Consider the following 52,403-nt stretch of genomic DNA (forward strand, 5'->3'; position numbering starts at 1 on the left):
GAAATTCACAGAAGAAGACGGGCTTGGTTTATCCCTAAAGTTTTGCTTTGGTTTGATTTAGTGAATTGTGCTCAACATTGTTTGAAAAATAAAGAAAAAGGATTTCTGGAAAAAGTAAATTATTTTATAAGTTAAAAGTGGTCAAATACTTTATGTTTTTGCAATGATGGAAAAGCAGAAGTGATTGTGAAACAAGATGTGGACTCACATTGCTGATAAGTCTAAAGTGATGTGACTTCAGAAAAGTGAATTTGCAGAACATAAGAAGAACAATTTAAAAATGGCCTAGCCTTTGACCCAGTCCATCTTCTGCAAATCTGGATGCTATAAATAATATTTAAACATAAAAGTACTAATTCCCAAAGTTGCTAATCAAGGTACGACTATAAATGTCCAGAATGAGACTAATGACTGAACAGATTATGACACTGCTACTCAGCCTTTTGGCGAAGATCAAATGCAAAGAGATTGTGACATATCCACACTGGAAAGATATTAAAGCCGATTTTTTCAGAGAGCTTCTAGGAACTTGGAAAATATGTATGCCCCACTATGAAGACTCAGTGGTTCTTAATCAGGGGTGTGACTCAGAATGCCTGGAAACTGAAAATATAGACTTTCAGGTCCCATCCAAGAAGATTCTACTTCACTTGGGCTGGCAAGTGGCCTGGACAATGGACTTCTGGAAGTCCCTCCAACTGATTCTTCTACTTATACCCCTAATAGAATACCCTGAATTAAATGAAAAAGTTCAAATTAAAATTTAAAAAAAAGGATGCCAAGTAGCATTTATATGTAATCTTTAACACTATAAAAGATCTGATTACATGTGGACAGGAAGAAAGAGAAAAGAGGGTCCTATATCTGCGTACCTTGGAAATATGTTCCCCCAAGAAATACTCCTGCCAAAATTAGAAACTTATTGGGGATGAATGGTGTTTTCTAGTTATTAGTTTTTCCAGATATCAATGTAAAAATTAGCCTTCTGCAGCTGTAGAGGCTATTGAGTTTGCAGCTTGCTTGCTTGCATGTGGCTTGGTCCCTCTACCTAGAGCTATAAAGTGGCCCAAGCATTTTGATTCACCCCTTCCACCACCACTTAAGTCAGAGACAACACAACAGCCTTGGACTGTCTGCCAAGGGAGAAGGGCAGCATGGCAGAAAGAGTCCTGCTCTGGAGAGACAAGAGACGTAAGGCCCGGTTTTGACTTGCTGCTAATTCACTGAGTGATCTTGGGTGAATCCCTTTTCCTCTCTGTGGCTCCCTGTAAAATAAGAGGCTATGGGCTCAAACTGAAACTCCTTTAGGAATTGGGTACTATCAGTGAGTGAAATGGGCCAGTCACAAGACAAAGGGGAATGGTGAGGACTGTGGAAAGCTGAGAGCTCATGTCTTTGAAAAAGTAAAGGGTAGCCACGACTCAGTTCATGCAAATTGTTCCATCAGAGTTGCTGAGAACAGTCGTGCAGGTTGTGCACTGCAGAAGGTAACACTTCAGAGGTGTCGTTCACATCATAGAAATAGGTATTTATCAATGACAGTTTCCTGGAAGATGTCTGCAGAGGGTGTGGAGGAAGGAGTAACTTCTAATTTGCACAAAGGTGCTTTATGGGCTGTCAGAATTCCTGATTATCATGTGGGAATTCAGCCCTATTGTTGCCAGTTCTTCTGTCTTCGTTTGTTCTGGAAAAGGTGGAAATATGGCTTTTAATGTGAAATTCACCCAGTTTAAAATTATGTGGCAACTAATTCCAAAGCACTTTTATCATTGTGTGGGCTAAACAAAACACTTCTGGGAGTGAGATTCAGTCTGAGCTGGTGATCTCTGACCCAGATGAACTCTAAGTTACTGGCATCTCAGAAGCCCTCCTATTCTATGTACCTCAAGTGTAATCTTGAAGCAATCACAAAGAAAACTGAATTACCCTATTATATGGATATACTATGGATTGTATGGATATAATGCGTAAGAGTGCATCCTTTGAATAAGGGCATATATACATTCTCGCTACCTATCATACGACTAACTTTATTTCATCCTTTCTTAATATAGAGATGATTTCTCCAGAGAGAGCCTCCTAAGACTTCAATCCAAATTCGGTTCCCTGTATTACACTTTCCTGAGTCACCTTACTTTTTCTGAGTAGCACTTACCAAACTTACATTATAAGATATTCACTGTGTGAATGTTTATTTATTGTCTGATTCCCAGTATTTGGTAGTGTAGCAAATAGTTTTTTGTTTACTGCTATATCCCCAGTGGGGATATGTCTGGTACATATCAGGGACCCAACGTAGATTTATTGAGTGATGGATTAGTCTCATCAATGAAGTCTCATTAATCTCATCAAGGAAGCCTCTTTCCTCCTTGGTGTCCCTAACCAAACCCTTGCTGCCTGGCGTTTGACTTCTGGGTTCTTGACCTTGGATGGTGTCTGGTTTCCATTGCTCTCCAGCATGTTTTCCTCCTCCACATATCTCGCTGAGCCAGAGAAGAGACCACACTCAAGCCTGGTCATATCCAGGACATTCCTACTTGGCTTGTGGATGAAGTCCCCCGTGGATTCGGTTTGAGAAACTCACCTTTTAGGCAACACACAATCACCTTCTCTGAAGCTGGGGGCAAACGGAGAGTTATCAGCACAGAATTAAGTTCTGTTTCCTGTACACATTTTACATTTTGATTTTATTTCATATGGATAACAACATTATTATGACAACTGATAAACCAGCCCTCCTCCAGATTTATTGAAAAAATGTTGTTGCCATCCAAGACAAATTGCATTTTTTTATATTAAAAAAAAAGATTCCCTGGGGATCATCCCCAAATCCGTCAAACATCAGCAACAGCAGCTTTTCCCACAAACATCGCCATAGAAAGCAGCCACACTCGGAATGAAGCTAACGCAGGAGAAACTGCAGAAGGAGAGGGAAACCAAAATCCCATGAAGATAATTTCTTCAGGAGCAGAAGAGAGAAAGAAAGGCAAGAGCGCAGAAAGGAAGGTGAAGGAAGGAAGGGGGCTGAGGACAGCTGCAGACGTGGACATTATCAGGGGAAGCGTTTGGGTCCAAAAGGCCACTCTCTGCTCTTTCAGTTTCCACCCGAGGCTCATGTTCAAATCCAGCTTCAGGTACTGCTCGGACAGGTCGTAGGCCGGCCACACAGGCAGACTGCCCACGTTAGGACTCCTGGAAGTGACAGCAGGACCACGGCTGAGAGTCCCATCCTCAAGCTGCCTGGCGTGGGGGTGGCCGGAGGCTCCCTTACCCGGTGCGAGCGACGTTAGCCCAGCATTTCATCAGCTTCCGGCTCAGCACTTTCTCCTCCTCCGTGGCTCCGACTGAAGGACACAGTCACAAAATCCAGCTGCTCACAGTGGTTTGCCAGAAGTCCAAGGGACCTCACGTTTGATTCATCCCTTCACGCCTCTCTTCCTGCTGGGTCCTTACAAGCCTTGCAAGTCATCACCGTTTTGTTTCCCTCCCCTCCCCTCCCTCCAGATACCCAGTTACCACCTCTGGGGCAACCGTTGTTACCAGCTTCTTGAGCGTCCTCCCGGGGACAGGTGGAGCATGTACCAGGGTGTACGTGGACACCTTTCTGCACATCTGATAGGATATTGCACACATATTCTGCATCTTGCTTTTTTAATTGAAATTGTGTCCAGGAGATAGTTCCACATCGTCGCCTATAAAGTTGCCATTTACTGTTCCATAAACACATAATATATAAATATAAATACGTATTAATATGCATTGCACATAAATATATAATTCATGTTTCCAGTATTTTATTGATGGATCTTTACATTGCTTCCAATCTTTTGCTGGTAAAAGCAATGCTTTAGTGTGCGCATATATTTTTGTGCTTGTCAGGTATAATTAGACTAAAAATCCTAAAAGTAAAATTGTCATGTACATACATTTTAAATTTGGTAGTTTTTTTATTAATGTATAAAATTGTCTGTTTTTTCACCTACTCAAAAACATTGTTTTAAATATGTTGTTCTTCCCTACCTCGATTGATGAAAAATGCATCCTCGGCCAACGTTAGTCTGCAATTGTCTTGTTACAAGCAAGGTCGAGTAGATTTTCACATATTTAAAAGCCACTCATGTTTCCTTTTCCAGAAACTGTCTATAAACGTTACCTAGTTTTAGATCAGGTTGTTCTTTTCTCATTGATTTTAGGAGCTCTTTAGATATCAAGGAATTTATCCCTTTGACACATACATTGTCTGTTCTGTTCAGTTTGGAGAGTCCATGTGCCATTGCACAGTACAGGCTTAGTAATGGTTCCTTAGTAATAATGGTAACATTTATTAAGTGCTCACTATGTGCTTTACGAGAATTGTTTTATTTAACCCTTATGTCAGCCCAGAAGGTAGCTCCATTATTACCTGTGTTATAAGATGAGGATGAATAAATGAAATAATGAATACACCACAGTGCATAAACACACTGTACATGAAAACCTCTGCTGTCATTGTTGGGAGGCCACCATGAATTAGTTAAGAGACTGCACCGTGTAATGTTTTTAACTATTTTAGTGACAGCTCCTGTGTGCAACTTTCCTGTAATTTTTTCTCTTGATAACTTCAACTGATTGCTTTGTTATTTTAAGCACTGAACATGTTATACATTCAAAAATAAATGAGCTAACATCTCTAGCAACAGTTCACAAGCATTCACGTGAGCTCATCTGTATCCAGACCACTTGAGCTGGAATTATGAAAAATGTGGTCCCTGCCTTTTAAAGCCCTGGGTGGTAGCCTCATGGGATTTCTGGGAAGAGCAGGGATGGTAAGACCACTGGTCAGAGAGAAGGAAGAAAATGGTTCTTTTTTTTTTAAAATTAAATTGCTTGAGGGCCCCAAAGGGCCCACCCCTGTAGCTTTAGTACAAAGAGAAACACTTAGCGAGCAAATGTTGGCAGCTCTTTTTCATCTTGGTTTCTAAAACTATAGTGGGGGAATGTTCCAGAGAAAGGCTGTATTTGTCTATAAACCATAGAGGTGATTAAATCCCCGTGCCCCAGTCCTCCAGGCTCTTGCACAGTGGCGGGGCGAGCGGAGAGCTTCATGTTAACAGAGGGGAGTTGAGTCTTCTCCCCTCCTCATCCCAAGTTTCCTGTTCCCGCAAGAGCACATGCCCCTGAGCCCAGTTTCTTACCAAATATGACGTCACCCTTCAGGAAGGCACCTCCGAAGACAAAGCGGATTTCATCAGTGGTCAGCTTTTACATAATCTGGCTTCGTGTCTTCAAAACACTGAGGCCGGTGCTGAAACTCATAGAAGTAGACAGGTGCACCAGCATCTGACAAAAGGTCAGGAAAGGCCAGGCACGCATGCAGGGTGGAGCAGGGGGCTGGCCCTGCGTCTCCGCCTATCAAGTTTTAGATTCCTAGATCCATGGCTAGGACAATTCAGAGACAGGAAGAGACCTAAACCAGCCCAACTTTCCCCTTCCTCATTTGAGGGTGGAATTTCTTGCTAGAGCAGCCCTCATACTCCTAGTGACAAGGAGCTCAGTACCCCTCAGGGCGGCCTGAGAAGGCAATAGCTCTCCTCTTCAAAAACATCCTTCTTGCTGAACCAAGATCTACCTTGTTGTGACTTCCTCTCCTCAACCCCGGTTCAACTGTCTGGAGTCAAACCAAACGAGACCAATTCCCTGCTTCCGAGACAACCGTGCACTTGCATCCCATATCCCTTCACCGCTCTTCTATGAAGGTGTGTGCTCTGTGGTTTCCAGCACTCACGCGCACACACGGGCATGCAGACATATATGGCACACGTGCACGAGCACACGGGTGCACGCATGGGCACACAAATGCACACGTTGTGTTTCAATTTCCCCTCCAGTTACTAGCTCATTTCTTTGCATTCCTTCCAGCAAGACCCCATAACACAGTTGTTTACACTTACTGTCCCCACTTCCTCTCCTTTCATTCGCTCTCTTTTAACCGAACTATCACTTACGGACTATAAAAAGCAAAGGCTGTAAGTGTAGAGTATGATGAGTTTTTACAAACGTATACATATTCGTGTAAGCCCCACCTCAGTCAGGAAATGGAACATTTCCATCACTCCAGAAAGGGCTCTTCTCATCTCTGTCCCAAGAGACAACCAATGTCCTTATTCCTATTACCCTGTATTAATTCCACCTGCTCTTGAACTCCACATAGTGGAATGCAACATGTGCTCTATGGCTTCTTTGCTCAGCGTAATGTTTTTGAGATTCACCCGTGCTGTTGCAGGCATCAACAGTTGGTTCCTTCTTGTCCCCGAGTAGTACGCTGCTGCACGAGTATACCAGCGTTTGTGTGTGCAGTCATCTGGTCACAGACATTTGGGTTGTTCCCAGTTTGGGGCTATTAGGATTAAAGCTGCCATGAATATGCATGTCCAATTTTTTTGTATGGACATATATTTTCACCTCTCTTTGATGAATACCTAGGAGCAGAATGGTTGAGGAATAGGGTAAGTGTATATTTAACTTTCTAAGAAACTGCCAGTTTTCTGGATTGGTAATGTCATTTTACTTTCTCACCAGAAGTATAAGAGAGTTCTGAACCTTCCATATCCTTGGCACTATTTCTTGGTTTGTGCCTTTAATTTTAGCCATTCTGGTGGGTGTAAATGGTTACTTCATTTTGAGTTTATTTTGCATTCCCTGATGACTAATAATATTGAGCTGAGAACCTTTTTACGGGCTTTGGGACTTCCAAGCATCTTTTGAAAGATGTATTTTGAAGTCTCTTGCCTGTTATTAAGAAAGACTGTCTTTTCAGTATTGAACTGTAAGGTTATTTTTCTATTCTGGATATGAATTTTTTTGTCAGATAATTGTATTGTGATATTTTCTTTCATTCTGTGGCTTTCCTTTTCATTTTCTTAACAGTAATTTTTGGGCAGTAAAATTTCCTTATCATAAAATTGCCCATTTTAATCATTTTAAAGTATAGAATTCAGTGGCTTTTAGTACATTCAGAATGTTGGGAAACCGTCATCATTATTTATGTCCAGAAAATTTATATCACCCCAGACAGAATGTCCGGATCCCTTAAGCAGTCACTACCCAGGCGCCCCTTCCCTTCAGACCCCAGAAACACAATTTTACTTTGTCTCTATGGATTTGCCCAATCTGGACATTTCACATAAATGACATCCCACAGCATGTGGCATTTTATGTCTGGCTTCTTTCACTTAACATAATGTTTTCTAGGTTCATCTATGTTGTAGCATGTATCAGTATTTCACTCCTTTTTATGGTCAAATAATAACCCAGGGTATGTTATCCACCACATTTTGCTTATCTACTCATCAGTTGATGGACACTTGGGTTTTTATCATTTTGACTATTATGAATAAGGTTGCTGTGAACATTAATGCGCAATTTTCATTTGAACACCTGTTTTCAATTATTTTGGGCATATCCCTAGGAGTGGATTTTCTAGATTATATGGTGACTCTATGTTTAACCTTTTAGGAACAGCCACACTGTTTTCTACAGGGGCTATACCGTTTTACGTTCCCACCAACAGTGCGTGAGGGTTCCAGTTTCCCCACGTCCTTGACCATACTTGTTCATTCCTGTTTTTCATTTTTTTTAATTATAGCCACCCAAGTGAATAACACAAGAAACCGTCCCTCCTACTACATGCAAAAACTAACTCAAATTGGGTCAAAGAACTAAAGAGCTAAAACTGTAAACCTCTTATAGAGAAAGTATAGGAGCAATCTTTTCTTGCCTTGGATTTGGTGATGGATTCTTAGATAAGACTCCAAAAGAAGCACAATCGACAAAAGAAAAAATCGGTAAATTGCATTTCATCAAAATTAAAACTATTGTGCAACTATTGTACATTATCAACAGAGGAAATATTTACAAATCATTTAAAATAGTCCTCCCTCATCTGTGCGCAATATGTTCCAAGACCCCCAGTGGAAATGAAATCAGTACATCAAAGATATCTGCACCCCATGTATATTGTAGCACTACTCACAGTAGCCAACATATGAACTCAAACTGTGTCCATCAACAGATAAATGGACAAAGGAAATGTGGTGTATATATACACAATGGAATACTACTCAGCCCTAAAGAAGAATAAAATCCTGTCATTCACAACAATATAGATGAGCCTGGAACATAGCAGCAGCATAGATTAGCCTCCCACATTATGTTAAGTAAAATATGTCAGGCACAGAAAGACAAATACTGCATATTCTAATGTGTGGGAGCTAAAAAAAGTTGAGCTCATAGAAGTAGAGAGTAGAATTGTGGTTACTAGAGGCTGGGAAGGGTAGTAGGGAGGGAGGGAATAGAGAGAGATTGATTAATAAATACAAACTTACAGCTAGATAGGAAGAATAAATTCTAGTGTTCTATAGTAGTGGAAGGTGTCTATAACTAATAATAATTTATTGTATATTTTCAGCACCATGCTCTGACCAACTGAGGTAACCAGCCAGTCCAATATATATCTTCAAATGGCTAGAAGAGAGGAGTTCAAATATTCTTTATTCAGAAAAATGATAAATTTTTATGGTGATGGATATGCTAATTATCCTGATTTGAACATCACACTTTGTACACGTGTAGCGAAATATCACTGTGTACCTTATAAATAGGTACAATTATTATGTGTCAATTTAAAATAACAATTAAAAATAAAAAATAAGAAAATAAAATTTAAACTAAAAATTTTGGGACATTTTAATGATTGAATTTTTTCTACCCCTTCTCTCTATACTCTCCTGCAGCTCCTATTATGCATATGTTGAAAGTCTTGATGGTATCCCACAGGTCTCTTAGGCTCTGAACGTGTTTCTTTATTCTTTTTTCTTTCTGACTCTCAGATTGGATGATCTCAAATTATTTATCTGCAAAGTTTCTGGTTCTTCTGAATGCTCAAAACAGCCTATGATTCCCTCTAGACATTTTTTTGTTTTTGTTATTGTACTTTCCAACTCGCGAATTTCTATTTGGTTCCTTTTAATAATTTCATAAATTCTATATTTTTATTGATATTCTCTGTTTGGTGAGACATGTTCTCATATTTCCCTTTAGTTTTCATACATGGTTTCCTTTAGCAATTTGAGAATATTTGAAATAGTTTATTGAAAGCTTTTGTCTAGTAAGTTTGACATCTGGGCTTCCTCAAAGACAGTTTCTATTAATTTCTTCTTTTCCTGTGTATGGGTCATACTCTCTGGTTTCTTTGCATATCTACCAATTTTTTGTTGAAGTCAGGAGAATTTTAATATTATAACTTGGCAACTCTGAACATCAGATTCCAGCCCCTCCCTAGGCTTTGTTGTTACTGCTTGTTGTGTTTGCTGTTGTCTGTTTGTTTTGTGATGTCTCCACACTAATTTTGCAATGCCTGTATTTTTTGTCATGTGTGGCTACTGAAGCCTCTCTTCTGTTAGTTTAGTGGTCTTCTAGTGATTTTATAGGTCAGCTGATATTTCCATAAATGCCTGGAACCAACCAACCAAACATACAAACAAACAAAGAAAAACAAAAAAGCCCAGTGTTTGCAGTCGGGCTTGGTGTGTGTGTGTTGTGGCGCTCCTTTGACACTCAGAGAGGCAGTTTATAATTCTACCTTTAGCCTTCACTTTCTGCTTGAGCAGAGCCTGAAGGTCAGCTCTGATGTGACAGCCTAGGGCACTCTGAGTATTTTTCTGAGCACGCTCCCCATGTTGGACATGCACAAGGCCTTCTAGATTCTCAGGAATATGTGGGAGTTTTTCAAGCCCTTATTCCCCAGTGAGTCTCATTGCCCAGCCTTTCCTCCCAAACTTTTCAGCTTGTTTATTGTTTGCTCCAACTGCTATCCCTTGCCCCTGGTGGCAACAACTAAAACATTTCCCTTTAAATGTTTATGACAGATGCCTTCCAGGTAGCTGCCTCGGCCCTAGGAGAGCTCTGACTTAGGTGCAGTAAAGGCAAGCCTTTGAGCCAGCCACTTAGGGATCCTCCAGACAGGTCAAAACAAACCACAACTTTTTGAGAATGAGGTCGATTTTTCTCCCTCCAATACTAGGATTCAATACCATATATGTGGGCTGTTGCTGTTCAAGGCAACTTCCTACAGGTAGCAGGAGATGCTGCAAGAGTAAGTGGAATGCCACAAAGCTCTATCACTAAGACGCAGGGGCCTATGTCCTGATTAAGTGTTCACCTGCTGTCTGTAAACCCTTGACTGGCTTCCAGAGTTCTGATAAAATTGATCCTCACATAACTTGCCAGTTTTTTCATTGCTTTTGTGGTAGGATGGGCTTCTGAAGTCCCTTACCCCATCATTTTTGCTGGTATCATTAACAGCACCTTTTCATGAGTTAAAAAAAAAATTAATTTTGCTGAAGTACGATTCTAGCTTATGTATTTAGATTTACCATTCATTTCAAAGTAATTTTGTGTATGTTGTGAGTTAGGGGTTGAGGTTCGTTTTTTCCACATAGATGTCCAGATATTCCAGTTCCATTTGTTAAGTGTACATGTGTGGGTCTGTTTTCTGGACTCTCCATTCTGTTCTATTGTTGTTTCTCTATCTTTCAGCCAGTACCAGACTTTCTTAATTACTATAGCTTAGTGATAAGTCCTGAAATCAGGTGAATTGTATGTCCTCCTACTTTGTTATTCTTTTTCAAGATATTTTTGGCTACCCTTGCATTTCCATATAAATTTTAGAATTAGGTTGCTCATTTCTCCAAAACCACGGCTAAGATTTTGATTGAGATCGATATTGCATTGAGTCTAGAGACCACTTTGCCCATTTCTCTTGAACGCACTTAATTTAGCTTTTACTCCCCTATCATTTCATCAAAATAGTTCTTGTCAAGGTCACCAGTGACTTCCATATTGCCAAATTCAATAGTCAATTCTCAGTCCTCATCTTACCTGTCACCTTAACTGACCTTATAAAGCAGTGACCTCCCACAGCAACCTGTCACTGCTAACCTCTGTCCTGCTTTATTTTACTCCATAGCACTTAATATCATCTAACACAGTCTAAATTGACTTGTTTGTTACTAGTCTTCTCCTCTAGAATGCGAGTTTCATGGTGGCAGGGTCATTGTTTTGTTCACTGCTGTATCTCCAGGATCTAGAACAGTACCAGGTGCACAGTAGTCTCTTAATAAATATTTGTTAAAAGGGGAGGACGGGGAGGAAAGGGAGGAAAAAAGGAAAGAAAGAAAGAAGGAAGGAAGGAAGGGAGCAAGCAAGGAAGGAAGGAAAGATTTGTGTTCCCACAAGTCATCTATGATTGTTCCGCTACTCCTTATAGCTAAGATATTTGGGAAGATACCACCAGAGAGAAAAGAACATGGGGGGCAGGCCCCAGAAAATTATGGGGTGGGAATTTTCTACATGGTCCTGAAGAAGAGGAAGAAGCAGAAACAGCATAACTGACCAATGTTCCCAAACTGTGAAAGCAGGGAAATTGCAAAGGTCAGCACAGCACGGTTTCATCCCAGACATCCCTAAGACCTCCATCTCAGTGAAGGAACAGAGGGGCATGGGTCCCTGTGGCTGCCACCCTCATGGGTCTGTGACGTTGGGAGGGATGCTCAGAGACTCACCTCTGTGATATCGAGCTGTGACCAGCCCAGGAACCACAAAGAACACATCTCCAAACAAGTCCAGTAAACTATCTCGGATTGCAACCATGGAGTGCTTGCCGTGGAAGTATTCATTAGCCACAAGGTGCATATATGGGGTGGGGATGTGCTGTAAAAAATCATGGCCACAGGAGATTCAAGTCAGCAACAATGGCCAACATGTTAAGCCCCTGCTTGCGCATGCATGATTCTGCATGCTTTACATGCATTGGCTCATTTAATCCACATAGCAGTCCTAAGATGCAAGTATCAAAACTATCCCCATTTCACAGGTCAGGAAACTGAGGCTTAGAGAGGTGAAGTGGTTGGTCTAAACTAGTGAAGTGATGATCCTTTCCCAAGTCTATGTGCATCCAAATCCCACATCCTAGCCACAGTACACATGCCTCTCTTCTGTTTCAGAGAGAGTCACTTCTGGGCAGAGCTGGCTACATCATCTGTAGTGCTTAGTGCATGGTAAAATTGTGGGCCACCTTATTCACAGTTATTGAAAACTTTAAGGTGGCAACAGCAGAACATTAAAACTGTGTGTCACCCTAGGCCACACTTCCATGACACCGGCCCTGCCTGGTACCAGCATTGCCTCCAGCCCTTTGCTATTTTACCTAAGCTAGTTGGTCTCCTAGGGCTGAAGTTCCCTCATCTATGAAAAACCAGTTGTAGGGAGGATTTTACGAGCATGCTGCCTGGTACAGAGCAGGCTGTCAGTTCCCTCGGTTCCCTGAGACCTACTGTCGAGAGCCTTCACAGGGCGTTTGATGACTTCTCTGACTGGACACGAGCCTTCCTCCCAGTCTACTCCCCTCCACTTGCCCCGAGCACAAATGGCAGAGGGTGGAAGGTAAACTTTATGAGGAATCAGGGGTCTGCCCCAGTGGTGATGTTTATAGGGGTCTGGTGCTGGGGGGAATGCCGGGCATGTTGTTGCACCTCAAGCTCCTACCACAAAGACAGTGGCACAGGCCTTGGTAAGGTCCTTTGGGCTTTGCAGGTGATGCAGCACATGCCACATCTGGGAGTGCTGCACAAAGTCGTTTATCGGGTCCTCAGAAAGCTGACGGAAGAAACGGCTTTCTAGCGGTCCAGGCTGTCGGGCAGGGAGCTGGCCACTTGGACCAGATGACCGGCAGACCCCATGGTGCTGGAGGTATCCAAGATGGGTACAGGTGCTGTGTGGAGTCCCTGGAGAGACCCAATAGGACAGTCACAGTGCAAACCCCTAGGGTTCCGGCTCAAGGCTATGCCTTCTGCATCAGAGAACTACTTACCACTTGAAAAGTGGCTCCCAGCATGCTACCGGGCCTGGGAGAGACAGCTTGTCCATCTGTTCATCTTGAACTTTCCCAGACAACCTGGGACTTGGCTCAAGACACCTACTCTCCTTGTAATGCCCTCCTGCCCAAGTGTTCCCTTCCCCTAAGGCCCAGATCAATGACCACCTCCTCCAGGAGGCCATCTCCAATCCACCCTGAGAGATTCCAATGTCCAACTTACATTTTAAACATCTCTCCAACTTTAGTCCCAATTCCCATCATCACATCAGACAGTCAAGGCGCATCAAGCATCCCTCCACCAAGCCTTAGGGCCTGAGGATCCCCTGCCCACTTCTGGCCCGCTCTGCAGCCAGACAGCTCTTTCCAATGTGGAAATCAATTCATGTCACTCTTCCTTCTGTTCCCAAACCTTGGGGATGAAGTTCACACTCCTTCCATAGCTTATAACAGCTGCCAGCCCCTCTCCTGCTGCAACCAACCCCTCAGCTGATCTCAACACACCCTTCTGCTCCCGATTGTCCTATGGGCTCCTCCAGGCCCTCCTCATCCTGTCCCTCCATCATTAGACAGGCTACTTCTCCCCAAGGGAGGGAGCTGCCTGCCCTCCCATGGGCACCATGGGTCCCGGAAATTCCTCTGCTCTGGCCTGTAGGCACTAGCCTGAAGTCCATCCACACCGCACTCCAGTGTCTGGGGATGTGCTGGGGCATGTGGACACCCAGTAAACATTTGTTCCATGAATGAAATGAACCTAGCACTGAATAAATGTTATGGTAAGAAGGAAGGGGTCCATCTCTAAATGCTAGTATCTAGAGAAAACCCAGACACTGATATGTCTGTGCAGTGAATGAATAAGTTAATTACTGAATAATGAATGAACGAATGAGAAAATGACTGGTACTGCTAGAACTTAGCACAAAGCCTGGCTGGCATGTAGTGAATATGGGTCCCTAATCCCATGTGTGTTTCAGAATTCAGAACTTTGCAAATTGCAGATAAATCCTTCAGTACATATGCTTCATATTATGTGACATGCTTGGGGTGGGGAACAGCACCCTGACACCCACATTAATTTGTCTGCAGAGAAACATATGAATAGTGGGAAAAATAAAGTTGACTTGTGAGAACAATGAAGACTTAGTGGCCACAGATCAGTCTAGGTCAGGTTTGGCTGCCATGCATGTTACGAAAAGCCTTTGGGTTTTTAGAGCTTTTTGGATTTGGGGATTGTGGATAAGGGGTGGTGGGCCTATATCTACTAAGGGTCTATTGAATGAATGAATGAGGAATGTCTACATGCCCAGCTCCTACCTCTGACTGTGACCCAGGGATGTTTGATAAATGAATGAATCTCTGGAGAGCCACAGTCACCCGAGCTCACTCACCAGAATGGAGTGTATCAAATGGAGGGCAAAAGACTTGTTGGAGCCACCAAGGATCTCCGGAATCTCCTTCTGTGAAGAGAAGCAGGGTGTCCTCTGTGAGCGTCTTATCATCAAAAGGCAAACCAGTCTCTCCAAGGGCTTGGGCTACCACCTTTCAGCCCCAGGTGGCCACATGTAGAGGCAGCCTTAGTGGGTGGGTCAAACAGTGAATTTCTCCTTCTCATATTTGGTCAAAGGCAGACATTCCCTGTCATACCTATGGCCTCATTGGACCCCAGTGGCTGCCCTATAGAAAGCTCCTATTATGGGCTGAATCATGTCCCTGCAAAATTCACATATTGAAGCTCTAACTCTGAGAACCTCAAAATGTGACTGTATTTGGAGATAAAGACTTTAAAGAGGTGATTATGTTAAAATGAGGCCATCAGGGTGGGCTCTAATCCAATCTGACTGATGTCTGTATAAGAATAGAAAATCTAGATGCACAGAGACACCAGGAATTCGTGCACAGAGAGGACAGACCATATGAAGAAACAGTGAGAAAAATGGTCATCTGCAAGCCTAGGAGAGCGGCCTCAGAAGAAACCAACCCTGCCAACACCTTGATCTTGGACTTCCTGCCTCCAGGACTGTGAGAAAATAAATTTCCGTTGTTTAAGCCACTGAGGCTGTGGTATTTTGTTATGGCAGCCCTTACCTGCCTAATGCAGACCTCAACTTGGTTTCGACACCAAGTTCAAAGAGAAGCCAGAAAAAATCTCAAAACTGGTGGCTTTTTATTCTCGTTGTAAAGACCTTTGCAGTCAGGGCCTCTGAGAAATCCACAGCAGGGAGTCGGGCAGTGATGCCATAAGGCTGGTGGCTGAGAACAGAAGCTCTGCAGCCAGGTAGGATGGACGTGAATCTGTACCCTGCCACTCTCCAGGATGAAGATAGCAACAGCAGCCACCTGTCACAGCTGTCATGCGAACCGAGTGAGCTGATATGTGTAAGGGACTTACAATGGAGCATGGTACACAGGAAGAGCTACATGCAATTATCTCTTAAATGAGCATTTCCTGGCAATATTATACCTTCAAAACTGAGGGGATGGAAAGACTATTCACTTGTCAAATGAATTTCCTTGGTACATTTTCTGCTAACATTCTCAGGGGTAATGAAGCACTAGAGTAGGTGTTTAAACATACCTGCTCCTGGAATCTGAGGGGACCCTCAGAGTCATTCAAGTCATCCACAGCATATTTTATCTACTAAAAACCCTCTGTGTATGTTGATTAGCTGGGATTTGTTTCTGGAAGGTTTCCTGTGGTCTCCAACAGCCAGTAATGGGTTTAACTGCAAGTTTTCATGGAATATCAGCACTGATGCAGGCTTTTGAACTGTGCAAATCTGGCCACCAATTCCCATTCTGTCACTTGAAACATTCCATGTCTAGCATTTATCGAGTACTTACTATATGCCAGTCTACTTGACATGTACCTGTGAAGTGGACACTAAGATTAGTCCTAATTCACAGATGAGGGAACAGAGGTTTCAGAGATGCTAGGCAATTCACCGAATGTCACACAGCAGGTAAGCAGAGAATCTAGCATTTAAAGGCAGAGCCTAAATGCACAAAAATTACACACCACTGTCTCCTTACTAGCTGGGAGACTTAGAAAAGCCACTTTAGCCTCTCTGAGTCTCTGTTTCTTTAGCTGTAAAATAGGGATAGTAATGTCTGTTTGCAGGTTTTTGAACAGATGGCGTGCAGTTGGCACATGGAAGGCACTTGGGAAATGGTCACAGTGGTTACGGTGGTGATTGTCATCAGTAGCACCTGTCTTCTTCCTAGCACAGACCCAGAAATCATTGACAGGCCTTACATAAGCCGCAATCTGTGACTCAGTTGCCTCATTTACAACATGAGGATGAAAATCCCCACCCCTACTTAACCCGCCAAATTGCTCTGGAGGTCAAATTAATAATAGCAGAACGTGCTTTAGCAGCCCAGTGAACTCAGGATTGTGGTTCTCAATGGCCAGCAGCTACCCTTGGAATTTGGCAAACATCATTGTGAGGGTATTCAAAAAGTTTGTGGAAAAATAGAATGAAAAGATGAGTCTTTCTATGAACTTTTTGAAGGACCCTCATATTTCTTAACCCCGTTTCCCACAGTTGAAATGAGGAGGTTAGTCTATATAAATGAGATTTGATGATATTATGAATTTGAATCCTCCAGTCTTCTGAAAACAGATGAGAAGTTTCTTTCCAAATACGAGGGTCTTAAACCACAGAGAAAGACATCGTGGCTCCTTCCCGGCTTCCAGGCCTCACTCAGCTCAACGATCCCTCCTCCTTTCCTGAGCACCCTCTGTCGTCCCTAAAGAAGCCTTCTCTCCCCACTTGTGTCCCTCCTAGCGCTTATCGCTCTCCGAAATCACCATTTCAACCTTGCGTTGAAGCTCACAGAAAGCTGGAACTGTGTGACCTGTTCACTACCAAATTCTGTTTTTTTTATAAGCGCGGAGTAAATGCTCAGTACATACTTGTGGAATGAGCATAATGATTTAAAACTCTTGCAGCTTGTACAAGAGTTTAGAGTACATCAACTCATAAGAGAGCATCAACTCATAAGTCAAAATGCTAGAACTGAGGTTGGACGTGAAAAGATTAAAGGACGGAAGTTTCTTAAACCTATGTGAATTTCAGCTCCGAAGTAGTAACTGTGTTTATTTGAAATGATCATTTGTAATGTTTTTAAGTAAGACCAAGTGGATCCAATTCTCTCTTTCCTTTTCGTATAGCTGCTTCTTGACAGTAAACCTGTGTGAGGAGCAAGGCAGACACTTGCTGCGACTCCCCCTGGCCCTCAGTTGCCATCTTGCAGAGAGAGGGACGATTACCACTGTGCGCTTGGCCACTGGGGCTCCAGCCCTCAGAGCCCGTGGTGACACCTGTGGAACTGCCCAGCTGTTGGAGCAAACACCTGCATCACTGTCAGGGAGCAACAGGGAAGGTTGCTGGAATTCTTACCATGGGCAGCAGGAAGCCACACTCGTGGTTATTGACTCGGATGATAGAAGGAATTGCTTTAAATGCTTTCTGAGTCAATAGTTCTAGAGGCTCATCAGGAAAGAAAAGACCATCCACCACTCGAGTGAAAGACTTTGCTTTCTATAAAAAGGAAGAGAAAGAAAAACCAGCAGCTGTTTCTGTTCACAGAATCTGCTATCCCCAAATCCTCACCAAACTCAGCCAACCCAGTCTAGCAGTGGTCAAAATACATTAAAAGAGGAAAAATAAGCCACTACTGGCCCAGCCCAATGCACCAGTCCCTGGCCAGCTCTGCCACTTACTTGGGCAACGAGGCTAAATTCTCTCTGTGCCTTAGTTTCTCATCTGCTAAATGGAATAATAATGGTGTCTACCTAAGAAAAACAGTGGCCTAACACAGTGGTTCTCAAAGTGTGTTTCCTGGACCAGCAGCATCAGCATCATCTGGGAACTTATTAGAACTGGACATTCTCAGACCCCACTCCAGGCCTACTGAATACAAAACTCTGGAGGTGCAGCCCAGCAAACTTCTTTTAGCAAATCTTCCAGGTGATTCTATTGCATGTTCAAGTTTGAGAACCACTAGCCGAATGCAATGGGAACATAGGGAAGGCAAGACATGACCAGGATGTGGGTGCTGGAGGGAAAACCCTCCTGAGATGTCTTTCTTCCTCAGAGCACTGTGCTATGGACAGGGCTGGATATTTCTTGGGTCTCAGAAAGCCACAGCTGGCTCTACTCATGGTGTTTTCAGGTTTCTGTTCTGAGAGTTTGGTAGAAGGTGGCACAGAAAAGAGCCTAACACAACATCAGGTCAAGGACTATTGTCCATTTCATGGATCCTAGCACAGCTCACAGCAGGTATTCGTTATCGGCCAAAGAACTAGCAAATGTTGAAATCTGACAGACAATTGGCCTTGCTCTTTCAAAGACTACCATAGGCCCTCAGGACTGAAGGGGACATAAAAGATCATCCAGTTTGGTTAACCATCCGGTGATTGAAAGTTGTCAGCAGTCAGCTAGATCTTGCTTGAATGTCTGCAGATGTGGGCATCGCACTAACTCCTAAAGGAGCCCAGACCTTTTTGGGAAAACTGAGGTTTTAGAAAGTTCTCAGTTACACCAAGTCAAAATGGCTTTCTAATAGAAGTTCCAGCTCTTGATCTTGACTTTAGCATCTGGGAACAGGTGGACCAAGTGTGGTTCCATTTCCCAGTGAGATGCCTTCGATGACTTAGAGACAACCCATGTATTTTGCTCGACCTTGTCCTTAGTCTGGACAGCACCCCTGCCCCATCAAGTTCTTTAAATTATCTATAAAAGCTCTAGACCCCACATTGTTTTTACAGCTGTTACCATGAATTTCCAATCCCCCTCTTTTCCAATTCCCAAATCAAAATAAATAACAGTAGGATTTGTTCCCCCAAACCCTCCTTTCCCTCTTCACCTGGCTGAGGCACAACAAGTCCTTGGATGACTTTGCCCTCAGGCACTTCAGCAGGGCCTTGGAGTCTGATGCATTGCAGCCACAAGAATCTGCAACCATCTGCAACTGTTTCCAGAGAAGAGCCAGGTCAGCATGGTACCAGAAGCAACCAGGAAAGTGAGAGTTGGCAAGTAGACATGCAGTCCTGCCTGCTGCCCCTACCCAGCCCCATGCACCTACAACAGAATGTGCACAAGGAGGACAGGCTGGCACTGCACTGTCCTTACTCTCCTGATGCCCCTCTTTGTCATCTTTAGCAAGCAGCAGGGCTGGGGATGGGGCCTTGTCAGTCTGTGGCCATGGAAGAGAATCAAGACTCCTGGTCACAGAGAGACCAGTCCTGTGTGCTTGGCTGCATTGGCAGTTGACCCATGGAGCCCAGAACCCAACCTGGGGTGTTAAATGGAGCCAGGAGTCCCAAGAGTGAAGAGCAGCTTTGCAAGGTCCTTAACTGCCAATTGACGCATGACTCTGGGTTAGATTCCAAGATCTGCTTGAGCCCCAGCCCCACCCAAAGCTGGAATGGCTTGAACATCTTTTTTCTGTCTCTACACTAATCCCACTCATTCTTTAAGGCCCAAGTTCTGCTCTCCAAGATGTCCTTTCAGACCATTGCAGCACCAATAAATCCCTTCTTCCCTAAATCTGTCACCCCAATGACCCCACCTTCCCTACCTAGCCTATTGCTAAGCACCTTCTTGCCCTGTCATCAAACATTCCATATGTGTAGAATTTGTCCCTTGAAAGTGGTGGTTCTTAATCTTCTAGGAGTCATGCATGCCCTGAAAATCCAATGAAAGCTACATTCCCTTTCCCTGGGAAAATGCACAGTGTATGGAGACTGCATACAATTGCAGGACATACAACCACCTCCAACCTATCCATGGATTCCCGGTGAAAAAATCCTTCTCTCTTCCAGTTTAGGATATGCTTTCTCCAGAGATAAATTCACAGGTCCTAACAGAACTAGGAAAACAGTGGGCCCTCAATAAATGTGTGGCCAATAAATAAATATATGCACAAACTGAAAGTAGCTTTATATACGAGAGTACTTCAAAAAGTTCATGGAAAGATTCACATTATCTTTTAATTCCATTTTTCCACAAACTTTTTGAAGTATCCTCATGTAATGTTACCAAAACCAATATTCCTTTTGAATTGAGGATCGTTGTACAATTTTATATCTCTATGTTCCTGTTCTTGGTGAACATTTTTATTTTCTACAAGGTGTTTAAGGAAATGCACCACTAAAATGATTAATACCCAGGAGATGGCTCCACAGCCCAGTGCTTAATCAACATGCATTGAACGAGTCAGCTGATTTGTTAATTCGTTCCCTCAGCAAACAATTACGATTGTCTAATATATACCAGGTATTATGCTAAGGTCATGAAGGCCAGAGAGACCTTGGTCTCCAGATCCTCATTATCTAGTAAAGACAAAATGACAGATCACAAATATCTGGAATATATGTCCCACTTCCCCCTCATAATCCCATGCCAGACAACCTTAATCAGTTACAAAGGTATTTCCCACTAAGCTGGAAATAGTTTCAGAATCTTTCTTAACATAGTGCTCTACATAGCCATGCCCTATGGAATAGAGTAGGAAAGGAGATGAGCTGTATACAGCACATGGGACCAAGTTATATATCACAAGCAAAGAAAAATGGATAATATGCAAGATCTCTCTCTCTCTCTCTCTCTCTCTCTCTCTCTCACACACACACACACACACACACACACACAAAAAAAAAAAACAAACAAACAAACAAAAAAAAAAAAAACGCACACCAGTGATGTTGCATGGTGTAAAGGGACCCACTTCTAGTTGAACCAGACCTTCCATTGAGAAACAAAGTTCACCTTGGGCCAGCTTGAGGTTCCTTGGGCATGGTCACTAAGTAAAGCCAAGCATATGGTGAGAAGGTGACAGTCTATCAATTCCTGACCACATTGTTTCCTGACTTAGGAGAGGAAGCTGGAGAGGAACTAACCATATACCTATATCCTTACTTCTTTCGTCATTGGGCGCCTTCAGGTAAGAGATGATGGCCACCCCACTCTCCATGATGGCTCTGTGGAATAAGCCAATGGCCATGGGGGCCAGGACCTGCAGAGAGAACACAGGGGACCCAGGAAAGGTTACCCAGGGGACTCTCCACCCATCACACACACTATCCATCACTTCTTTAAAGAAACCTTCCCAGGAAGCCTCCTTAAGCTCTAGCCTAAGAGAGAGAGAGAGAGAGAAACCCTGATTTGGGGGTTCAAGGACTAGCTTGAAGGTTTGGGCAAGTTATTTAACATCCCTGAGGCCCAAGTTGCTCACGACTCATTAACTTGGAAGCCAAACGTTCTGGAACGTGAGTTCTAGCTCTTTCACTTCCTAGCTGGGTAATCTCAGGCAAGTTGCTTAATATTTCTATGCATCAGTTTACTCTCCTGTAAAACCGGAGTAAAAATTAAGCCCATATCGCAGAATTGTTATGAAGAGGAGAGAAAGTAATGAACACAGAAGTCTTTGCATTGTTCCTGGTCAAATTCCACTCATGAAATGGTGGCTGTTACCATATATGTAAAGTTGGGTTAATATAATTCGCCTTAGAAGGTAATTTTGAAGATACAAAAATACCTTGTCTATTGCCAAGTACTATACAGCAGAAACTCTCTTAACCCACTATCATGTAACTGATGTCTGTAATTAACATGCTAACTGACACTGAGGAAACACTGACCACTCGGAGCCAACAGGGACATTTTCTAGCACCTCCATACATTTCTATTGGACCAGTTTCTTGCCAAGAGTTAGTTGTGTGTGCTTCCAAACCTGTTTTGTCAGTTGCACTTGTTATTGTAATTACATAATCATAAAATATCATGGGAAACAATGAACTATGCTGTAAAAAGGAAACAAAATTATGTCTGAAGGGAAAAGCTTTGATAAGGCAAGTAGCTAATTAATATTGCTGTCAAAATAGGTGCAGAAAAGATAGAAGTAAAATACCTGAGGGAAAAGTATTAAACTCCAGAATGTGCTGTAGTCAGACTACTTTGAGGCATTTTTAAGTTTGCGCTCACTGAAACTGCAGGTTAAGGACAGTGAATTCTGCGGGTGGTTGATGCAAGAGACCACATGTTGGAACTCGAGTCATTTAAGGCCCTGAATCAATCCATTGGTGAGAGAATGTACATTTTATGTTTTAAGTTCAAATAAAATGTTTATATGCATCTTTTATTGTTTCATGAGTTAGCTGAGTTTTCCTATTAAACACGTAATTACCAGTCCTGGTAATCAGATACTAGGACATCTACTCTACAAATATAAGGGATTTTCCCTCGAATTATTACTCACTGTGTGAACTTAGGCGTTTCAAGCTCTCCCGATGATTGCTGTCTCATGCAAGTGATGAGACTTAGCCTCTAATTCATGATGTATTTGTGAGGCTTGAGGGAGGCAAGTGTGTAAAGCATTTGTTCAACATGAAGGTACCACTGAAATGTGAGTCCTCGTTATTATAACCTCCCCCACCGAAGTTCCTTCATGTCATAAAGCAGAAAACTCACGAGGCTGGAAACACTTATGGCTCCTGCAGACTCGCCGAAGATGGTCACAGAACCGCGGTCCCCACCAAACAACTTGATGTTCTCCTGGACCCAGGATAGGGCAGCCAACTGGTCCTTGAAGGCCCAGTTCCCCAGAGCGTCCTGGTCGCTTGTGCTAGGGGCAAGAGGCAAGGAGAGAATCCTCAGGATACATCTGCCACTGTCTGTCTCCTACAATCCAGGGAGTTCTGGGCAGAGGCTGAGAGCAGGTATCAGCTGCGAGGTGCTGACCGCAGCTGAGGGCTGGAGGAGCTGGGGAGCTCAGGCTGAGTTCTTACCCTTCGCTGGGATTTGGGTCTCTTTGAGAATCTGATGAAAACTATGCACTCCCTCAAAATGCACATACAATATTGTACATGCAGTTTCAGGGTTTTCATGGGCTGCCCTGAAGCCATGGATTCCAGGAGGGGAGTCTTGCTTTTGAGAGTTGGAGTTTACCAGGAAGCAAGTCCTTGGCACAGAGATTCCAATAAATGACTAAATTAATAATGATAACAATAGTAGCTGCTAGCAGCAGGTGCCAGACACTGTTCCAGGGATTTTACGGCAAATACTTCTGAGATCCTCACAACCTGTGAGGTGGGTGGTGCTGGCTTTTTCCCCTTTGCTTTCTGGGTCCTCTCTCTACCTTTCTCTGCCCTGCTCCCCCAAAGCTTACCTCTAGGAACTGCATCACCCAGGCTTCAGCTGTGTGTGGCCAGTGGGAGGCATGGGCAGGTGCTGGAGGGTGGGATGGAGGGAGACTGGGCTGTTCTCCCTCTACTCCATGCTCCCTCTCTGTGGGGAGGAGGTTAGGGCAGCGGCTGCATTTCTCCATGGCCGCAGCTCATACCACCTCCCTTCAGTGAAGTCTGTGAGGAAGCTGGCAGGATACAGAGGGATGCATCCACTCCTCCTCACCGACTAGGAAATGCAGACACAGAGAGGCTAAATCCCTTGCCCAAGCACTAGGGAGTTGCAGAGTTGGGATTCCATGAATCTGGCCCCAGAGGCCACATTCCTGACCACAGGCTGCTGCTCTCCAGAATAGCACATTTCCCAGGATGAGTGGACCATTAGTGGGGGAACAAGTGAAATTGTCATGGAACCAAGGAAATGCCTAGACCCCAACCATTCATGCAGTGCACACTGTGTACTCATATGTACACTGATCACAGGATCACGGTCTACTCCCTCTCTTCTCCAGTCCCCCAGACGGCTCCTTCCCTTGGGTCCCTACCTCTGTCCATGATCCCTGGACTGGCTCTGACTCCGCCTTCCCTCTCCCAGACCCTGACATCTGTCAGGAACCAAGTTCTGCCAATTTTACCTCCATTCCATTGTGGCACTCGCATTGGTCCCTGTTCCTCCATTTCTATTTATCCTGAGAAGCAACGCACCTCAATGGCTAGGATTTCATCTCAGCACAAGACTCATAGCTTAGCCAGTTATTACCTGGGTAGCTGTAGGCAAGTCATTTAACCCGTTTTGCCTCAATGTTCTTATGTGTAAAATGGGGATAATAATAGCACCTGCCCCATGCAGTGCTTGTGGCAATGAACATTATATGTGAGGGTACTTCAAAAAGTTCATGGAAAAATAGAATTGAAAGATAATACAAATCTTTCCATGAACTTTTTGAAGTACCTTGTACATAGGAGCTATTGCTTTTGTCATTCAACCACCCATGGCCTGCATCAAGACTGCATCATAGCCTCTCAACAGGACTCCCCATCTGCAGCTGTATACCTCTGGCCCAGCCTCCTCTCTGCTCTAGAGTGAGCTTCCTGGTACACTGCTGTGAGCAGGGTATTCCTAAGCCCCTCAGGCTTTCTCAGATAAAGCCCGAACTCCACCTGTGGCCTGGTATTCAAGGCCTTTCCCAGTCAGGCCTGTCCCTGCCTTTCCACATCCATCTTGAGCTGTATCTTCATCTACCTATGCTTGAACCCAGGTATTATAAGCAATTTTTGGAAAACTTTCTGACCAAGAAATCTTCTGCAAAATCCAAAACGTGCAATTGCCCTGATTGGAATACCCCTGGTAGCCTGCCCTGCCCTCACAGCAGTCCCAGAGCCACCTCCCAGGGCTACAGGCCTGAATCACAGTTTGTAAATAGTGCTCCAGCCCCACATGTTCCTACACTCTCTTCCAACTTAGGCAGGATAAAAGAATGGTCAAGAGACCCAGCTCTGTTCTGTGACCTTTGGGAGGTTGCTTCCCATCTATGTGCCTCCATTTTCAACTGTAAAATGGGAATAACAGAACCTTTCTTGTAGGATTACTTTGAGGGTGAGTTGAAATAAGGCATGACAACTGCACAGCACAATACATGTTAGTTATTAGTGGAGGGAGGGAAGCCATGGAGTGATTATTCTCAGGTGAGCATTTGAGGAGCCTAGAGGTGGGGCCCTATGGCAGAGACCACTAACTGCTCACACAATCTCTTTTCCTCATCTGCCAGGGCACACAGCTGGGCTCCATTTCCCTGTCTCCCTTGCAGATTGATGTGGCCATGTGACTGAGTTCTGCCAATGATATGTGAACAGAAGTGATGAGCACCACCTCTAGCTTGACTCAGGAAAACCTCCCTTGCATACTCTTCCATTCTTGTCCATCCACTGGCCCAGTGCAGAAGATCTGGGCAGTAGAGGATCCACATCAGAGCCACAAGATGGAAGGAATACAGGTCCCTGACTGACATGTGGAAGGATGTTAGTCAATCAGGGACTGTCAATTGGACTTTATTTGAGTGACCATGAGATTTTTATTGTTTTAAGCTGCCACAATTTGGGGGTTCATCTGTTATACCTGCTAAAATTCCCTAACTAATTAGAGCCCAATTCATTCAATACCATTGATGGATCATTCCTCCTTGGGCTGCTGGGCACTGCTTATAGCTATTGCAAAGCTGCCCCCTGGGGGTCTGGGATGTCAATCACTTGGGGAGACTCACCTGAAGAAACCAAATATTCCTAGTCGGTACTGGATGGTCACAACTAGCACATCCTCATAGGTGGCCAGGGCAGACCCATCGAAGAGGAGGCTGAGCCAGTTTCAAAGGCGCCCCCTGGGATCCACACCATGACCTAAGGAGGGGAGAAGAAACACTCCAGTTGGTTCAACAGGCACCCGTGTCCCCTCCCCATGCATGTGGAACATTTTATCTTCAGGGAAAATATAAATGTCATACTTTCCTTTCTAAGTAGGTTTGGATGTTTTGTCTTTTAAAGAAGGCCCAGGTTTAAGCATGCAGGCTCTGGTGTCTGAGTGTGTGGTTGATTTCCAGCTCTGTGTGACCCTGGGCAGATTATGTAACCTCTCTGAGGCTCACTTGTCTCATCTGTAAGATGTGACAATATCTCACTTGTAATGTTATCATGAGGATTAAACTAGATCCTGCAACTAAAGCTCATCAAATAACACTGGCCCATTTCAAGTGCTCAGAATGTGTTAACTAAACTGTGCCTGTGACCCATAGGAAGATGGAAATCATTGTAAGCCATGTATACAAGCAAAAGTAGCTTCATGTGTTTGAATTAAAGGCTTTTCTTTACCTTCAGAGAGAGAAGACAGGAGAGAAAATAGGGAAGAGAAGTGTAGGAACTTTACCATATTTTTACCATATTGATTAGAAAAATTGGGACCAGGGAACATAAAACATTTTTCTAATGGTATTATCACTACTTATTTACTTAAATCCCTCACATTCTCTTTTTTAAGGTCATATTAGAGACTACAACCTTTGGGTCAGGAAAAGAGAAGAAAGCCACTGAGGAAAAAGAGGAGCTGAGCAAATCATTGGCTTTATTGATAGAGTCTAGCACTTACTGTGTGTACAACCTGGAGCAAGTCACTGATGCCTTCCTGTGACTCATCATCTTCATCTGTAGAATGGGTCTAGTCATCCTTACCCATGGGGCTACTGTGGGAGTTAAATGATATAATGTGCTGTGCCTGGCACCCGGTATGCACTCTAAAGTTGTTGCTTTTATGATACAATAGAGTGAGTCCCCCATTGCAGAGGAATGGGGGAGAGGGGAGGGTGGAGGGTGTGGGTAAAAAACGGATCATAGATTGCACCTTTCTCTTACTCACTTGTACAGGCATCTCGTACATTCTTAAATGAAACACTTAACATTATTACCCAACTGTCTTAATTATAAGCAGAAAAATTGGAGAATGCAAATATCCTCTTTTTTAAGAAAAGTATTCCTCAAATAAATAAAATCAAAGTCTTTGTAAGCAGTGTCTTTTATGAAAGTTTACACACCATTAAATACTCCCCATAGGGGGAAAAAAACTCCAAATAAATATCAAACACCAAGTCACTGCTAATAAAGAATCAATCAGAAACGGCAGTGAAGTGAATCTATCATTATAATCCTTTTAAAAAATAAGTTATTGATGTGATTACATTCCCCTTTCACCCAACAGGAAGCTAGGTTCAATTCCAGACACACGGCCACCCTGCCTGGATCCCAGGCCAGGGTCCTACTAGGATCTCCAACACAGCAGGCAGCTTTACAGGGAGCTTGGAGCCCACATCAGCATGGGCCGGCGCGTGGATATTAAGGTACAGGCAATCTTCGGACACTCCGAGTTTGGGGTAATGAACCTTGAGCATGTGTTGATCTGAGATCAGCCACTCAGCATTCTGGAAGCACCTAGGAGAAGAAGAGGAGAAAGACCCCAGAACTGCTATCAGCAAACGTGCCTGGGAAGAGCCAGTTCTTATGATAACGGGGAGGCCTGGCCATCTCTGCCTGAACAGAAGAGGCATGTGGGAGCTTTTGGTACAAAGTCTAATCACGCCCAACTCCCCACAGTTTCCAGAATAAACAAACTGTAATTCTCTTTGATCTGGTTCCTAGGTAGGAAAGCACATTGAGCAGAATAATTGTTCCATTAACCCTGAGCACACTCCCATGTCTACACCCACCACCATAACACAGACACACATAAAGACTCAAGCCGGCTCAACAATTCCACAAGTAATAAAGGGCAGGACACAGGGTGGAATATTGAGGGGTTTGCTTTTGCTCCTGAAGCTCTCTCTTTTGCCCCCAGAGGAGGAAAGGGACATTCTCAGGACTCACTACCAGGTGCCAACGGAGGTGGGCTTGCAAAGAGGCTTCTGCACCCCAGCTTTGCTCAAGCTGGTTCCTCTGCCTGGGCTGCTCTCTGCCCATATCTGCTTGCTCAAGTTCTTGGTTTTCTTTCAGATCAGTCCAAGTACTACCTCTTCCAAATATCCTTCTGAGATTCCTCCAGTTAGACCACAGCTCTTCTTTAGAAACACCCACACATCCTATAGCTTGGCCTAGGCTTGTACATGAGCACTAGCATCTTCCCCAACTTGACTATGAACAGCTAAAGCCTAGGACTCTGTATCAGTCACCTCTCTACTTAGTAGCCCCTAGTACAGAGCCCTCCACAGTAAGATTAAGTGAAATCGTATATGTGAATATTTCTACCATAGTAAGTGCTCAATTAATGTTAGTTGTTTTCTTAACAGACTAGTGTCCAGTGTGGGCAGAGGGAAACCACAGCTGCAAATGTACCCCCTGACAAGTGTCTACACCTCCCTGCCCCTCTGTATGTTCTTCATCAGAAATGGAGGCCTCACTGCTTCCAGAAAAGCCATCCCTGACCTACCCTCAAAGCTAGGCTAGGTGGCTGTCCTCCTTCAGCAGCCTTCTCTGACCCCCTAGATTGCCCTTGTCACCCTAGATTTTAATTGTGGTGTCCCTAGGGCCTAATGGAGAGCCAATTGTTGAGTTGATTCTCAGTGAATATTACTTGAATGAATGAATGAGCAAAGGGATGAGTTTCAGCTTAATGTCCTCAGTCCCTGGGCCACATGGGGTCACCTTCTGTGGCTTAGGGAGCATTCTGACACCACAGTGTTCCTTCTGCCTGGGACCCCGATGCCAGAAACCAATGTGGCCCAACCTTAGGGCTTCACAGAATCTGAAAAGTCAGAAGATTCTTGGGAATCTTCAAGTCTCACCACCCACCCACAAGTCTCACCTCTCCCCTGCACTATTAACCTGGTCATTGGTTACCCACCCAAGCTTATAAATCTGCAATGAGGGAGCTCCTTCTCTCCCAGGCCTCCAGTGTCATAGGGACACATTTGCATATTCATTCCACAGGTGTTTCTGGAGTTCCTGCTATGGACCAGACATTGCATGAGGCAGTTTTGACTGCTGAAGCTAAAATCCCTCTAGTGCTGTTCTTCCCTCTAAAGCCCTAACTCTGTCTGACCATCGAGGCTAAGCCTGGCTGAGAGGTCATGGGCAAACACCTGGACAGTCCCTTCTGACCAGAAGACTCAGGAAGCTCATCACCATGCTCCCCAGACCTGGATGGCGCTCAGAATCCCTAGAGAGCTTTCAGATCATACAGTTTCCTGGGCCCAGCTTGTGAGATTCTGATTCCAGAAGTTGAGAAAGGAGCCCAGGCAATCTGCGCATTTTTAATCATGCCTCCAGTGATTCTGGCGATCAGCCAGTTTGGGAGCCATGAGCTGAGTTGCCTGAAGCACCTACTCAGGTTGTGGCCCCCTCTCTCTCCTCCCTGGTGCCCACCCCTCTTCTATTTTCCCCCTAGGTTGCATGTCCTTCATTTCCACATCTCTCAGAGTCACAGACCACACATGGGACCAAGCCTGGTCTTACATGTTAGGGTAGGAGGTGGCTTCTCGCAAGTCATCCCAAGGCAATGCACGCTGTGGGTTTGCAAAGCGCAGGGTTCCCAGAGTGGGTGCGGCATAGGGGACTCCGAGGAATGCGTTCACAGGCATGGGGCTTCCAAGCACAGTGACTTGCTTCCCTTGGACCCATCCCAGCCAGGTGTTCCTCTGTGGCACTTCAACAGCCGGCCCTGAGGGAATACACAGGGAGGAGACAGGAGCTGGTTGAAGCGAGGCAGGGAATCAGCCCACTCTGGAGCTTCCCCCATGGGGATGCAATTTCCATGCCCAGAGGTTCCTTCTCCCTGAACCCATGTCCATCGCTTCCTTCAAGAAGTCACCTCCATCAGAGCACTGACTTAGTTTCTCCTAAGAGCCCAGCACCAAGCCACGAAATTTTCCCCAGTGCACTCAGGAATCAATCTCCCTTTAGCTGCACAGAAGTTTTCCCTTTCTACGGGACTGACATCAGCCAGGCTCTGTAGACCTCAGGATCCCAAAAGATCATCTGCCCAGGATTTCCCGCCCTTCTCTCATGTCCACACCCACCAACACGATGGCTGGCATGTGTGATGCACACCTGTATGATTACTGGCTTTTTATTTTTCTTCAAATTAAATTTAAAGAAACTCCTTTTAAAATTTTACCTAGAGGAATCCCAAGCAATAACTCTGATGGAGCCGTGGTTTTTAAAATTTTGGTATATGCTTTTGAATACACATGAAAATAAATATACATTGGTGGAAATTAAAAATTCTCATGCAGATGCCACCTGAAATCAACTCATCCACTTCCAGGGGTATGAAGACAGCACTTTGGGAGACTCGACATGCAAGCGTCTGTTTCCACACAGAACAAGCAGCCTTGAGAAGGAAACCACCCAGCCTCTTACTTGGCAGGGTCCAGTGTCTTGGCACTGTTTCTAATGTTATTTCATTACTGAAAGTCCTGGCTCCACAGCCAGTCCTAGAAGCACAGGCTTCATCCCACACCCCTCCCCGGTACCCAGGACAGAGCCCCTCCAAGCCCCTAGCAGGGTGTGAGCAACCCAGAGAAAGGACCAGGGTCTTCTGTCCCCTCCCCGTGCCCTAGAATGAACCTCTGTCCCGGGGTTCTCAGCAACACCAGGATATTGGTGTCCTAAGGGTAATACATAGCCGTCAATGGGCCCTCAGAGACTTCCGAGAAATAACTTCCTTTCTCCCAGTGGAAAATCCTCCCACTATCCCATCTTCTGAGAGCCCTCCTCTCCCACTGGGTGTCTCACCCTTGGAGGCGGCTGCAAGGACCCAGGCAGCCCAGATTAGGGCCTGGACTGGGCGCACCCAATCCCTGTTCATTTGGCTGAACCGCCTGAACCCTGGACATCCACAGCTGCTGCTGGCCTCAGAGAGCTTCTGTCAGGGACAAGAAGGAATTTCTGTTAGTAGACAAATGCTGAGCAGGCAGACACAGGCACAGAGTTAGTGAAGTATAGCATCAGACTAATATTTTCAGAAGAATTGGCCAAGCAAGACTTTCCTGTTCTGATTTACAGAAGAAGCAGCTGATGATTAACTCCTGAGCTGGGGAAAGATAATTTGGTAGGCTTTGGACTAATAGGATGGTAGAAGCAGAAAGAACTTTCAGGACTCGGTGAGCCAAGAATCCAAATTCAGATGCCGGCAGGGGCCAGGAAGGCAGCAAAGAAGCAGTGAATGAGGCTGGCCAGGAGAGGCAATAGGGAGTGATGTGGACTGTGGAAAACCGGATAGCACATGCTCTGTCTAAAGGGGCAGTGACTTCTCAGCTCCAGTGAACATCTGGCTGTGACAGTGTAGGTAGGGGGACTTGTCCTCGGGATTCTGGGTTCTCCTTGCAGTGCTCTTTCTGTTATAAAGCCGTGTGCTGGGAAACAGCAGGCTCCACACCTCACTCAGGGCAAAGGGTCCAAGAAGTGCTTGGAGCTGTGCTGGAAGAGTCAGAATTATCTGGGGTACTAAAAATGCATCCTTCTGTCCCACCCCTGCAGACTTGGGGGCAGGGCACTGGGATTTAGTAATAGCAATAGTAAGTTTGTGAAGCATCAATCTAATGCACAGGAGGTTTCCCAGAATAGTCACCTCATGAGAGAGGCAGAGGAACCACCAGCAGGTATCGTGTGCCTGCTGGATACAGAACTCTGCACAAACAAGCAGGGAAGGCCTTCCTCAAGGTCAGAGCAAGGGGCTGCCTGATGGTCTTTGCTCAATGGCAGGTGCCCCATAATCCTTTGCAGATTTAAGTCCTCCAGTAAATCATCTATTTTCCCCAAATCCAACTCCATTCTTCATATGCTGCTGACAGTGCCATGGAAAGAGGCCTTCAGTGGAATCTTACCTTATGTGAGGGTTTGATTCTTAATTCAGCAAAAATCACATATGGTTCAAATCAACCTTGAATATCCTTCAAATCGCCCCTGAAATCCAGAGAACAACTGTGGACAGAAGTCCCTATGTATGATGATGGTTGTGAACTAGGGACTGGGGTAAGGAAGAAAGATACTGTTTATATCAGAAATGTGGATGTTCAAACTGTCCACCTTTGAGGTGAGCATCGATCCCAGGAGGTGAGTGGGGGATGGGCGGGGATTTCTAAAATGTTTCCAGCTTGCCTACAGGGTTTATTTGTTTAGATTTAACGTGAAGCATATAAAATTCTTAATGTATGTTGATAGACATGTTTGTTGTTGAGAGGATTCAAAGACCTATATAGCTTTTTAGATATCAACACACTTAGCTCATGCCCTGGCCATAAAGTGTTTGCTAGATTGGAATCTAAATCTTGCTTGCTAAGACCTACCCACACACTGTTCTTTAAAAAGCTGTAAAGAAGAATGTGTCTCTTTCTCCTGGCCTTCGCAAGTGGCCCTTCCTGTTGTGGCAAACCTAAGCAGCCACATGCTCTTGCCTGTGGCCTTGAGACCCTCAGCAGACACCTGGGTTCTCTATACTCCTACTCATTCAACAGTTTTAAAAGTGCCTTCACATGAGCTATCTTGTTGTCACATCTCCCCCCACCCCCAAGTTTTAGATGTTTTTCTTCTCCAGATTATTAAAAGAAAAAAAATTAGACATATCAAATATAACAGAGTTTAATGGAGCAAAGAACGATTTGTGAATCAGGCGGCCCCCAGAATCCGAACAGATTCAGAGTGACTCCGCCACTGCCACGTGGTTGGTGAAGATTTGTAGACAGAAGAAGGGAGGTGACATACAGAAAGCAGAAGTGACGTACAGAACAGTTGGCTGCTTATTACAAGAGCAGGTTACAGTCTGCACTTGCACATCAAGTTAGGTTACAAGGGTAAGCTACTCCATTACACATCAAGTTTACTGTGTCAGAAGAACCTGTAGGCAAAACTTAATTTCACGATTCCCCCTTTGTCGTTTCCTCTCAATTTTGAGAGGTTGACCAAAACTTAGGCATGGACATCGCTCTGTGTCATCATTATAAATGGACTTATATGGTCTCAAATTCCACGGGGAAATAGCAGAACAGTAAGTTTTATAAGATGGGATCGGGGAAACAGAACAATGGGAAAAAATGATTAGTATCGAGTTACTTTTTCATAAGGGTTAGAGCACAGGGGATTTCCTTATGCTGGGATCTTCTATTTGGGGGAGTAGAAAATGGGTCTGTTTTGAGATCTATCTGCTTTCTTAAAGGCTTGTGGCCCTTAATATGAGTATTCCATTTTGGTTTGGTCTGATCTGTTGGAGGACTAGTGCAGGAGCTCAGTCCAAAACAATGGCCTCCCATAACTTTTGTTTAACAATTCCCCACTTTTGGTCACGTTCCCACCCAGGTAAGAGTGTAACCAAAACTTAGGGCATTAGCACCAAGCTCAGTTACCATCATTGTAGGTTTCCAGTCTAAACACATCATTTATAGGTAACAGTGTCCTCACGGTTATGCATTTCTTTGACTTTTTGTCATTCTATTAGGAGAGACCATTCGACGTTCCACAGATGGCTGCATGCAAACACTAAAAACTTATAATACAGAGTAGCGGAGGGACTCCTATTTTGACTATCAGGAGGTTAATACCAAGAGTTTCAAGTATGCTCCTTAGCCAAGGTCCCCATGAAGCAAAGAAACCAAAATTAACTAGATTAAGAATAAGCCTGATGAAGAGTCTACCCATTTTAACCATTTGTTAATCCTCTGCAACTCATCCATGTGTAACAAGTGTCAGCAACCACACAGATTCCTCCCTGTTCATCCAGTGGCAAGATCTGGTGGGAAATCTAGGGCACTTCTATCATCTGGCACAGCTTTAGCAAGAGAACTTATAGAAGTCTATTGTGTAACCATAGACTTTGCAGTAGAATCTGTCATAGAGCCTACCAAGAGGGATAATTTTTAAATCTTTGCCTCATTTATATTTACTCCAAGCCATGGAAAGCAAAACAAAAACAAAAACCTAACAAATGATGCCCATCCAGAAGGGTTAATGCCGTCTTGGAATGCTCTCTTTAACCTATGATGTTGGTTAAAAGGAGCGATCTAATGTTCTGTTTCTGACAGATTATGTGGCAACAAAAATACTATTAAAATTTCTGGCCCACATTAGCCCTTCATTTTTTATCTGTCAAGGTTGCCCATTATAAGGTTGGCTGCACAATCCTCCACAAATAAAAGTATACCTATATGGATGCACACAAGCCCCCCCACCCCCCTTTTTGTAGTTATTTTTAAATGTTTAACAAATTCACATTTGTCCAATTTACTCATTCCAAGCTAAACTTTTATCAACCAGTATTAACTAAGGCCTTTAAGAAATTGGACATAGGTACCCTTTTCCTAACTGTCCTGGGTCCCAAGTACCCATATGGCATCCACATGGGTGGCCATGCAGAACCCAAGACAGAGAACAGATGCACAAAGATAATGTCCAAAGGATATTGTCCTTTCCAGCATGACCAGGAGGCAGAGCTGGGACAGAGAGGACAAGACCATGTTGGGTTTTGTCCTGCAGCTGGTCGTCCATGTGTTATGGACACCTATGTGCCCAGGCCTCACCATGGCCACCTGTTTAGACCCAGAATTCAAAGGCAAGCTAACAACAAGACACATACAAGGCTTTGGGGGAAGCCCAGCAGCCAGTCCCCTCACAGCTTTTAGTTCACAAACAAATGAAGCAGGTATCAAACGTATTACAAAAGCAACAAGTTTATGACCTTGAAACACAGTATAAATTTGTTTTGAACCATAGACAATTCTAGGGAAAAAATGTTTAAATTAAATCCTAAAAACATTTCTATTTTATTTTACCAACAATTAAAACAAACAAAATAAAAACTAAAGTCACATGAGTTTGAAAAGCATTTAGACTTATTATGAGTGCACATTATTTATAAGCCAACTTGGAATCAAGTATACAATACACAAACACATCTATAGACATTAACAGGTAGACACAATAAACAGCTTACACACGTATATATAGAAAAAAGACAGAAACAAATAAAAATACAATATATAACTCACTAATTTAGAAAGAACAGTTAGTTTCAAGTCATGTTTCTAAAGGAAACAAGTCAAAGCTTATCTGCCCCACTTGGTCAAAGCCCTCACCAGTTTTAAAGAAAGCAATGTAGGAAATTTACATTTCAAAGCGCAGAGAAAGAATGCAAGCTTTTCCAAGGAGTTTGGGTGCATCAGAGGAGACACAAAGAAAGTTTTAAAAATGGATGCCCAGACAAAATAAAATCATAGAATTTCACCATAGGATTTTAGGAGAAGATACATAGATGAGCCTAGAAAATAATTCAAAAGACTGTTCAAAATAACCAGTTGAATGCCAGGGAGCTGTATTTTGGAAACCTATTTAGTTCAACAGGTGCTCTATTAAACTTTGATTCTGTTTCTTAGCTAAAATTATTGAGTTCAGGGTTGATGAATGAAAAGGGCAAATAAAGCATTCTCTATGCTTGGACTCAGCATAGACAGCTCTGAAAAAAAAGCCACCCTACTTTACCTGATGCATTTATCTAGCCTTCCCCCCCAACCCCGCCTTTGGGGCCAGATCACAACTGAGCCAAAAGGTTAGTAGATTAAACTTTCCTTATCAATTAGTCACTTAAGCTTTTTATTTCCTTTGTGTAAAGAGTCTTTTAAAGGAGGCAATAAATTTTTTGAAATACTTTTAGAAACTTTTACACATCAATAGGCATCACTGGATAAGCCTAATTTGGGAGCCCTCATTTTTAAGTGCACGGTTGTTCATTTGGAATTTTCTACCAGACTTTTAAATGATCTTCAGTATGATTCTGTCGTGCTTAAATGCATTTGCTGCTTCCAGAACCTAAATCATATACATGTAACTTATACATAGCTGGAAGAGGAAACACTCAGTTCTTCAGAAATTAGGTATCCCATATTTACATAAATGTTGGCTTTGGCTCTGGGATCTGCTTGTTCGACTTTTTGATATTTTATAATTTTTAATAAATTCTTTTTCCCTGATCAACTTTTTGATTTTCCAAAAAGCCAAAGATTTCTCCCTACCTAAGCATGCAAGATAAAGAAACAAAGATGAAGATGATAGAGCACAAAATCCCTGCAAATCTCTGAAAATAGAAGTTCATTCCCTATAGTAATTGCTGTTTGATTCAATCTGATCCTGGACCCAGTCCAGTTTCTGTCTGTCTGACTCAACCAGACACCTGAGAGGCCTCTAACTGAATCCAATCCAGTTAATAACTAGATCCACTCCTATCCCGGACCCCGTCCGGTTTCTGTCTTGACTTCCAAACCCAGTCTGGATAAACTGCCACCTCTTCCGGGAACCTTTCCATGATTCTCCTGAACTCCTTAGCGCTTTGCTTTTCGGACCTCTCTTGCTCTCTAGTTATTTGTGACCGTGACTATTGTCCTTGAGAGCACACCTCGGTCTTCGCCACATATGCATCCATCACTGCTTCTTATACCCTGGTATTTCCCTAAGCTTGGTCATTGACCTTCTATCTTGACAATTATACCATTCCCACGTCCAACTTGACTACTAATTTACTTGATATTTTTCTTTAAATTGACATTTTAGAAACCTGTTTATTATCAAAGAAAATTTTGTATACCTAATGCAATGGGGATAGTGTTTTGAAAAGAATAAGCCAGTTTGATTTGAGTTTCTATACTGAGAAATCATCCCCCCTACCCATGGCAACCATTATGGCAAAGTAGTAGGGTATGGAGTAGAGGACCGCCAAAATTAACAGGGAAAGTGGAAAATGTGACCCTTCTGTACTATGGATTTGGAAAGGAGAAGGAAACAGGGTTGGAAAGCAGGGGGTGATAAAAGGTGCCTGACTCCCCCTCTTACATGAAAGTTCCAAAACTGGGACTAAACAGGGTTTGCTAAACAGCGGAGCTGAAGGCAGCCTTGGTTCTCCAGGAGGAGGCTGACAACAGGGTGCCACATCTCTGAACCAACCTGGGGCAGCCACAGTGCAGTAAAAGTGGTTGGGCAAAGGGTGATCTCAGTGAGTGGTCTCACTTCCTTTAGATCCCCTGTTTCATCACTGTGCAGCCTTGCAGGGAACACTGAGGTGATTGCCAATCAGGGTGGGAGCTAGATGAGAGGAAGGGCAGGGGTACAGAGGGCTACAGAGGTGCTCCCTGGGCTGGCGAACAGAATGGAGCCACAGCCTGACCTGGGGTGGAGCACGGTGCTGAGTGCTGGTTGGGGCCAAGGTGGGGCACTGAGTCAGCCAGGGAGGACCCATGGGCTCTGATAAAGATGAGAGGACAGACCATGAGCTGATAATTTGAGAATTCATTATCCTCCCAGGAACCTGGTACAGAAGGAAGTTGCTGCAGGGACCATGACAATGTGGGGACCTCTGCAAATGGCTCCAAGCTCCTTCTGCCCTTCTACTCACGTGGTCATGGAAGCCTCCCCGAACTCATGCAGCCAGGTGCCATCTTGGAAAGGAAGGTGTGTGGGGTGGGGAGCAAATCTGAGACTCTGGACGTGCTTCAAATGATTACGTTACCTAAAGAGACTTTAAGTTACTGAATAGGACTGAGTTTACCAGAATGACTTAAACATGATTATCTACTACGAACCAGGGGGGCAAGGCATTATCTCTTTGTTAAAAAGGGAAACTAATAGGCATTAGATGTATATAAAAGACATACTACCACCAAATTGAGTCTATCTCTTCTACAAAATCAGAATGGAAAGAGAACTGTGGTGGAAATGGTTTCCCAATTATATATCTTCTACTTGCTGTTGTGTCTGGGCACCACCCCTAATTATCTCAGGCATCCCCTAATGTACAAGGCCTATGATCTGGGAACACTAATATGTCAGGAAACAATGACACTAGCTATCATGTATGGAATGCCCTGTAGGTAACAAACCCCGGGCTAAATGCTTGCATTTATCATTTAATTTAATGCAATTACACCCAATTTGTAAATGAGGAAACTGTGGCTCTGCAACTGGTCCAATATCACAAGGCTGAAAAGCAGCACAGGCAGGACCTGAGCCCAGGTTTCCTGCCCCTAAGCTGCAGGCTTTACAATTTGGGGAGGAGGGAGAAGGAAATGAAGAGCACTAGGGAGATCAGGGAGGATGGGCCAGCTTCTGCAGTATGTGGGCCATGAAAAGTCACTTAATCTTCTAGGAAACTAAGTAAGCACTTGACATTACCTCCTGAACTTTAATGTCCTCATCAGTAGCACAGTCCAGTGGCCTGGAGGGCCCCTGAGAGACACAGACCACTGATGGGCTCTCCCTGTTTTCCCACGTTGCTCTGCTGAAACCCAGAGGGACAAAGCCCGGATGGGACCTAAGACCTCAGTCTGAGGCTTAGCTTCACACGTATGCTAATCTACCCCTGCTGATAGGCAGTGGATATCACAGCCCACTTCCATTCTCACAGGGGGAGGCTAAAGGAACCTTGAAAGCAGGAGAGTAAAGGCAGCTGCCTCCGGGTGGAAACCAGCCTGCAGGTGGATGAAACAGAGTAAGGATATCCTGGGGATGGAATCAGGTCACTGGCACCATGAGCCCAGGGCTGGGAAGCCTTAGAGGTTCCTTCCCATAACCTGCTTCTTCAAACCCATCTTATGTTCATGTTAAACCCAAATACCATAACTTGATGTTCAAATCCCTTTCGATCTGGCTCCATCCTTCCATTCCAGACTAACGCCTCACTGTACCTCATCACTGCACCTGAGTCAACACAGGGAAAAACAGGAGGGACTCCGTCTTTCGTGCACAGGACTTCATCTTGGGATCAGAGGTTAAGTGCTCAGCTTTCAGTAAAATTCCATAGTATAAAAGTAATAGCTACAAGCCAGCAGAAAACCACCCTTTCCAGGAAGGGAAGAGGGAACAGACAGCAGGTATATAACGATAACCGTTATGTTCCTTTTATAAAGATGATGGTTACTTAAGAAATAACATCAAGGGAAAGTATAACAAAAGTGTTCGCACAAACATGTTTTACAGACCGGCAAGAATCTTCTGATCATGAAAAAGGACATTTTTGAGAGACAAACAGCTGCATGATAACAATCACGGAACAACATACTACGTCCTTTCTCAGCCGCTCACCCCCCTGAAGAAAACCCTTATAAAGTCTCTACATAGTCCCTTCAGGGAGTGACTCTTTCCTTACCTGTCAGATCCCTTGTCTATAAGCTATCTCTAGCAAACTTTGCCTGCTTACCTTCACTCTGAGTTCACTTCTATGACATAGAGACTCAAGAACCTGGCTTCCTAGATCTGGTAACACACCGATCACTGCACCTATCACTGCACTCATCACTGCACCCATCACTGCATCCCCATTACTGCACCCCATCATTGTGCTCCAGCACAGTGCCCCATTCATTGCACCCCTTCATTATACCCCGTCACTACACTCCATTGCTACATCCCATCACTGCACCCCCATAGCTGGCCCCCATCGCTGTCCCCTCCTCACTGCACCTCCATCACTGTAACCCCATTGCTGCGTCCATCACTACATCCCATCACTGTACCTCATAACTTTGCAGCCCATCACTGCATTGCCACTACTGTACCTCATCACTGAATCCCCATCACTGCACCTCGCTACCACATGCAGCGTTTGTTAGTTACAGTTTCCTCTTCTGGAATATTTTCCCTTGACTTCTTCATCTCATGAAATCCTACTTGTCTTTCAAGATCCCATGAAAAACCATCTCATCCATATAGACCTTGTAGTGGATTCAATTGTGTTCCCACAAAACTCACTGAAGATTGAATTGTGTCCCTCAAGTTTTATGTATTAAAAATTAGGCCTCCTCTGTGACCGTTAAGAGGGTGGGAAATCCTATTATGGTAATTGAAAGGTGGAGCCTTAAAGAGGTGATTAGATCATAAGACCATGCAGTAGTGAATGGATTAATGACGGTGGTCAGTGGCGTGGTTCTGAGAGCTGAAACAGAAGAGGAGAGTCTGTCTCTCTCTGTTTTCTCTGCTCTGCATTTTTCACAATGTGATACTCTGCCATCACTGTCACCACCACAAAGACCTTCACCAGATATGTTGTCTGGACTTCGCACTTCCTAGCCTCAGAAGCTGTAAGCAATAAATTTTGTTTTTTTATAAATCACCCAGTTCCAAATATTTTGTTACAAGCAACGGAAATGGACTAACACAGACCTCTTCATTCTCAAATGCCCTGTTTGTGCTCTAGCTGGTTTAACCACAGGTGACGATGAGGAGGATGATCGCTACAGCGATGATGATAATGATGATGAGATTGCTGAGCCTGGTCACAAACCTCAGCCCACTTCTGATCTAAGTCAGAGCTGCAGTGAGCAGTTCTGTGCAGGCTCATCCTCCCCTTGCACTGACAGCATGCCACTGGAGACATGGGTGGGCCACTGGGCTTTCTATTTCCCGTGCATTCTCTCCTATCAAGAAAGTCCCTTCTGTCTTCGCTCAGATGAGACTGGAATTATAAGACAGTTAAAGCCCCCAGGATAAACCCTCAACAAAAGGGCTGTGAGAGCCGGGGAAGCTCTGGAGGCATCTGTATGCTGCCCGGGAGTAGGAGGTCCTAGAGAAACGGGGCTCATTGCTCACCGCAGCAGGCTCAGCACTACCCACTTACCTTGTCTTTTCTCTCCTCCCCTCTACTTCTGCTTCCTTCCCAGGATTGCCTCCTAAATAAACCCCCTTTTTACCCAAATCTCTGCCTCAGGCTCTGCTTTCAGGAAACCAAACCAAGTCAGTTGGTAGTAGAAGGAGACATAGAGAGCTGACCCTCAGTGGGATTCTGAAAGGGGACCTCTCATGAGTCAGATAGCACTGGATTACTAAGACTCTCCGTGGTGGACTGGGATGCAGTCCAGAGGGATGGGCAGCCTGGGATGTGTGTTATCTCGAGTGCCTCTAGGTACAGAGGCAATGGTAATTATAAGGATTATGGTGCTGGCCAGCTTTTGTTACCTGTCTTGGAAACCTTGAAGAAAATGGCAGGCTCAGGTCAATCAGCCATCAATATCACCTATCAACACAGGACATGCTGTGAAAATCAGAAAGCCTCCTGGCAGCTTTTAAAGATACCATATCTCCTGGAACCATAGTCAGACGATGCTAAAAATTAGATCCCACGTTTAACCATAAGGGTGGCAGAGCTTCAAAGGAGGTTGATCTCCTAAGCTAAAGTCAGGACACTTATAGGGAATGACTGTGACCCTGAACATGGAATGTGGACGTTTGGATGGATGCATTTGAGAACCACAAACACTCACGATTCTCCAAAACTCTCCAAACTAGCAGAAGTAGCACTCTCCTTAATAGAGTAGAGCAGATACTCCTACTCTGGTATTAATGCACAGATGATCTGTGACACATGCCTCACAAGATAAAGCTTTTCCTCATCAAGATCAGCCTACACCACTCTTTGCCCCAGGCCAGTAACTAAGGCCAGGTTTCAGCATATTCTGAGCAAGGAAATATAGTTCCTTCCTCGGGAGACAGGGGCTTTCTCACTGAATGAATGGCATGATGTGGCTAATATGTCCTGGGAGGACCTGAGATGAACGTGTTTGAGAGTGTATCTTGAGGATGGTGGCCTGAGTGGTAGGGCAGAAGATGAGACTGGGCCGGAGAGAATCTATTAACACAGGAGCACATTCTCATGACATGGGACTTACTGCCCTGCAAGAATGTCTCAGGCTGGTCCTAATATGCTTAAAGTTTGGACATGATGACAGCGTACAGCAAATGAAACGGAGATGCTAGAATTGCCATGGCAGAGTATTGACGAAGATATTGGAAGGTTCACAGATGTGGGGCTGTCAGAGGGTAGACATCTGGCAATATTACACAGATATGGGCTTCCTAGTATCAATGTAAATGAATCTGGAATAGGAGAGGCCGTAGTACTATTTAACCATCAGAGGTAAGGTGGAAATAATTGTCTTCATGGGCAGAAAAGACAGAGTGGCAACCAGGATACTTTGTCCCACAGAGGTCTATGACAGTGGCTTGTAGACCATGGTATTGCAAAAGTAAGATAGGCAGTCAACTTGAATGTTGTGTATTGGTAAAACCAGAAAAAGTGAAAAGGTGATGAACAGAAGAAGTTTTACGATAACCATAGCAACAACAACAAAAAAATCACAAATCTTTACCAGATCTTTCCTGATCCAAACAACTTCTCAAACCTACTAAGCCTGTTGATTGAAGGAGGCTGCGTGCCCTTGAGAAAGTACCATGAAAAGCCATTACAAATATATAACAATAAACATTCCTCCAGTCCTTCCCTAAAGATATCTGTAGCCAGAACCCATCTCCTAATGGAAAGTTCCAGATGCATGGTCACTTGGTGCCAACGATCTAGCATTTCCTCTCTGCCAGGACCAGTAACACACCAAGGGATTATTGAATATTATCCTTCGCTGCAGCAGGCACGGCCTTACTCTAGAATTCCAGGGACCGACTCACATCTTGACTCTCCCACTGAGTCCACCTGCATCTCCTCCTATCCTGACATCACCAACATAGGCTTCCAGATCAAACCACCCAGAGAACAGAACTGGTTGCTCCACAGCCTGGACTTGTCAGAGTCATTTCCTCTCCAGACTCCACGCAAAGCTGGTGATCTTTCATGTCACCCTGTATTTAGGCCAGAGCCATGTGTCAAAGTGTGGAATATGTTGCCTATAGAACCCGAGGAAGCCTTGCTTTCTTCTTTTTGACAAGAGTTGCAAGATGATTAAATGTATCTTTTATTTTAAAAGGAGAAATGCTGGCATGCCCTGACCACTGGATTACTAAAGCCTTCACTGGAATGTCCAGTCCCTGAATTCCCACAGGGCTTTATCACCTACCCTCTGGAGTACAAGGCTCCAGAGGGCTGGCCACCTCTTGCTCATCCTGTACAGTGAGCATGAGGTTGTAAATGTAATGGGTGAATATGATGTTCGTGGGATGCACAGGCAGTCTAGATATCTTTGGACTATGTTATGGCAGACAGTGGGAGAATTAGCCCTGTAAAAAAATATTATTCATCCCATGTGAATGTGAATTGCTCTGATCTTCTGTTCTAATTGCAATGGAAAAGATTTAATGCACCAAATCAGTGGCTGCATGCATTATAGGCAGAGGTCTTATTAGTCTGCTCCAGCAATAACACACATAGCACAGCAGCTATGATCAGAGCTACTGTTCAGTTAAATCTGCGGTAATTCACAGTCATTCTCCAGGGTCTATTCAGTTTCTGTAGGGGCCAAATGAATGAATTAAATGGAGATGTGGGAGGGTCCACCACCCCTGCATCTTTTAGGTCATTAATGGTGGTGCTAATCTCTGCTATACCCTCCCCCAGGTTATATTATTTTTTATTGGTCATGGGGTAGGGGCCTCCTGGCTTCTGGCAAATTCAGAGGTTTCCATTTGGTCTTCCCTACTATGGTAGCTCATACTCCGTAGACCAGGGAGCTCATATGGGGGATGACTCCAGTCACCAAGTATACCATTCCCAATTTATGCACCTGAGCACTGGGGAAATGACCACTGGGTGGGGTCTGTTGATGAAGTGAGTCCTGTGAGCCAGACTTTAGCCAGAGCTCTATTTACTACCTGACCCCTGTAGGTCCCCATTCTAACAGGGATGTCGTGATGACACTTTGGGTCTCTGGATATCAATTCACACTGTGTCCAATAGTCCTGGAAAAATTTGCTCAGTACACAGTCACCCTGTAAATAGCCACTGACCATTTGGAAAAGAATTGGGCAAACTGTCCCCCTATGAAGGTACTTCAAAAAGTTTGTGGAAAAATAGAATTAAAAAGTAATATTAATCTTTACATGAACTTTTTGAAGGCCCCTCATATATATGGTCATAATTTTGCAGAGACATTCCTGCTAAGGACCTGGCTGCCTTTTCATTCAATAGTCTCCAGATATGAAAATTGGCTCAGATCTGAGAACTGCGCAAATATTGGTGGCTTTCTACTGGAGCAAGCACCCTCAGTCTTCTGCTGCCTCTCCATTCTTCCTTTTTCCTTTGTTATGAATGTTAAGCTGTACCCTTGCTAACGGTCTTTCCTCTGTTCCCCTGTAGACACCATGCTCTATTAACCAGGTCAAGCCCTCTTGTCTGGTTCCCTGGCCTTGGTGGTCATTAAAGTCATTGCAGCTTCCTGCCTTCTATCCTCAATTACTTTGAAGCTCCATCTTCTTCGTTGGTGTTAATGAACCCAGTTCTGTGGCTGCCTCTTTTCCCATGCCCCTTGGCTTGCAGTGGAGAGCCACCACCAAACTTCTTAATGATGCTGGTGCCCCAGTCATCAGCACATTCATGGTGAGGTCTTCAGCTTGCAGTTGACTGTGACTAATCCTCCCCTGATGCTGATAGGGGCCTTTTCTTAAGCTCTCGCCAAGGCTCTCTTGATCTCACACTTAGCCATGAACTGCTTGTTAATAGCTCTCTGTCTCTCATCATCCTTCTGCAGTATGTGACTTAGTATTACGTAGTCTACTCTTCTGTCTTTGAAGGCTTTGCTCTCTTCATATTTTTCTAATGCTTACGTGATTGCACCTTCTACAGCATTTCACTCCACTTGGGACATTTTTCCAGGTCACCACAAGGGAAATTTTTAGCAATTGAGACACCACCTTGTGCCAGGCACTGTCTGTGCCTCACCTATCAACCAAGATGACATCCTCTACTCCTACTAGGCAATAGGTGATCCAGTCACAGACCCCCCTCTTACCACCTATCTTCTGAGACCAGTCCTGCTACCACTTGGATCTGTCTGAGTCCTCTAAGAACCAAACACTAAGAGAGGATTAAATATGCAAAGATTTTATTAAGGGAGATGGCTATGGGAAGAAAATGGGGAGGTAGCCAAGAAAGACCAAGGGAATTGACAGACCATGATAGAATCTGTAAAGGAGAAAGGACAAGAAAGGTGGGCGAAAACATCCCAGGCTACCTTAAAGACTAAGAAAGGTCCTCTGTATTAGTCTGTTTTCTGTTGCTTGTAACAGAATGCCTGAAACTGGTTAATTTATAAAGAAACACCATTTATTTCTCACAGTTTTGGAGGCTGGGAAGAACAAGGTCATGGGGCGCCCTGGTGAGGACCTTCTTCTTGGTGGGAATTCTCTAGAGAGCCCTGTGCCTATGCAGGGAATCCCAAGGCCAGGGCTGAGCAAGAGCATTTTCCATATGTCTTCTTCCTCTCCTTTAAAGTCCCCTCTCTAGTCCCTGATAACCCACTAAACCATTAACCCATTAGTCAATGAATGGATTAATCCATTTATGAGAACATAGTCTGCACATCACTCACCTCTTAAGGGCCCCACCTGTCAAATAACATATTGGGGATTAAGTTCCAACATGAGCTTTGGAGGGGACAAACGTTCAAACCACAGCATTCCACCAAGTGTGCCAGGAAGCATGTGAGCCTAAGTCAGCCACCAGAGAAGTCCTGAGTCTCTCAGCAATGGGACTGCCTTTATACCCTGCCGCACTCAGTCATTAGCTGGGAGCAGACTGTGGAAAGCGTGGTCTTGGTGTAAATGTGGTGACAGACTTCAGAAGCAAGTACCTGGTGTTCTTGATCTACTATTAGAAGCCATGGTTGAAAGCCTCATGGGAGGTTCCTGACAACAGTTGATGAAAGAGGAAAACAGGCCTGGCTTACCTATGGGCTGCCTTAAGAAGATAAACTGAACATCAACTGTTACACAACAACCACCCTTGGAGATGGCTCTGAAGGACAGAGGTGAGAGGAAACCCTCCTGGTGTCCAGTTTCAAGCTGTATATTTGGTTGTCCAATTTGAGTGGGAACAAAAATACCCAGGGGTAAAGACATACATGACTTCTGGACAGTGATGAATGGCTTGGCTGGTTGCTCAAAGGCCCAGAAAGAGACAAGAAGGAAAATCAGTGACATGGCGGTTTGGCAAAAAATCATGCAGATCCACCTATGGGAGTGGGACAAAGTGTGCAGACCTTTGTTTCATGTCAATGCCCACCAGAGAGTACTGACTACAGACAAGGAAATCTACAAACAGATGGACAAACCTTGTCCAAGGCATGTCAACCAGCCTCTTTCCTCAACCATGTAGTGCTTGCACGACGAGCCCATGAGCAGAACGGCTACGTTGGCAGACAGAACCTCTGCATGGGCTCTGACTCACCATGGCTGATCCAGGCAACACTGGGGTTAAATGCCCAACAGCCAGCAGCAGAGACTAACGTGAGCCTTCGATATGGTACTATTTCAAAGTATGGTATCAAAAACTATTCGGCGGCAAATAGCTTATGTCAGACTCTTTCTACTCTATGATCGGGGAGGGAGAGTGTTTTCATTCTTGCCGTAATTGGCATCTACTTAGGATGTGGCTTTAAGAGTTTGCCTTCCCTGCCCACATTGCCTTTGCCGGCACTCCTATCTGACGGCTCTTGCCTAATTTGCTAACATGAGATCCCACATAACATCCCCTGAGGAAAAGGGGACCTATTTTCTGGTGAAGGATGAGACACTGAACAAATGGTCACAGGATCCACTTGTCCTATCATATGCTGCATCAGCTGGAAGCAGTCAGTCTAGTAGAAGAATGGAATGGTCTATGAAGAGATCAGCTAAGGTATCAACGCGGTAGCAACACACCACACGGTTGGAATGTTGTACTACAGGATGCCCTTCCTCCTTCCCTCCCTTCCCTCTGTTCCTTCCTTCCCTTCCTGCCTTCCCTCCCTTCCTTCACTTCCTTCCTTCCTTTTCTTTCTTCTTTCCTTCTTTCCTTCCTTTTACTTTCCTTCCATCTTTCCTTTTTTCTTTCTTTCTTTCTTTGTGGGCTTTCTTTCCTTCTCTCCTTCCTTCCTTCTTTCTTTCCTTCTTTCTCTCTCTCTCTCTCTCTCCCTCCCTCCCTCCCTCCCTCCCTTCCTTCCTTCTTTCCTTTCTTCCTGTCTGTCTGTCTGTCTTTCTTTCTTTCTTCTAGCCCACCTAGGTCCCTTCAGGCCTGCCCTGCCACTAACAGCACCCCTGTCCTGGCTTCCCTTTGGGCCCCCAAGAAAGAAAGAAAGACACCCCCACCACCAGGGCACCCCCAGCCTGGCCTACCTCTTAGAGATCCCCTTGCCTGCCCTGCCACTATTGGTGCCACTGGCCTTTCCTGGCCTGCCACTAACAGTGCCCTGGCCAGGCCTGCTGCTAAAGAGCCCCACTGCTACTATGGGCAGGCCTGACCAGGTGTACAGAAGAGACCCACTGGCTCTGTCTGCTTCAGGACTGCCCTGGCCTGGCCTGCCTGTAAGAGACCCTCAGGACAGGCCAGACCAGTCCAGGGGGTCTCTTATAGGCAGGCAGTCCAGGCCAGGGGGGCCATAGCACTACACAGGCCAAGGGGTCCTAGTGAAAGGTAAGTCAAAGGGTTTACTTAGTGGTAGGGGTGCCTTTAGCAGCAGGGTGGCCCTATGGCAGTGGTCTACTAGGGGCACACCAGTAAAGGGGGTCCCTATGGCAAAACAACCAGTGTGTTCCTTGGGCAGGGTAAGCTATGGGTACCCTTAGTGGAAAAAGCCCAAGGAAGGGCACCCTTAGCAGCAGATCAGGCCAGGACAGGTGGCCCACAGTGCCAGGCCAGGTCAGTACAGAAGGGTCCTGGGGAAATCCCAGGACAGGTCAGGGGGTTCCTTGGCTCTAAGTCAGGCCAGGCAAGGTCAGCAGGGTCCTAGGGACAGGCCAGGCCAGGGTAGGGGAGCCTGAGAGGCAGGCCAAGCAGGCTCAGGACTTCCTTAGGAGCAGGCCAGGAAAGGTTAGTTGGCACTTGGGTTAGGCCTTCCCGGCCAGGGAAGACATAGAGGCAGGCCAGGCTAGGATGGCGGGTGGGGGGGGGGTGGTGCCTAGGAGTAATCCAGGCCACTATAGTGTGTCTCTAGTGGCAGCCCAGGACAGGGAGGCCCTAGGGGAAGGTGAGCCACGGGACCCCTTAGTGCCAGGCCAGGCCAAGGAAGCACTTGGGGCAGGCATGGCAGGCCCTTAGCAGAAGGGGGCCTGGCCAAGGAGGCTCTTAGTGCTGAGTATTCTGTTGTAGCCACACAAAACAGACTAAAACAGAAAATTTGTAACAGGGGTGGGATTTCGCTTATAACAGACACTTGAAAATGTGGAAATGGCTATGGAACTGGGTGTTGAGGAGAGTTTGGAGGAGTTTGGAGAACTCAAGGAAGGTGTAAAGATGAAGGAAAGTTTGGAATGTCTTAGAGACTGGTTAAATGGTGGTGGACAAAATGCTTAAGGAAACATGGACTGTAAAGGCATTCTAAAGAGGTCTCAGAGAGAAATAAAGAGCTTCTTGCAAACTGGGGCAAAGTTCACCCTTGCTGTAAAGTGGCAAAGAACTGGGCTGCATTGTGTCCGTGCCCTAGGAGTTTGTGGAATTTGGGACTTAAGAGCTGTGAACCAGAGTATTTGGTGGAAGAAATCTCTAAGCAGAAAATCTTTAAGGAAGCTGCATGGCTACTTGCAACAGCCTACACTGAGTTATGATGGCAAAGGCGTGACATAAATCCAGAATTTAAAAGGGAAGGAGATTGTAAGGATTTGGAAAATTTCCAACCTGGCCATGTGGTAGATAGAGAAGCAGAGAGCATTTTCAGAAGGAAAATTCAATGGTACTAAGAAGATTAAGACAAAAGAAGGAGATTATTAAGAGAAGGAGAAACAGGCCCTGAAGGCTTGCAGAAGCCTCTGGACCCAACTCTTCCATTTCAGGTCCAGAGATCAAGGGAGACAAAATGGTCTTGGGGAACTGGCTCGAGGAGCCCTCCAGGGCCTCACTGCTTCTAGCACCAGCATCCCAGCTGCTTTGGCTGTTCCAGCTGTGGCTAAATTGGCTTCAGGTGTGGCTGGACCCACAGCTTTGGAAAATACAAGCCAGAAGCCTTGGTGGAGTCAAATTTATTTAATTAAAATAAACACTGAAAGTGAATACACGGCTTTTGTTGGGTTTTTATTATTCAAATAAACAGCTTTCACATTTGCTAGTCTATCAATTCCGTCATTTTCCCCTCCCCTGATAATTTGATTTAATTCTTTTGTACTTAGTATATCCATTCTCCTGTGAATCTTAGGTTTGCTATTATTTTCTCACCTTCTTATGATTAATAAGTAGTTTTAGAATATTTTGATATTTATTGTTTAATAATGACATATAAGGGAGTGAATTTGCTTTAGAAAGGAAATTTGCCTTTACCTGCTTCATTTTAGCAATTTCTCTATGATGGACTTTAGTATGATTTTCTCCTCTTTTCTTTTTTATTCCCGCTTGGGATTTACTGATCTAATTGGGGTTCTTTAATCTGTAGGTTGATGTATTATACCCTTTTTGGAAAATCCTCAGTAAGAACACCTTCAGTGATGGCTTCTGCCCCCTTCTCTCTCCTCTATCTGGCCCCCTCTGAGTCCAATTACCCGTATGCAGTTGTAACGAGGCTCACCCACCTCTGGTTTTTCCCTCTTCCTCAGGGAAGGCCCTTCAGGGATTTGGATGGAAATTCTAGAGCGTCACTGGTCAAGCATGAAAGACTGTGACAAATCCTCTTGTGATCTTAAGAGGTTTCGGCTTGCTTGCTTAGCACACACATCCTGCAGCTTTATAATGTGCCAAAAATCTTGAGGGGCCAATCAGCAGCCCTATCCCTCTGAGGAAACATGATATCCCAAGCACTTTGAGATTCACGAAGATTTTACTCTGACTTTCAGGAAACCTTGGTCCGGCTCTTCAATCCTCTATGTTCTTCTCCAGGACATACAGAATGGCTTAGAGAAAACACCAATCCCATCATGAGAGCGTAGGTGCTCAGTTTCCCTGGGTTCATGTTTCCAAGCATGAGTCTGGGTTTCCAGTCACTCCTCAAAGTCTCAGGTCCCTCCTCTAGGCCCTCCCCTAGAGGAAATCTACTGTTGCCTGTTAGGCCTATTTTCAGCACCAATACGGGGGAAATGAGACCATAAAGGACTGGCTAATGCAAATCCAGTGGCGGGGCATGCTCAGTAGAGAGGGGTTATGTAACCCTGGTAGCTGAATGACCTTCCACTACAGGAGCTAGGGAGCACAGGATGTTCTCAAATATGTCTGGTACCTGTGTTAGGATTTGACCAATGAGCATGCTCCAAGAAGAGACCAGCTGAGCATGTGGAAGACTGTGTTACACAACTGGGATCCACACTTTGTATTGAATATTCATTAGACATTGGAACTATAAAAGCCAGATCCCAGCAGAAAGCGGAGCTGCTGCTCACTCTCCTGGACACAGCCCACATTTTGCCTGTGGAGTGTGTATTTCATTCTCTCTGTATCAAACTTACCTTCAGTGATCAGATGCTCACTCTCTTGAGCAGCCTGCACTTTAAGTGTGTATTGCTTGCTTTTGTGTTAAATTTGATGTGCGCCCTTTTCAGTCCCTGGAGCTAGGCCTCTCTCTCTCTCTTTCTCTCTCTGTCAAATCTGTGTCTCTTCTTTGTTACATTAAACCTGTTCTCACTTTGTCCTGTGACTCCACTCCTGAATTCTTTCATGTGGCAGAGTCAAGGACATGGTAAGAGAAAAGGGTGGGTTGAGACCGACTGCTGGGACCTCCCAGACATCAGTCAGTGCTTCTCGAGTAGTGTGATCTCTCACACCAGCAACAACCATGAGCGACCAAACAATATTTCCCTGGTTTCCCTGTCCCCTATGTGGGCCAAGTGTGATCATCCGTCCCTACTAGAATTAGCAAAAACCCTGCCCTAGAATTCTCTCTTTATGAAATTCAAGTTCATCTAATTATTGTTTCCACAACTCTGTTATGCCTTCATAAATAAGACTTTTGTAGTTTATCTGGCTTTTGCACAGTCGTTGTGTTGAGCAATGGGCTGCTGCAACATCTATATCCCAATGAGAAGCTGAAGTCATGGCACATTTGTTTTTTAACAGCTTTTTTTGAGATATAATGTGCATGCCATACAATTCACCCATTTAGGGTATGTGATGTGATGGATTTTAGTACATTCAGAGTTTTGCTATCATCACAGCGATTGTAGAACACTTTCATTACTCCAAAACTAGATCCCTTAGCCATCGTCTCCAATTATTCCATCCCCTCCAACCCTCGGCAAACATTAATCTACTTTATTTTCCTACATATCTCCTCATTTTGGACATTTAATAAAACGGGCAACATATATTCTGGGTTCCTTTGTGAGTGGCCTCTTTCACTTAGCATAATGTTTTCAAGGTTCTTGTGAAGTTTTAGCATGTGTCAGTCTTCAACGCTTTTTATGACTGAATAATGTTTATTTACATGGATATCCCACATTTTGTTTATTCATTCATCAGTACGTGGACACTTGGCTAGTTCCACCTTTGGACTGTTGTGAATAAGGCTGCTATGACCATTTGTATTCAAGGTTTGTGTGGATGCATAGTTTTGTTTCTCTTGGCACATACCTAGGGGCAGAATTTCTGGATCATATGATAACTGTACACTGAATCATTTGAGGAACTTTCAGTGTGTTTCCAAAGTGGCTGCACCATTGTACCATTTTCCCAGCCATGTGTGAGGGTTTTAATTTCTCCATATACTTTTGACACTGTTTTTAAGCATCTTTGTGATTATAGCCATGGTAGTGGATGTGAAGTGGTATCTCATTGTGGATTTGAGTTGCATTTCTCTGATGTCTACTGACGTCAAACATCTTTTGATGTTCTTATTGCCCATTTGTATATTTTCTTTAGAAAACTGTGTATTCAGATTTTTTGCCTGTTTAAAAAAATGGGATATTTATCTTTTTCTTATCAAGTTGTGATTTTTAAAAAATATTCTGAATACAAGCTCCTTGTAGCATACAACATTTGTAAAACTTTTCTCCAATTCTGTGGTTTTCTTTCACTTTCTTTCTTTCATTTTTCTTTTCACTTGCTCGATGGCATTCTTTGAGCCAGAAAAGTTTTTAATTTTGATGATGTTTAGTTTATCCATTTTTTTCTTTTTTGGTTGTGCTTTTGATGTCGCACCTAGAAAACCACTGCCTGATCTAAGATCAGGAAGATTTACACCTATGTGTTCTGTGAGTTTTATAGTTTTAGCACCCCCCACCTCCCAGTTCGTTCTTGAAGCATCTTAGGGAAAAGGCTGATGGGACCCAGAGCCCGTGCTGGGAGGAACGGGGTGCTGTGGAGTGTGAGAGGAGGAGCAGCTGGCAAGCAGGAGTGACCTTCATGGGACCCAGCTGGGAGGGCCAGCTATGCTCCCAGGATCAGTGAAGGGACCTTCGAGGATGGAGGTGAGTGGAGAAGCATCTGGAGGACTGAATGGGGGTCTTTAGAGGTGGCTTCTGGGATGAGAAAGTCTGGGGCAGAGCTGTGAGGAGTTTGGAAATGGACTGTGAAGTGATACACTCTCCCGTGCTGTCCATTCCTCACCCACCTCCTGAGCCCTGGGGTTCTATGTCCTCAGTTCAGGTGTTGAACCGGCACAGGAGGCCTGGGTGGGGGCTGGAGAGTGGCCTGTCTGCTCTGCCAGGTGCCTTGAATTCTGTGGCAACCACCATGGAAGGTCACACAGGAGCTGCATGGCTTGGCTGGTTGCTCAAAGGCCCAGAAAGAGACAAGTAGGAAAATCAGTGACATGGCGGTTTGACAAAGAATCATGCATATCCGCCTATGGGAGTGGGACAAAGTGTGCAGACCTTTGTTTCACGTCAATGCCCACCAGAGAGTACTGACTACAGACAAGGAAATCTACAAACAGATGGACAAACCTTGTCCAAGGCATGTCAACCAGC

The 52,403-nt window shown here is 44.5% G+C and overlaps 1 protein-coding gene across 1 annotated transcript; it reads right to left on the reverse strand.

Moving 5' to 3' along the window:
• Window positions 1-1,443: 1,443 nt before the first annotated feature.
• CES5A (carboxylesterase 5A) lies at window positions 1,444-30,441 on the reverse strand. The gene is given in 19 exon segments (XM_063109913.1): window positions 1,444-1,557; window positions 2,389-2,483; window positions 2,585-2,617; window positions 3,026-3,192; window positions 3,272-3,344; window positions 5,175-5,230; window positions 5,232-5,319; window positions 11,601-11,748; window positions 14,299-14,367; window positions 17,314-17,454; window positions 18,782-18,886; window positions 20,390-20,397; window positions 20,836-20,932; window positions 22,387-22,540; window positions 25,361-25,445; window positions 25,448-25,493; window positions 26,933-27,071; window positions 29,088-29,292; window positions 30,369-30,441. Coding segments are annotated over 19 exon segments (1,896 nt in total).
• Between the last annotated feature and the right edge of the window lie 21,962 nt (window positions 30,442-52,403).

Source organism: Cynocephalus volans, chromosome 10, assembly GCF_027409185.1.
Source record: "Cynocephalus volans isolate mCynVol1 chromosome 10, mCynVol1.pri, whole genome shotgun sequence".
Lineage (NCBI taxonomy): Eukaryota > Metazoa > Chordata > Mammalia > Dermoptera > Cynocephalidae > Cynocephalus > Cynocephalus volans.